The following is a 72089-nucleotide window of genomic DNA, read 5'->3' on the forward strand; positions in this document are numbered from 1 at the left end:
GATGAGGAGAAATGGCCGGGACGGGATCTGCATCTGAAAATGTAATTACTTCCTCCTTCTTCAGCCTTTTATGTGTTGGCTCCTCTCGATTGAAGCCTCTGCGCTCTGATTTTAGAGACGATTTAGTCTTCCCGGCTGGGAGAGCGTCAATAGTCTGGATTACTCCATCATATTGCGGCTCGTCATCGTCTTCGGGATCCTGTTGCCTTTTAGGATCCTGAGGAGCGCAGTTCGCACTTCTCTGTTTCTTATTCTTTTTCGGCGGCTTGCTTTGGTATTTTTTTAACGTCCCTGCTTTCACAAGAACATCAATATCTGCTGCCAAATTTCGGCACTCCTCGGTATCATGACCGTGGTCTTGATGGAAGGAGCAATATTTATCCTGACTTCGGCGCGTGGCCGATTTCGTCATCGGCTTTGGTTTTTCGAACATATCAGAATGCAGTTCGAAAATTTCCGCTCTCGACTTGTTCAATGGTACGAACTGGGCGGGTGGTTTCTCAGGATTGAGACGTGGTCCCAATCTGTCTTGTACCGGTGCCCTTTGAATTCTTTCAAAAGGAGTTCGGCGAGGATGTCCCTGATCGCTATGATCGGGCATCCTCTTGTCTCCTCTGGAAGAGCTGTCTAAAGACCGTTTTCGACGGTCTGTCTCATCAGCACGAGAAAACTGGTCCGCAATGTCCCACATCTCTTGAGCTGTTTGCGGACTGCATTCAACGAGCTTTCTGTAGAGAGCTCCTGGCAGAATTCCATTTTGGAATGCCGAAATGACAAGTAGATCATTGAGATCATCTACTTGTAGGCATTCCTTGTGGAATCTTGTCATGAAGTCGCTAATCTTTTCATCGCGACCTTGACGTATAGAAAGCAGCTGAGCCGAAGTGATTCGGGTTTCAGCTTTCTGGAAGAACCTCCTATGAAAAGCATCCATTAGATCTCTGTAAGATCTAATGCTGCCTTGAGGGAGGCTATCAAACCACCTTCTTGCGTTCCCGATGAGCAGCTCGGGAAACAGCTTACACATATGAACCTCATTGAGACCTTGGTTCGCCATATTATACTGATAGCGTCCCAGGAAATCATGAGGATCCACTAACCCGTCATAAGTCACTGACGGAGTTCGGTAATTCTGTGGCAACGGAGTTCTGGTGATATCATCCGAAAATGGAGTCTTCAGCGCTCCATACATAGCGAATCCGACATCTCTACGGTATGGTGGAGATGGAGTTCTCCTGTGATTTCGGTAACAAGGAGGAGAAGGAACATATCGGTGGTGAGGATTCTTTCTCCTGGAAGATACGACACTACTGCGGTAGTGACTTTCATGTCTGGAGGGGGAGGGAGTATCCGCCGTTTTCTTCTCCGGCTTCTGGCTCTTTTGCAGGAATGTTAAGAACTCATCCTGCTTCTCAGCCAAGAACAACTTGACAGCCTCATTCAAATCGAGCTGCTGGGGAGGCTCGGTGCGATGACTTTTTGAGGGGTTTGTTCTTTCACCGTGAGAACTGGAGGCAGATTTCTCCAGAGGCTGTTTTCCAGACCTACGGGCTGGACTAGCTTCCTCACGTTCATCACGGACGGAAGTATGGGTATTATGTGATCTGGTACGCATTTTTTGGTGGAAGAGGATCAAAAACTCGCTTTTATCACAGTTTTGGTTTTCTGTTTTCCCACAGACGGCGCCAGTGATGATTTAGCGAATTTTTGATGGGAATAAATGCAAGTAATAAATGAAGATCACAACACCGAAAATTACGTGGTTCGATTTACTGAGGTAAATCTACGTCCATGGGAAGAATAGAGGGCAAATTTGTATTGCTTGATCTAGCTTACAGATTACAATACTGACTTGCTATATGAGATTCAGGATCTAGAGAACTTAACCCTGGTCTATCTGATCTAAGTTCTATTTATACATTCGAACTAAGATCGTGGTTTGCGGCCCTGGTAGGGGGGTTGATAACTGCTTAATACCACTAAATAGATCGTGGGTGTAATGGAGGTCGTGGAGATCCTGCATGGGTCCACTATCTCCTTGTTCGGTCGAATACTGAGACCGAACTGCTGAACTTTGCCGATCAGCTTTTGCCGATCTGAGAGTTGAGCTCGATTGGTCGGCTTTTACCGAGCTATAGGCTGTGACCGAACTCTTTGGTTGTGCCGAACTGATACTCTTTCTTGGGTTTTGGGCTGATGGGCCGTCACTGCTATTGGGCTCGCAGTTATTGTTTAGTTGTTTAGTTCGTATCCCATCAGCTTTCTTAGCTTAGTTTAGTTTAGTTGCTGATTTCTTAGCTTAGTTCAATGGTTTCGACGGTGGAATTGACGACTCCGACGTTGGATCCTTGCTTTCTTTACCACTTTTGAGATGATGTAGTTAGATCTCGAGTTTCATCGAAGGAATTGACGACTCCGCCTTTGGATCTCGACCTATTTCTGGTTTTATGAAGCTTTGGTGTTTATTTTCATGTTGATGATGCTATTTACTCATGTTTTTTGGATGCTTTTCGCAATTGGTGGCTTAAATGTTTAGATCCATGATGTTTACATGATTTCCAGTAGTTTAGAGGTTGAGATCTAGTTATTCACGTGCTCGATTTCTGAGATCTGTTAGTTTAGGTGATGCATGCAAGGTTAATCTGTGTTTATTCCGCTTTCTGCTAGACTCGGTAGCGTAGATCTGTTAGTTTAGGCTTTAATTTCATGTTTAAATTTAGATCTGAGATTGCTCTGTTTTCATGGTGTTTAATGCTCTGTTTTGTTTTGTATTTCCCGTTGGATTCATGAAGAAGATGAAGTTTGCTGGTGGTTAGAATCAGATCTGCTTTAGTTTGTTAGTGGCAGCTTTCTTGTCAATAGCTATTTAGGGAAATCTGTTCTGTTGCTTTTCTTACGCTCTGCTGTCTGGCTGGTTTAGGAAACTTATTTGCTTGACCCAGGGAATTTGGTGAATGATCTAAAGTTAATTTTCAGTTTAAATCATGATTGCAATTACATTTCAAGCAATTTCCATTCACTGGACCTAGTAGATAGAATATATTAGGTTTAATTTCCTAGGTCTAGTAGTTAAAACTCAACCCTCTCGTTGCGTGGCAGTAGCCGATCACTTTTCTGTTTGTGTCGTAGAAATAATCTCGAGTAGGTCCCTAGTCTCTGTGGTTCGACCCCGCTCATGCCGCTTATACTTTGTAATATTCGTTGCATTAGTGGGAAAATTATAAATCTTGTTGAAAAGAGAACACGTGCACACGACACACGTGCAAAAATCCTCACTTTCAATCTGAATCTGTAGTTCACCAACCAGATTCGGCCAGGGCAGGAGCAGTGGTAGATGAAGACGTGTACATACCAGTCATGGACGGTGGTTGTCAACCACAGCCGGGCATACGGGTAGACAATGATTTCTTTCCAATCATTGAGGACATTACCCATGAATTGTTCATGTCCGAAGCTGACACCTATGTGCAAGAGTCAGCTCCAACTGAAGCAGCGTCTGAAGAACCCGTACCAGTGGTAGGAGAAGTACCCCATCAGGTGGAGGAAGATGATGTTTATTGTCATTCGTTCGATTATGTTCCCGACGGATGTCATCTTCATAATGAGGGAAGTAATGAAGATGATGATACTGATGAGGTCGGCCATTTTATCTCGTTGGCCAACATGTGTCGCGATGAATAGATGTTTACCTCATACTACGAGTCTTTATGTCAGCAACAATAACCGGAACAGGAAGCGGGACAACATAGGAGTGCGGAGCCGGAGACCGAACCACAAGGGTCTGGACAGCAGTCTGGTGAAGGCATTGGAGGGTCCAAGAAAAAGTGAAAGTTTTCCCCTGTTGTGGAGAAAAGGAACACGTCGGATACAAACCCTCTATACGAGCAAGAAACAATTGATGAGCTACAAGATCTAGAGGATTTGGAAGGGTTGCACAGAAAGGGTATCAAGTACACCCCATTCAAACTGACAAATGAGGTTCCAGCTTGGAAGCCTAGTGATTTTTTTAAGGATCGAGATTTCTTCTATCAGGTCATTCGCCAGTACGCGATAATGACCAGACGACGTGTACATGTATCCAAAAATGATGGCAAGAAACTGCGTGCCATTTGTAAGGGCAAGGCATGTGAATGGTATGTGTATGCAAGGAAGATTGAAACCCACAACAATACCGATTTTGTGGTACTGAATATGCAAAGAGATCATTCTCACACGTGCTCGCAAGTGTTGGATCAGAGATGGCTCACGTCCAAGTGGCTAGCTGAGCGTTACATGGAGAAAATCAAAGCGAATCCCCACATTCCATTGGCAACTATACGGCAGTGTGTGGATGAGGAGTTCGGGCTGAAAGTTGGTAGGATGAAGGCGTATCGCGTAAGAGACAGTGCATTAGAAGGTATTTTTGGCAAGGCGGGACTCCAATACCGGAGACTGTTCCACTACAAAGCTGAATTGGAACGGATACACGTTGATTCTAGTGTGCATATACACTACGAGAACTTCAGGGATCCTGAAGCTGTGGGCCTGAGATTCTTGAGGTTTTATTGTTGCCTCAGGCCTTTGAAAAAGGGCTGGATGCGTTTTTGCCGTCCAATTATCTTCTTGGATGCCTGTTTCTTGAGATGTATGTACATAGGCCAACTTATGACGACCATGGAAATTGATCCAAACAACGGTTGGTGGCCTATTGCGTGGGCGGTGACTGAGGCTGAGAGCTATGATAAGTGGAAATGTAGCAGACTATGTCTCCCGCTATTATTTACGGTCCACAATGATGCTTCTGTACTAGAATGTCATGTACCCAATCAATGGGATTGATAATTGGCCCAAGACTTCTGAAGTTGGATTTGAATTGGCACCCCCGCGGACAAAGCGACAACGTGGACGGCCAAATAAACTGAGGCGTGAAGAGCCCTTGGTTCGTCATCACGCGAATGGATCTGAGTCACTACGACGAACCTTTGTACTCAGATGTCGTCAGTGCGGACAAGATGGTCATAATATGAGAACATGCACCAATGATCCCCGTGTAGATGCTCGAACCGTAGTTGGACAGAGTTCACAGCCCAGTGGGCCCTCCACAACGGGCGGCGGTGACAGGACTGAGTCGTCTATATTTTAAAATGAAGAGGTATTATTCAGTACGAGTATATGAATTCCCTACCCGTTGGCCTATATTTTAATGGTTTGTTTGTTACAAGACCAATCTACCTCGGCGGGAACAACCTAGCACACGTCGGTCTACGCGGTCAAACCCGGAGGTAGTATTCAAGTTTAATCTTTCACCTTTCATTTCCTAAACATTGCCAGTCAATTTGACCGGTTTGTTGTCTGTTGTAGACCAATCCAACTGGTCCATAGCACACGTCGGTCTACGCGGTCAAACCCGGAGGTAGTATTCAAGTTCAATCTTTCACTTTTCATTTCCTAAACATTGCCAGTCAATTTGACCGGTTTGTTGTTTGTTGTAGACCTGTAACACCCCTTATCCGATTAGACTTAACCAAATAAGTGGTGTCACATTTCTGGTCAGCTCGATTAACAACTATACAAATACTGCTTATATTTTTTTTAAACAAACGGAAACTATTCTACACACATACTATAATATAAACACTAAACCTGGTATGATACAACAACTCTTCATTTCTATACATAACAAAACAACTTCACGTGTTTCGATAGATATTTACAACCCCACTATCAAAAGAGAGTTATAACCTTACAACTTCATAACCAATATTTACAACCCAAAAATCCACCTAAGCATGCCACGTATACGTCAACATTACCAGCAAAAAGGGGTGGTGACTTGACACGCGCAGCTGGCAACTAGCGCTAACACTCGCTTCTATACTCTGCAAGAGGGGGGGAAAAGGGGGTATGAGCTTCGACAAGCTCGTAGTGAAAACGTATTCCAGAAAAGAATATCTAAAACTCCAATCTATATTACCATCACAAACTACACTTTATTACCTGGAATGTTTCAACCATATCTATTCACAATATATCTGTTATCAATATACAAATTCATATAACATCCCCAAATAATTCAATCACTTCACACGACCAACATAACTACATAAATCAAATACCAACTGTCAACCAAAGTCGTATGCATCGCCGTATAACACTCTATAACATATAATCATGTCAACTTATCACTTTCTTTCATATAAACAATAGTCATCTACATAGTAATATTTACTGGAGTTAAAGACATTAAACTCTAGAGTACGCGTACACTACTTGTACACGTCACAAAAACCTTTTTACTTGTTTACTCAACCTTGGACATGTTCCTTTCCTTTAGCACTTGTGCTTGTTTAAAATAGCCACATATACACTTCATAAATAAATACTTAAAGCACAAATAGGGAAGCCAAAATATCACATCTATCTATCTCCCTTTTAGCATAAAAACCTATATTCTCAACTTTTAAAGCTTTAAAAATATTGACTGCACTACATCATCTTCATATAATAAACTGACTTAGCTCGGAGATAACTAGGGGTCGAGCCCTATACCAAAATAAACCTCTAGGTATCTATTTTAATTACAAAAAAGGTTATCCTCAAAATTCCAAGGGATTAGGGAGTTATGAACGTTTTACTACAGCCTGCCAGTTTGAGACAGATTTTGGCGACTGTTTAACATGAGTTTTTAAAAATAGCAAACGCTGATGAAATACTCTGAAATTTTGCAGACATCTTCCCAAGTTCTGATAGTATGCATAAATACTTTTAGAACATAAATTCTAGCATGTTAAGGTGGCTGAAAATGATCGGTACAGCAGCACCAAAACAGCCCACATACAAGCTATTTTCTATTTGTGTGTCATTGGGTAATTTCCCCAAACACTTCATGTTCAACAACAAGATTACATGGTTTTAGTCCAATTATGATTCATCTCCAACAATTGAAATCCCCAATTCAAGAACCCTAGACTTTGGTCCCAACATAATCACCAATCAAACTATTTTCACACTTCAATTATGCTAGAAAACTCTAATACATGTCTATTCCATCACAACATTCAATCAAAAAATCCAAACTTTAAAGGTTGAACAACAAGGCAAAATTGGTTCTTTTCTTCCTATTCAACTTAGGCATGAATTCATTTAATTTAACATCAATACTCTTCTTAGAAATAAGATTGAAGAACTTAGGGAAAAAATCTAACCTTTGATTCTAACTATTTTTGAGACTGTAAGAGTGGCAGTGAAGGTTTTCAAGAGAGATGAGAATACGTGGGAGAGGGAAAGAGGAAGTCTTTTTCTATATTCTAATTTCCAACTCTTTTATCATATATAATTATAAATACTATAATTCTCTCCTAAAAATCCCCAACGTTTCTTTCCACCCATCCATCTATTAATCAATTTTCTTATTTTCTAATATTAATCATATATATACCCATATATATATAATCCTTAAAGTTAAAGATATTACAAGACCAATCTCACTGGTCCAAGGGCTAGCACACGTCGGACCAGGACTCAGCCGCAACGCTGTGACTATCGCGGGGATCAGGATTGAATACTCGCGGTGATCAAGTTTGGGAACCTTAAACAATGGTGTTGGTTTTTGTTAGTGTCTTGAAGCCTTTTTTTTGTCAAACATTATTCAGATATTAAATACTATGCTTGGTGGGATCATCATGGGAAGGCCCTTGTATTCAGATATTAAATACTATGCATGTTAGGGATCAAACATTATGACTATGTTTTTGTCTATGATGTATGAGAAGACTCTTGTATGTAGTTGTAGTGTATGCTTTATGTGTTGATATCTACCTATATGTATAGTAATTGAGTACTGCATATTTTAACTTTGTACGTAGAGTGTTATTTCACAAAAAGTTTTGTACGTCGGGTGTTATTCAACAAAAAGATTTGTACGTAAGGTGGTATTTCACCAGAAGATGCATACTTCATTCGTGATTATAAAACTTCAATGTGTTAGTTTAATGTACCTATTCGGGAACTTCATTCGCCATTAAAAGACTTCATTCGTGTACAATAATTACAGTGTCACTTATTTACCCATTATACTTACAGTGGAACTTCAAAGGTTTAGTACCAACAAATCCCCTCTTACTAATTGAAGAAGAAAGTGTTACCATTACATTAGGAAAATAATTACAACGCATAACAACAATATTACAATCTTCATATTTCGGGTCATTTTTTTGGTTTTAACAATTTCTAAACTTAGCCGTCCACACTCCTCAGTCTTCATGCTCAATTTTAACTTCATATCTTCACATTCGTCACTTTTCATGTGCAATTTATCTTCTAGAAGACCTTCCACAATATTCTTGCATCGAAGTTGTTCTTCAAACCTGTCTCGTTCAAGCTTGATTCTTTGAAAGTAATTGTCTTGGCTTAGCGATAGACCCGCATCAAACCAACGGAAGAATCTGCAATCATCTTCCTTCCATATTGGACAACGATAGTAACGTAGACCAGGATTAGCAGCCGTCCTAGATGTCACGAGCTCAGCCTCAAGATCGTGATTACAGTTCACAATCTGTGGACGAGGCCAATCCCAATTGAAACTTGACCCGAACGATTGAGAACTTGAAGAAGACATTGCAAGAACGACGTGAATTGGAAATTAAAACCCAAAACATATTAAAAACTTATACGTCATTATTTATGAAATGAAATCCCCAAAAAATTGCACTACAAAGCCTAACACACATAAACCCTAAATTGAATACAACCAGATTCAGCTGAAAATCCACCCAAATTCAGCTACAAAATCAACCCAAATCGGTCATATTGCAAGTTACCTAAATTGTTCTCTCAACAAGCTCAGCTATAGGGAAAGAATTGAAAAATGAGTATACGACGGCAGGGATCACACGAATTGAAAATGGATGGATGAATTGAAGTGAGAGAAGAGAAATTAATTTCATACCCTTCAAATGTAGAGGGAAGTACACAGATTAATTCGAAGATCAACTTTGATTTGAAATGAAATCCCAAAAAAATAGCACGACCCATCCTAACACACATAAACCCTACATTGAATACAACCAAATTCAACTGCAAATTCCACCCAAAAAATCGGCCCAAACCGGTAGGGATCACACGACGACAGACAATGGAAGGATGAATTACAGTGCGAGAAGAGAAATTACCTAAATTGCGATCTGACAACAGTGTATACGACGGTAGAGATCAAACGCCGAAATACAATGGACGGTTAAATTACAGTGAGAGAAGGAAGAAGAGAAAGTAATTTCACACATTTAAAATATAGATGGACAGTACACAGCCTTGGGAAGCATCAACTTTGAGTTGACAAAAGTGCAGAGCTAATGTCTGCAAAAGTGCAGCCGTGTGCAGAGTAGGCAGGGTAATATGACTGAAATGCCCTGCAAGGCATAAGGGTCTTTTCGTCCGAAAAATGGCTATAAAAACATGATATGTGATTATCCCAAAAGCTAGAGTCTTGTGGCGATATATTTTTTTGTCATGGGTCTGCAATGTAACAAATGGAAACGTTAGGGACATTTTACGTTGTTCACTCTTTATAATAAATACATATGGTCGGATTAATTTAATTAGTCCGGGACAGTTGAATCGGCATTCTCACTGTGCTTAATTTAAATTCATATAGATTTACTTTGACTGCTGAATTCAAAATTTACAGAATTCAAACAGTTTTACTTTGATGACTTCAAATTACAGATAATTAGTCAAGTAAACAACACAATTACAAAAGAGAGAGTTTATTATTATTGTCAAATTTCTCAATAACGTCTCTCCTAACATCTTGGACGACCGTAATTGCATAGAATTCTAGTCACTAATTAATAATATGGGTCTTAGCAAAAGTATATACTATTAAAATTGTAAGTGGCGATATTTTAAAGCAAGAAACCAATAAATATACCATTTAGCTCTGGATGATACCTTGTAGTGGTACGCCGCATATAAATCCAAGTAAATAAACAAGGAAAATACACAACTTTTGACTTTCAAGTCATTGTGACTAAAATCCAATTTAAAAAGTACCGTCACAATGCTATTGTTCATAGATTTCCAACTATACCTTTGAATTAGGATTGAGTTATTAGTGATGAAAATTAGATTATGGTTTATTCTTCAAGGGCGGCTCAACACGAATGAGAGATTATTTAGATTTGAGAATTTCCTGAGATTGAAGATGACCTATGTATTAGATTATGGTTTATTCTTCAAGGGCGGCTCAACACGAATGAGAGATTATTTAGATTTGAGAATTTCCTGAGATTGAAGATGACCTATGTATCTTTTGTAAAGAGGAACCAAAGATTGTTAATAGTGTCATTTTTTAATGCAGATGTTCTAATAGGTTATGGTATTTCTGTTGTGGCTGCTGGAATTTATCTCTTTATTTATCCAAAGAGCCAGTCTTATGCTTTCTCAGGTGGATGGACACTAAAAAATAAACTTTGGAGCTCCCTCTTCTATATGACAATAGGGTTCATATGGTGGCTTAAGAACAAATTTATTTTTGAGAAGATTATCCCAAATTGTGAGGTTGAGAAGAAGCTTTTATTATGGAGATTAAGTTCGAGGGTTAAAAGGTGGTGTCGAGAGACAAATGTATGAGGAGTTGATAAAGATTAGAAGATGGACTAATAACAAACATAGGACCAAGGGCACACTCAAAGACTACTACAAATGTTACCTTTTATTGCCTTCAATTTGTTGTTTAGTGGTCTTATCCTTAGTCTTGTTTGCTTTGTGAATTGGGCTTTGGATAAGGGTTTGTGTGCCTTCTTTGTCTTTTGGTCTTGGGTGAGCACTAGATTTTCTTCGGTGAACTTGGCTAGATTGTGTTCTTAGTGTGGTGGTATTTTTGGACTTCTGCTCATCAATTTTAGGTTTTAGCCTCTAATTTATCAAAAAAAATAATTTATAAATAAATTTATTTTCATCACACCAAATATTATTAATTCAATAAAAATATTTTTTTTAAAAGTAGCATTAAATATAAAAAAATATTAAATACTTAAAATAATATACTCCCTCCGTTCCACAGTAGTTGAGTCATTTCATTTTGTGCACTTGTTTTGGAAAAATGATAATAAGTAGGTAAAGTGGAGAAATAGTAAAGTAAAGGGAGAATAATGTAGAGAAGAGTTTTATCTACATTATTCTCTCTCTTATTTCTACTTTAACTATTTATTATCATTTTTTTTAAAACGAGTGTAGAAAATTAAATGACTCAACTTCCACGGGAGCATATTTGAGGGCTATGGGCCCCAAGCTTTAGAACGACGAAAACTATTAAAAGGCATGAAAATTAAAACAAGTATAGGCGAATACATCGTTTTCTTTGGGCCAAGCTAAGGCCCAACAATAATTCATTTATGGCTGTTTTTTCTTTCCTTTGTTTTTTATATCAAAATATCGTTACTTTTAATATTAAAACCTTCAACGTTTCTATTGGTATGTCGAATGATCTTATACTACAATTTTTAACTTAATTGCATTGAATATTTATTTTCTCGTTAACTCGTTTTAGCATTGTAATTAAGAATTTTTTGCTGTACATAGTTCTAATTTCGTGCATATTACACAGTACAATTGATATAACATTTACTCCTATATTATTTTCCAGATAAATTTATCATTAAGATATGTCAAATAGTTGAAAATACATTTATTCTACCTAAATTGTGAAATAAATGTGACTAATTGGCAATTTCTTGGTGTTGTGGTTCATCTCTCTACTGTCTTAGGAAGAGCTTCTTGAACATCTGATGCAGTTCTAACAAGAAAAGGGCCGAAAACGTCCGGTGTCAGAATGACTTGAAATTCGCACGGTGCTTGCGAATCGGGCTTAGAAATCGAACTCATCGCGACGATGTCGCGATGATGGACGATGTTTTTTGGCCATCTGACGTCGTTTAGGGGGTCAAATTGGCAATTTACTGTTTTTTAGGGTTTGATTTTAATTTCCTAGTTTACGTTTTATTTCCTTTCGAGTTTCTAGGTTTTTTTAAACGCTTATAAATAGCGTAGACTTTGTTTTGAGCGCAGAGTTTTTGAGTTTTAACATTATTTTCGATTTTTCAAAGAAACTAGGGTTTCTTGGAATATTTATCCGTTCAGTCTTTCTCTTCTCCATACGTTTTCTGCATCATTTGGTATCACGATCCAGGTTGATTATCAATGGCTGAACGTAGACGTGGCGGTGGACGTGGCGGTGGTCGTGGTGGCGGTCGTGGTGGAGGACGTGGGGATCCTCCACACGAAGAAGCTGCACGGCAGCGTGATCTGCGTGACGTCGAGAACGACGATCTGAGACAGCAGGTTCGAGACCTCCAGCGACGACTAGCGCAACTGGAGACCTCAACCGGGGCAAATTCGGATTCAGATCTTTCCAATCATGACGATGATGACGGCGATAATCCTTTTGCTCGTGCCGGGGAGCGCGAGAACGGGTACTATGGGGCTGACCCAGCGCGTGATATCGGTATGCGGATTGAGATTCCAGAATTTGAGGGTAAGGCTCTTCCTGATGACTTCATTGATTGGTTAAATACTGTGGAGCGTGTTTTCGATATCAAGAACATCAGTGATAGCAATAAGGTGAAATTGGTTGCCCCACAGCAAAACATACATTCCCACTACTACCACAATCGATCCCAAAACGCTGTTCAAATCATTGCACAATTTGATCAATTAAATTATACAATACTAGAAAATCAAATTAGTTAAGTAAGTCAACATGCAATAAGAAATGTTGAGTGAAATTTCTAGCTCTATCACTCTACATGCATGAAAAACACCATTCAACAATGAACGACGAATCCACAATTCCTTAATTTTCTCTCGCTACGTGTCTAGCCAATCACAATTTCTTATTTTTCTCTCTCTCGATGCAATTGTAATTGCTTGAACACATATCATATAACAATATGTCCAGAACTACTAATATTTCACGTAAAATCTGACAAATCTGCTCAATGAAGTAAATAATGATAAATCTCTTCACGGAGCACCAAAAACCTGAATCAAAGGGCTAAACGCAGCGGTAAAAAACCGGGCCACGTCGCTTCACACACCAAGACATCACCACATAACATAGCCCTGATCCCACAATTCCCTAACGCAACAACACAATATACCAAAGTGAATAAAAATTAATTGAATCCACATAAATACCAAACTCAATATGATCAACACTCACACTAAACAAAACACTTAGAATGTCGAGCCCCCCTCGAACAATCCACTTGGAAAAATCCCTCTCCGTGACCAAGCACAGCAACGCGGACTGGAACGAGCTGAACAACGACATGATCAACGTGCTTGAGTAACGATGTGGGAAGTACTGCCCGATCCTCGACTGCATAAGGAACCACAACGACCAAGCCACACTTCCCACACCAAGAAACGCTGCTCCCAGGCCGAACTTCTTTGCCCTAACAACCAGGGGATCAACCTGGCCCACCACACCATGTTGGGGGGCTGATGATGAGTAGAGCGAGAGCAACAAGTCTCCCATGATGCAGACCACCGTTCCCACCACCTTAGCCTTGCCACTTCTCTTTATGCACGACATTGAAAAAAGAACACGATGTCAGAGGCGGTGTAGGGGGAGCTCCAGCCCCCCTCAACAATTTGTGCAATTTCTTTCCTTCCTATTGGAACATTATAATACAGTCCAATAATTGTCTAAACATGACTGTATAATTAAGTGATCTACTCCTCTAAGCAAATATAAATGCAAGGTCAAACAAGAAACAAAACAATTCTCCCTAATGTTATCACTTGGAAGACGATGTACGTATTCATCGATGACATGAATACAAGTACGCTTCCTTAAATTAGTATCGCCGATCATTTGAATGAAGCCGAGAGGGTTTTACAATGCGAGGAGGAATGTGAGAACTGGAACTAAGTTAATGAAAGCACAAGTGAATGTTGCTGATGTGTAATCAAGCCCCACCAAGAAGAGATATTGAGTGAGTGTCAACCTACATTTCCATAAATTATTTGATTCAATTTAAAAGAACTTAAATAGTCCATATACTATATAATAAATAAATTGCAAAAAAATTCCCTAAATCATCTTAATTACCCTAACAAAGCGCAGATAAATATTTGACTCGCAGTCAGCTTGGTCCAGCTACTCCTGCAACATTAATCACCGAAATTGAAGCACATAATTCTTCACACGTGAAACAGAGGCCAGTCTCTCATTCACGTATCAAGTACACTTCAATGCACCTCTACCCTTTCGAGGAAGAAGGCGAAGGGGATCAAGAAGACGGTGGCAGGACGATGATGACGTAGCCCAGGCCTCCGTTCATGGCCTTCTTGAGCAGTATGTTGACGACAGACAAGCTCAGCTCCACGCTCACCATCGCACGCACATCCTTCCACATTTTCAGCCACTCAAAAACGACGTCACATCGACCACCATTTATAGTGCTTTACCACATTTTTTATTCAATGTTTTATTTTGGAATTTTAATTCACTCAACTTTGTAACGACTCATTGCCGCCATGTAACCGAATATTGCATTTTAACATGATTTGAAATATACGCAATTTTGTTGTCGATCCTACTAGTGGCTACGACTAAGAACAGTGGCGCAACCACTAACAAGGGATGAGAGGACACCAGGTGACGGAACTAGACATTTCACGTTGGGGCTCAGTTCTGCATTTTCGATAAAGTTTTCCTTAAGTATATTGAACTCAAATTTACTTATAGGGCAAATTGCCAAAAAATACTCCAAGTTTGGCTTTCTTAATTGTCACATGAGAAAAATTCTGGCATTACATGTCATAATTTATTTACATGCTGCGTACATATGTAAGAATTAAAAATGTGACTGAATAAGTGTATTAGACGATGATGTTTAAGTAGCCGAATGTTTTGTCTACATAGTACTATTATTTAATTTTTTGTTTGCCGCTTCATATATAATTCCTCTCAAATAAGAGATTATATGGCAATTGAGAAAAATGTCAAAATTATGATATAGTCGGTTATTTTCTAAAGTTGTGGAACTGACTAGAACTTGACCAAACTTGGTAGGTTTTTTTTAGCAATTTGCCCTTAATTAAATTTAATAAACCTCGAGAAGTTTATTTATTTTTAATACAACTCAGATATTAATTTAGAGTAAAAGAATAACAAAAAAAGAAAAAAGAAAACTAACCATGGGTTTAAATTCTTTTTAAAAATCCGAATTCTAAAATTTAGCCAATTTAACAATAATATTTGTTTAAAAATTCTATACGTAACTCGTACTATATAACATAAAATTATCAAAACACCTCTATAAATATTTTAAATTGCTGTGGCCATCACTGAAGAGAGGTGTGGTATTACGCCCTTGCTAAAAAAACACTACTACTGTACATTTTTAATTAAATCACTCCACTAACTCATTTCCCCATTATACTAGTACCTAGTTTGTTGTGCGAATTCTCTATAAAATCGAAATTGTAGGAAAATTAAGTTGTCAATATCTCAAATTTAAAATTAGAAAAACATAATTCATAAAAAAATAATTCTTCGAACACCATTCGTATTTCGTACCATAAGTTATGGAGGTGAAGAAAAAAACTAAGCATCAATATAAAGCGGTTGATTTTGATGCATGATGCATGCATCCTTTTGATATGCTTGTTGAGACAGCATCATATACTTTTCTTAATGTAGATGAATTTTTTTAATCATTTTTTGTAAGTTGGAGGTAGAACAAATGTGTCCAATCTCCATAATCGTTGTATCAAATCATAAAATTCATCAGCAATTGGAATATGTTAAACGTATGGTTTAATTAATACATGATCAGGCAATTCTATAATATTGAAATAATGCTAAGACCGAATAATTCAATCTAGGGTATCCATAATCAAGCACGCTTTGAATTGCACTTTTTAATTATAGAGATTGTTTCCTTAATGAATTGTACTTCATCTATTATCACATTTGTCGTGAGCAAGAGTTTTAACTTTTAAAAAATATAAAAAAAATTAGTGGATTGGAAAAGTTATGGAATATAAGACCATTTATTTATATTGATTTTTTAATAGAATATGAGTTAAATGAGTTAGTGAAATGCGGGACCTACATACCATTTATGGTAAAGTAAGATGTGACTCTTATTATGGGAAGCACTGAAATGACAAAATGTGACTTTTATTATAGGATGGAGGTAGTAGTAATTGTATTTTAAGGCGAAGTAGACAAACATAAATTTACCTTAATGCAGATACTCCATTCGTCCTGGCTAAGAGGACACATTTCTTAGCCCGCAGACGTCTCCAAACCGAACCGGCCCGGATGAACCGGCCCGGAACCGTCGCCGGCGGTTCCGAACCGGAACCGGAACCGTCACCGGCGGTTCGAACCGGCACCGGAACCGCCGGAACCGCCGGGCCGGTTCCGATTCCTCATTTTATGCAAACCGTAACCGGCGGGTCGGAACCGCCGGTTCCGGCGAAACCGGCGGTTCCGAACCTGCGGTTCGGCGGTTTCCGACACAATTTCAGGCCTACTCCCTAGCCTTTTCACAATTTCAGGGTTAAACCGGCGGTTCCGGGCCTAAACCGGCGGTTTCCCACCGCAATTTTCAAATTTTGAAAATTCAAACGGTCCGTAAACCGCCGGTTCCACCGAAAACCGGCGGTTTCGGCGGCGAACCGGCGGTTTCGGCGTTATTTTTCAAAATTTGATTTTTTTTTAAATTTTTAATCACAATTTTCCCCTATAAATACCCCCTCCTCTTCCATTTCTACTCACCCCATTCTTGTGTTAATAAGAATTTCTCTCTCAATCTCAATTTCTCTATTCTCCATCCTCATTCTCTCAAGTTGTGTACGTTGTTTGCGCTCATAATTTACTCACGTTGTTCTTGTTCACGTTATCATATGGTCATATTCACATAAACACTACTATCTATTCTCTACTTCCAATTTCCATAATATCATGTCTTCATCTCTTCGTGGTGGTGATCGGGGCAAGGGCATTGCTCAAGATCAAAGTGACTCTCGGCGTCGTCGTGCCCCTTCTAGAGCACAAGTTGCGGAGGAGGTAGGAAGGCGAGCCGCTCTTCGATTACAAGTAAGTTCTAAACTTCTAAATTAAATGTTTTACTATGTTAATATGTTATAATAAGTTTTAATATGTTAGTAGTTTTTTAATATGTTTTATTATGTTATATGATATAAGTTTTAATATGTTAGTAAGTTTTAATATGTTTTAATATGTTATATGATAAGTCTTTAATTTGAGAGCACCATTTGGTATACTTGCTCGGAAAAAGATTATGTGCGGACTACCGCCTTTTCTTATATCCTTGTGCAAGATGGCCTATTGTGGAATGCCTCAGCGTGGTCCTTCCTTTGATTTATATGTTAGTATGTTTTAATATGTTATATGATAAGTCTTTAATTTGAGAGCACCATTTGGTATACTTGCTCGGAAAAAGATTATGTGCGGACTACCGCCTTTTCTTATATGCTTGTGCAAGATGGCCTATTGTGGAATGCCTCAGCGTGGTCCTTCCTTTGATTTATATGTTAGTATGTTTTAATATGTTTTAGTACGTTTTAATATGTTAATATGTTTTAATATGTTTTAATATGTTTTAGTAAGTTTTATATGTTTTAATATGTTTTAGTAAGTTTTAATATGTTAGTATGTTTTAATATGTTTTAATATGTTATAATATGTTAGTATGTTTTAATATGTTAGTATGTTTTAATATGTTTTAATATGTTATAATATGTTAGTATGTTTTAATATGTTTTAGTAAGTTTTAGTAAGTTTTATATGTTTTAATATGTTTTAGTAAGTTTTAATATGTTAGTATGTTTTAATATGTTTTAGTAAGTTTTAATATGTTTTAATATGTTTTAGTAAGTTTTATATGTTTTAATATGTTTTAGTAAGTTGTTAGTATGTTTTAGTATGTTTTAATATGTTAGTATGTTTTAATATGTTTTAATATGTTAGTATATTTTAGTATGTTAGTATTATATGTTTTAATGTGTATAATTCTCGTAGGAGGAAGAAGATCGAAATGCGGCCTTGTTACTTGCCACCCTCGGCGACGAAGAGCCACATTCGGCTTCGCGTTTCGAATACGATGTGAATCTATCATCGGACGAAGGCGACGATGGATCGCATCAATTCCCACCTTCTAGCGCCGGCCAAGTTGGCGAAAATGACGAGGAGGCCGAAGCTCCTCCTCCTTCCGGGAGACAAAAGAAGAAGATGCCTCCAAAGTTGAAATTCGACATCTTCACCAAACATTACAAGAAGGTCCCGGTTGTAATTTCTAATCCTGATGATTCGACCACTACCGTGGAGACAGACGAGTTCAAAGCTTATTGCAACTATTGCGATAAAGTCTATCCATTTGTAATCGGTGGGGGATATGGTACTCTCACACGCCATTTGAAGGCAAAACACCCCGTGGAATTTGGGCATTCTAGATCCCAAACCCAAATCAACTTCCCCGCCGGCTCATCGTCTCAAACAGGTACGCCACTATTTAAATACGATCCCAAAAATACTATCGATACCATGGTAAGATGGGCGGCAATGAAACATTTGCCGTTCAATTTTTTTAATGACAGAAAATATGAAATGACTATGCAACAAGCTTTTAATGTTGCTGCAAAAAGAATTCCCCCCTCTACTGCTCAAAGATCTAACAACCGGCAGTATTTTAAAAAAAAATGGAAATTGCAAAGAGTCTATCCACCTTGGGGCACAAAGTTAATATTTGCTCCGATGTGTGGACGGATTCTTTCCAACGAAATTCTTACATGGGTATTTCTTGTCATTTTATAGACAATAGTTGGTCTTTAAATAAACGTTTGATTGGTTTTAGACAATTTCCTTCCCCACACACCGCACAAGCAATTGCTTCTTTAATTATTCAAGTTTTGAATGAGTATGAGTTATGCAACAAGATATTTTCGGTTGGTTTTGATAACGCAACCGCCAACACCGCAAGTATATCCGATTTAATTGCGGCTTGCTCCCCGGTGATAAGTGGTAAGTATTTTCATCAAAGATGTATTTGTCATATTTTAAACTTATGTGTACAAGATGCTTTGTCTTTATGGCAAAGACATATTCAACCTATTACTACAGCTGTATCCTTGATCCACTGGAAGCCTCAAATTGGCAAGGCGTGGAAGAAGTATTGCCACTCGAAGAAAATAAGGTACACAAAGTTTACTTTAGACGTTTCTACTAGATGGAACTCTACATATGACATGTTGCAATCTACAATGGAGCATATAGACTATTTAGTTGATTTTTATAGAACTTACCCTGTTGATGATTTATATCTAACTTCTTCTTGTTGGGAACAAAGCCTGAGTTTATTTAAATTATTCAAAAATTTTCGAAGTGCCACTATGGAGTTATCGGGTGTGTATTATTGCACATCCGTTCGTGTTTTAGAACATTGCATGATCATATCACTTGGTTTTAAAACTGCAATGAAAAATTCCGCAAACAATCTTGAGCTTATGTGTGTTTTATATTACATGGTTGAAAAATGGCTCAAGTATTTCAATGAGATCCCAACAGTTTTTTTGCTTGCCAAAGTTTTGGATCCAAAGTGGAAACTAGTTGGTACTTTCAAAATTTTAGAATTTTATTACAACAGTTTAGCTTCTATTGATCTTGAACACTTCCGAGCTTTGCAAACTGACGACGACGACAACTACATAAACCTTGCCCAAACATTCCAAATAAACCTCCCCCACCTCCCAAGCCTCCAAAGAAATTTTGAGTTCGACTTGCGGGCTCTCTTTCACGATTACGAAGTCAAGTACAACACTACCCACCAAGTTCGACCTAGACCCCCCCGTCAAACACAGAACTTTGGCTTCTTCCAAGTTGATGACCCCGACACCCAATCCCAATTGGCGGACCTATACGCCTTCAGCAGCGGAGGAAGGACGGCACATTCGGTAAGTGAGTTAGATTTATATTTAGACTCACACTTTTCATTCAATGAGGAAGAAGGAGGTCCCGTTCCCCAACAAATCGACGTCCTAGATTGGTGGTCTTCACACGAGAAAGATTTTCCCATCCTTGCATCAATGGCCAAGGAGATCTTTTCGGTTCCGGCTTCCACTGTCGCCGTCGAGTCCGCCTTTAGTGTTGGAGGCAACGTCTTGGACGACCGAAGAAGTAGGCTCACCGGACAAAACATGGAAGCCACCATGTTACTTGATGATTGGTGCTCCGCCGAAATTAGAGACCAAGAACCGGATTCAGACAAACTAGTAGTACAACCCGACCAAGACTACTTCCCCGACGAAGAAGAGTAGGCGCCAATACTTCCGATCAAGCCAAATAGGTAAGCAAGGTAAGAGAACTACGTGGACTTTGATTCCAAAATGCAATTGAGCATTGAGGATACGTAGGCATCTCAACTTATATTTCAACTTAAATTTTAAATTTAAGTTTAAATTTAAGTTGAGCTCAAGTCCTTTTCCTTTATTTCTTTTTTCTCCCCTTTATTTCGAATATGTAATTTTGTAAATTGTAATGAAGACTTTAAGTCTTTTGTAATTTATAATTTTGAAGTTGTAATTTCTAATTTTTATGTTGTAATTTGTAAATTTTAACTTGTAATTTGTAATTTTAAAGTTGTAATTTGTATCAATAAAATTACATTTGTACATCGCTTCATTCTAATGTTATTTACGCAAGTTTTTTTACATTTTAAACTTGAATTACAATTTACAAAATGCAAAAAAAAAAAAAAAAATCGGATAAGCCGCCGAACCGCCGAACCGGCCCGGAACCGGCCCGGAACCAGGTAACAACCGACGGTTAGGCCGGTTCAAGTGAACCGGCGGTTCACGGTTCATAAACCGGAACCGTGCGGTCTTCGACGGGCCGGTTCCGGTTCCAACAAATCTTGAACCGGAATCGCCGGTTCCGAACCGTGAACCGGCGGTTCACGAACCGTGGTGACGTCTAGCCCGCACGATATTTTAAGAGTTGTTGGTTAATGTGATTAATTAGAGAAAATGTGAGTGTAAATATTACTCCTCCGTCCACCAAAAAACGTCTCATTTTTTTCATTTTCATCCATCCACCAATAAAAGTCTCATTTACTTTTTTACCATTTGTAGTAATAGATCTCACATTCTACTAATTTTATCTCACACACATTTTATTATAAAACTAATATAAAAAAATATGACTCACCTTCCACTAACCTTTTTCCCACCCACTTTCTACTATATTTCTGAAAACTCGTGCCGGATCAAACTTGACCTTATATTGGTAGACGGAAGGAGTAAATAAGTGAGAAAAAAGTTGAATATTTAATTGAAAGGAGAAAAAAATGGTTGGGTGTAATAATTGGAGAGAGAAAACTACCAAAAATAAAAATGTACTACTCCCTTCGTCCCGCTTTAGGAGTCCCGGTTGAGTCGGGCACATGTTTTAAGAAAGTGTTTGAGTGTGTAATAAATAAATGTTGTAGTGGATGTTGGGACCGACTTTTAATTGAGTGTGTAATAAATAAATGTTATAGTGGATGTTGTGACCCACTTTTAACATTTTTTTTACTTACTTTGAAGACATTTTTTATTAGTTTATCACAACCGGGACTCTTAAAACGGGACGCCCGAAATTGATCAACCGGGACTCCTAAAGCGGGATGAAGGGAGTACATCTTAATTGAGACAAACTAAAAAAACAAACTGAATATCTTAATTAGGACTGCAAGAATAATATTTTTCTAACATTTTCTTGCTCGAATTGGAGGTGGGAGGTATAATTTATACTCCATAAGATTGTATTTTTTTATCTCATTCGTTTTGCATGTGGAGATTTGTTTTGTGAAGAATACCAAGGTATATATATTCATCTTTACTTGGACAAAGTTACTCGGAAAATTACAATCTTTTTAATTAAATACAAAGTATTAAATTCTCTTTCTCTCTCGATTTAATACTTACATTCACTATTTCTCTTCAATTAACTACATTAATCAACAACTCCTAAAATTTATTGTCATTTAAGAAATGTGTCATCTTAGTCGGGACGGGGTTAGTATATTGTATAATAACTAGTTACTGTGTTAAGAATTATTCTTACATTTAAAAGTGATCATTGTTATAAGTAAAAATACTCGTCCTTAAGAATAAAATGATACTCCAGTTTTTTGGGTCAGAATGACAATTACAGAAATGACTGTTGTTTTCTATAAAAAGTTTAGTATTTTCATTAATAAAATTTATTATTAGTACAAAAAATTGTGTCGAACTGATTTAACTCGAGCGCACTATGGGCGCTGCGCGTAGAGGAGTGCCACTCACTCAAAGATTAAACATAAACAACTTACTCCAATAATAAATAATTACAACTATATACGTGTACTAATAATAACACAATTTATACAACACAAAATATTAAAATATAAAGGTACGAAACAAAGATTTAATGATGCAAATCCGACAATTCTAGTAAACTAAAAAATCGTGACCAATAAATTTTTTTGTTGCACAAATAATCCAAAAGGAGAAAGACGAGGGAGAGAATTGACTTGGAAGAGTCTCAACCACCCTCACTTTATTACACGATATAAACACGCCCTCAGATATTATCGCTTTCTTTTTAAAAAAAAGCTAAATAAAATTTACGTTTCCCCCACACGCACAGCACGCTCTCTGCTTGCTCTGTTCAGCAAGAAATTCCTATCTTGTAGATGTTACCCATTTCGCAATTCACACTTTTTTCGATAACGACTGACTGAAATAATTGAGGATTTATTACTGTTTTTCTAGTAATTTGCATATATTCAGATTAGTAACAGTAAAACAGTAGATATTAGTTGCAATCGTTGAAGTAGTCGGTCGACTACCTGTAACGTAAAATTCCACATCCTTTTCGTTTTTTTGGGGGGGGGGGGGGTGGGGGAGGAATTAGGCAATTTATCGGCGAAAGAAGTGCGACGAAGATGGGGCTGGTATCGGGACTGGTGATGGGGATGGTGTTTGGGATCGCGCTGATGGCGGGCTGGAAATACATGATGGAGCATCGGAGCAGGAAGCGTGTTGCTAAGGTTTATTTTATTCACTGTTTTCTTATATTTCAATTAAATTGTGTGTGAGTTCGTTGAAAACCTCGAGCGGAATTGATGTTGAAATTACGCGGACTTGGATTGTATCAGTTTAGGTTGTTAGTTGGATTTGATTTTGTATGATCTTGCTGGAAATTCGGCTTTCGTGCCTTGGGGTTTCTTTCCATTGCTGTCGGTTAGCTTGATGATGTGTGAATTTCCTTGAGATTTATGAGGAATTTAAAATTTTGTTCTTCTATGGTCAACAGGCAGTAGATATCAAGCTGCTAAGCTCACTGAACAGGGATGATATGAAGAAAATATGTGGGGAGAACTGCCCAGAGTGGATATCGTTTCCTGTGTACGAGCAGGTTAGGTTATTTTCGTTTAGATGGATTCAAGTGCTGGAAGAATGCGTTAGGTTTAGATATCGATTGGTGATATTAATCGATCGACGTCTGTGTAGATGCCCTTTCATTATTGTGTTGTTAGGGTTGCAGGCTTGTAGATAGTCTTTCATTTTCGGTTAGTTTCTATGTTCCTTTGTTATAACTACTGGCTTCAACTCCTGCACCTGAATTGCTGGAGATTGTTCTAGGGGTTCATTGTAGTGTTAACCTAGTTACTTCCTCATGAATATATAGTTTCCTTGTGATTCAGTGATTCTAGAAAAGCATTTTGTTAGTTGTTCTAGAGATTGCCTCCATATTAGCTTGGATTGTGACTTACTTTATTGAGTGCTTTGTGTTGGTGGATGTATTCCTTGGACTGGTAAAACAAGTGAAAGCTATCAGTTAGAAAACACTCTCACCCCTCCCCACCACCATCCCCCAACACACGTGCACACACCACTCAGTAATAGCTAATAGAGAACCGACAGACCTCTGCAATCCATGTCCTATTTCCAAAAGCTAGGTCATCTGTTAAAATAATCTATTGTTTCAGGATGGTAAGAACTTCTCTGTATAGATGTATTCAGCAAAAGTGTTTAGAAAAGAAAATAAGAGTTTTAGAGTGGTTTGACCCCTTATCTTGCTTCACCACTCAATTTTCTTCTGAGGCTAAGAAGCCTCGCCTCAGTTAAACTATTGACCTCAGCTGTAGCAACCCTTTTGGAGGTGTCTGGTCCAATTTAGCATTAGATTATGCACTAAGGGACAAAAATGTTGTGAACAATAGAGGTGCATTGTTCGATTGACCTATATCCTTTTGTACTATGAGAGCTTTAGGACTATGTAATTCTTTTGCAATAATCAAATTTTAGGATTGTCTTGAGGAATTTCGTTTTCTCCTCAATGTAGGTTTACAATTTTCTGTTTGTAATACAAGCTTATGTGAACACGTGATTTGTTTCTTCTCCTTCATGCCTATAAGTCATCGCGTTAACCTTTTGTTGCTACGTTTTTCTTTCAGGTGAAATGGCTAAACAAACAGCTAAACAAGTTGTGGCCATTTGTAGCAGATGTAAGCTTCTTCCTCTCTTTCTGTTTTTGGCTTTTGACTCGTGCAATTCATTTGATTTTACTTATTTTTAACCTGCCTCATCCTGCTTCTAAGTACGACAAGAAGAAGCTTTAAATATATCACTATTTACCTGAAATAGGAAGTACTGACCTTGAATCCTGAGGCTTCTCTTTATGACATGTCCGAGGCACCACATATATGTATATTTGTTCGTATTTTGAACTGGTTTTGATTAAGTAGTATAAAAACCTCATCTCCATGCTATATAGTAGTTCAAGAGATGCTAATAGTTTACATTGTCAAGAAGATTAGTAATTCTTCCTTGCATAAATACATGCTAAGATTCATGCTTTCCACATGATAGTTATATGCACCTTCCTCTGTAGTTTCTTCAAATGAAAATGATGGTCATATAACCCTCATTCAGAAATTCCTTATAAATTACATATCCAGAGAAGGAAAGACTGCAGCACAAAGAGTTCAGTACACTGGTGGTCATGTGTAAATATTGAATTGACAAGGACATTCATGGAATTTTTATTGAATGTTGGAACTGTCTATTTATTGGTTTAAGACTTTAAGTTGTACTTTTTGTGATTCTTTAATCAACAATTTGTTAGGGTTCACATGTTTTTATGTTTTACTATCCATACGGTGATATTTAAGATGATTAATGAAGGTTGACTATGTACGCTTTCTGATTCTATGCTTCCAGTTAGAGTCAAGTTGCTGCTAAATTGCTAAATTATTCAATGTTTGCTATCTCAGGCAGCAGAGGCTGTCATAAAAGAATCTGTGGAACCATTATTGGAAGAATATCGTCCTCCTGGGATCTCTTCTTTGAAATTTAGCAAACTCTCCCTTGGAACTGTGGCTCCCAAGATTGAAGGTTGCAAAACTAGCATCTTATTTATCTGTGCATGTTGTTCACTTAGTTTTTGCATTCTTGTTATGGCTTCATTCAAAGTGTTTGCAGTTATGGTCCTTTTCTGAAACTTATGTTGGCCAAAGTTTCACTAATGCTTTGATAAAATATCCTATCTTCTCATTTGGCTTCATTACATACATTGCTGCTGAGCATTGCTATCAGTATCACTTTATGCAATAGGTTCTGTTAGTGTACTTAGTGTGATGATAAAGGTGTACCAATATGAACTTTATAAGCACTTCTTAGTTGGGGAGTCTTAGAGATTCCTTTTTTTCTTTTTTTTCTGTGAATGCTTCTTATGTTATACTCAAGTTATAACCTATACTAAGCTGAAATTTTTACAACTGCTTATATATATAGACATATCTAACACATCTGCTGAATTTTTGGTCCTCACTTTTAAGATGAAAAGTTATATTCAGACGAACCTAAAAATATGCCATAAGCACTCTACCATATACTGAAATACTAAGATTTTCACTGAATACCTTTTTCCAGATATTGATTATTGGTTGTGCTTGATAATGAATGGTTTGGATTGTTTGCTGTTTATATCAATTCAGGCTTCTTACTATGAATTTGCATGTGTAAGATCCAACCTCATTGTGTGCATAGTTCAAACCTTGCAGGGATTCGAGTTCAGAGTCTTAAAGAAGGTCAAATCACAATGGATATTGACTTACGCTGGGGTGGCGATCCTAGCATTATTTTAGCTGTTGAGGCTGCACTTGTTGCTTCTATTCCTATTCAGGTTGGTGCACTAAATATTTTACCCTGTTTCACTGCTGCCATATCTATATTATAGTATTGTGTACAGAAAAGGAATACCTGCCATTATGTTTCTTTTTGCAGTTGAAGGATCTCAAAGTTTTTACGGTGGTTCGTGCTATCTTCCAACTAACTGATGAAATTCCTTGCATATCTGCAGTAGTTGTAGCGCTTCTTGCGGAGGTATACAAAGCACACATTAAACTTTCAAGAGTAATTATCAATGTGTAAGTGATTTGTGTTTTTCCATGTCATCCAGCCAAAACCACGAATTGACTATACTCTTAAGGCTGTGGGTGGAAGTTTAACAGCTATTCCCGGGCTTTCTGATATGATTGATGTAAGTTTTAATATGATACTTTAACGATCTTAGTCAAGTAATCTAGCTTATATTATTCGGACTGACTAGCTATTTTTTATTTGTACAAGGACACTGTTAATACTATTGTTATGGATATGCTACAATGGCCTCACAGGATAGTTGTCCCTATTGGTGGAATTCCTGTGGATACAAGGTAATTCCAATACCTATCTATTCTCTTTGCCTTTTGGACTTATCCTTTTATTAAGTACTATAGTTCAGCAACTTTCTGAATATGATTCCCTGTACCTGATTTTAAATAGTTTTAATTTGTTAGATATTTTTGCCTGTCAATAAAAGTTGATGTTTAAATAGCCAAGTAGTTCTTCTTTCTACAATAATTAATGTTCTGCCAACGCTAATGTGTGTCAATGTGGTGATTAGTAATTTGGTAATTTAGAGAATAACGTGAGGCAGTTATGTATGCTCGACTTAATTTCTGCAATTACAACCATGTGAATATATAGATGTGGTCTTGAGTGGCTTACATTCTTTTAATACTTTGCAGTGAATTGGAGCTTAAGCCAGTGGGACTGCTCAAAGTTACTATTGTAAAGGCAAATGATCTGAAAAACATGGAACTGATTGGAAAATCTGATCCCTATGTTACAGTACACATTCGTCCTCTCTTTAAAGTTAAGACGAAGGTTGTTAATAACAACTTGAATCCTACTTGGAATCAAACATTCGATTTGATTGCAGAAGATAAGGAGACACAGTCACTCATTCTCGAGGTTTTCAACCTCTCTACTTTATACTTTCCCAGTTTCCCTCCATATCACTTTATGAAGCGTGCTTATGAGTTTCCAAACACCAAGCATCTTTCTCATCCCTTTAACATACATATATATGATTGTTTTAGTTTTTAATTATATTCGCGTAATGTCTAAACTTAAAACAATTTCTTCTAAAAATAGGTGTTTGATCAAGACATTGGGCAAGACAAGCGATTGGGCATTGCAAAGATGCCTCTGATCGAACTGGAAGCTGAAACCTCGAAAGAACTGGAACTGAGGCTGTACCCATCTCTTGATATGCTCAAAATTAAGGACAAGAAGGACAGAGGAACCATAACGGTTCAGGTATTTACCGAGTATATGCTATTATTGTCATATAAGATCCACTTTGTGATCTCAACACTGTCTTTTCGTTCTGTTTTTTTTTCACGGTGGGGGTTTGGGTGTCATTATGGTTTTAAACTTGTATTTCCGACTCATTCGTTTGGGTTTCTTGATTTCAGGTGTTCTATCATGAATTTACCAAGGAAGAGCAGATCGCCGCCCTGGAAGAAGAGAAGAGGATCTTAGAAGAGAGGAAGAAACTGAAAGAAGCTGGAGTGATAGGGAGCACTATGGATGCCCTCGACGGTGCAGCCTCACTAGTTGGTTCTGGTATTACTGGTGGAGCAGGGCTTGTGGGAAGCGGCATAGGGGCTGGTGCGAGCTTTGTCGGGAGTGGTTTTGGAGCTGTTGGCAGCGGTCTGTCGAAAGCTGGAAAGTTCATGGGCAGGACCATCACCGGATCTTCGACAACTAGGAGGAATGGAGCTTCAACGCCAACGAACCCTCAAGAAAATGGAGGTGCAAAGCCAGTTTGACAATCCCTCAAACAAACTGTGTTATTTTGTGTTTAAATACCTTTGGGTTTGATGAGTTTGAATGTATGTTCACGTAGATTTTGATTGTGTTTGTGATGTAAAGTTTCACTGAATTGGTTAGACATTAGCACTGCCATCTTTCTAAGTTTTAAAATTCTTTCACTGTTTCTTCTCTTGGCTTTGAAACGTGCCCTCTCTCTCTCTCTCTCTCTCTCTCTCTCTCTCTCTCTCTCTCTCACACACACACACACACACACACACACACACACACACACACAGGTTTTCGTTATGAACACTGTAGTTTCACTTTGGAGTTTGGACATTCTCTTGAAAACATAAAAGGGGAGTGCATGTTCAAACATAACTTTATTTATATAATCGATATATATATGGTTTTATTTTGGTAAATGAATCACTAGAAGAGTCTCGTGATCTGAATGATGACATTTTTGAAAGGCGGATTTTGAGCCCGTGAAGGAACAACGTGGCAATGTGTTTTCCATATGAATACACACACAAGTAAATACTCCATAGTCCATTTTATAGACTTGTAGTAATACTAGTATAATTTTTATTTCTTCATAATATTCCTCCAAAATATTAAAATTCTTCGGAGTTCACGAACTGTGATTAAGATTTAAGATGCAAATGATCAAGATTTAGATTCATAAACATAAATCAAATTTAACTATGCCAAAGACATATTTAAGTTTATGTGTGAAGGTGTTTAAATCCGAATCTTGACTTGTCTCACGGTTTTGAACGATGAGATGCTCTGGTGCAAGATTCTCCAAAATGTAAAACTGTAATCAACCTATTTTGATTTTTTGCTGTACCAAGCTAGGCACATGGACTTGAATAATTTGTCTTCACTTGTCTATATGATATTGAGATTATTATGTATACAACCAAATTTTACTCATAAATTTTTATTATCTTATGATCATTACATACTTATAATCTTTGAAAATTTTCCTCTATTACGAAAAGTTTTGGTACACCCATTTGACAGAGTCGATCAAATATGTGAAAGTTTTTTATTTATTATCTTAAAACTTTTAAATAGAATATAGAAATTTCCACGAATTATGAATCTCAAGTCATCTTCCACTGCATATCTTTTATAAAATATATTCCATTTAGTATGAGTACATACAATAACAGTAAGAAATATCCTTTTTATCCAAAATATTGAAAAAGAAAAAGAAAAAGAAAAATACACGACCGGTTTTATCTGATTTAACTTCACAACATTCCCAAAAGCCGATTTATATGGTAGGAAAAGAAAGAGCCAATAGATTCTCTCTTTTTTTTGTTCATGAACCTTACAAAATTTTACTGTGTGATTCTTGTATGGACTATACATGAATTATATACACACCTAGATATTCTTACAATAAATATGAATTAGACAATAAATCACCATATGTTTGTTGTGAATCTTGTGATTCATAATTAGGGTTGGAACGGTACGGTATACCGCGCCGAAATGGTCATACCGCATACCGTACCGTACCGTGTGGTATGACAAAAAACCATACCTTTACCGTACCGCTTTTATCGGTATACCGCAATTGCGGTATACCGAAAAGTCGGTATACCAAAATTTAGATATCGTTACCGTACCGCTCGTACCGTGATTTCGGTATACCGCAATATGCGGTATACCGTGATTTCCGATATATACCGTATTTGCGGTATTCTGTGTTATTTGCGGTATATACCGCAAATTTACGGTATATACCGCAATTGCGGTATGATGCGGTATAAAGCGGTATACTACGGTATATACAAAATGCATACATTTACCGTACTTAAAACTGTCGGTACGCTATGATACCGTACCGAAAAGTACGGTATACCGAAAATTCGGTATTTTCGGTATTTTTTTGGTACGGTAAGTGCGGTATTTCGGTATATTTTCCCAGCCCTATTCATAATCACATCATGTTTTATTAGGGATGTCAATGTAGCCCGTAACCCGTGGGTTGGCCCGAATAGTCTACCAAATTTATAGGGTTAGGGTTGGAAATTTATAGCCCGATAAAATCAAAACCCGATTAACCCGCAACCCGTTAGAGCCAGACCCGAAAACCCGATGGACTGGCCCGAAAACCCGATAAAGTTTCTATTATTCTATTTATTTACTCCTAATTCGACACTTCATTGATTAATTTTAACTAAAAATAACTTTTAATTTTATATTAAATATACAAATTATATATTGAATTTTTATTAATATAATAATTGATAAATAAATTTAAAACTTTAAATTCACTAAAAAAAATATTTAAATTTCTAAAACATGCATTAAATTCCACGAAATATCTCAAATATTAGTATTTGATCATGTTTATGATTGAGTTTAAGCATATATCTCAAGTATATCATAATTAAATGTTTTACATTGTATGAATATTAGTAGTTTTAATCATTATTTATTGGATTTATCGCATGTTAATATTATCGGTAGCAACCCGATCAACTCGCTGGGCTAGCCCGAAACTCGAGCTTTTAGGGCTAGGGTTAAACTTTTATATCCCGAAAGGAATCACAACCCGATTAGCCCCCACCCGATTGACCCGCAACCCGAGTAGGGTTGGCCCGAACCCAACGGGTCGGCCCGATTGACATCCCTATATTTTATCATTTTCAAAACCATAAATCTTAGTTCTTGCCCTTTTGTGTTGGAATCAGCGGCCGAAAATCCAGATCTAAAATAAGAATAATTGATCGATTAACTAATCATGATTTCCCTAAAAAAAACTAATCATGATTATAATTTCCACTAAGACATTGATTAGGATAGAGACAACGAACAAGACACACAGGGAACTCAACAAACAATAAAGTTTGAACTTTGAAAACTTGCCTCGTAATTAGAGTCTCAAAAGATGCTATTTAGGGTTTGATTAATAGTACTACTGTATAGTAATTCAAATCATCAAACCAGATTTGGTTCATTAATTATGGGAGTAACTAAATAAGCGTTGTTTAGTACTATAAGCTTGACAATGCTTTAGACTATAGATAATAATAGCATCATTTAAACTATAGATATGATAGCATCATTTAAACCATATTATTATTATTATTATACGAAGATTTAATATTGAAATTTGTTCAAATCTCATGCTCCACTACCCTAACTCAGTGAAAAGGTTGAGCACTAGTTTTTAGTAGTAATTTTTGTTTTATATAAATTCTAAAATATTGTAAAATTTCGTAGTTCATGGTAACAAACCAACCCACACGCATAATTCGTTGTAAAAAATATGGATTAAATAATACGCATTTGCATAATTAGGATGCAATTTTGCTACTTCTCCCGATACTAGAAAGGAAAAATAAAATATTTTATACTCATTTATAAAGATAGGTTGGTTGGGCTCACGTGACATTCATCTTTATTTCGATTTTATTTTGCATTTTACAAGGCCAAATTTTCTCTCTTTAACCTGAATCTATTTAAAACTACACATAGAAAGTCAAGAGGTATAAGTCAAGGGTATCATTTCAATTTAACCACAGAAGAATAGTGTCTAAATTTTATTTTTGAGATATAATAATGTCGAGCACCTCCCACAAAATAATTAATTTTGCCCTCCAATCATCAATATGCTGGTCATTGTATAATTTAATTAGCGAATAATTAATCTATCAATTTTTAAATTTCGAAATTTGATATTTGATGAATTGATATTTTTATTAAATATTGAAAATTATGTTATGGTGAGAAGGAAGATTATTAAATCACATCATTCCAAAATGAGTAGCATATCACATCTGATAGTGAAACATATTTTGGACAATAAAATGCGCTACTTTGGCGTTTGTGAAAAAATTGTTTTGTATACATCAATTGTTGCTAACGAGGTTTATTTTCAATTTACATTTTGCCCAAGACATATCTTGAACTTTGCATATGAAAAAGTTGAAATTTACTTTTACTTCTCTAGATGGGCTACATAATTGTATGTTTTGAGGTCTATATGGCCTGAGACTATTCTTTTATAAGTATATGAGATTACCGGATAATGCTACGACGTCTGTTGTCTATTTGTGATATTTGCTCATTACACTTTCGACTTCGATGTTTTTTTTTGTTATTATTTTTATTTTTATTTTCTTATGGATAGCTAACTTTTACTTCATCCGTCTCATAATAAGAGTCACACTTCATTTTTACCATAAATGGTAATTAGGTCTCACGTTCCACTAACTCACTTCACTAACTTGACAGTCTATTTATCATAATACCAATTAACTTCAAATTAAGTTCAAATTCACTTTTATTTTACTTGACAATCTATTTATCATATGTTATTTATCATATGTTTTGAGGTTTATATCGTTTGAGACATGACTCTTTTATGATGGATGAGGTCTACATATAATGCTGAGATATGTGTTGTCCATTTGCAATATTTTTCTCGTGTTCGTCTACTACACTTTCGATTTCGTTGTTTTTATGTTATTATTTCTTTTTCTATTTTTGTATGTACAGCATCATATTATTTTGTTGCTTACCAATTAAGTTCAAATTTACTTTTATTTTACTTGACGGTCTGTTTATCATATGTTTTGTGGTTTATATTGTTTGAGACGATTTTTTTTATGATGGATGAGGTCGACAAATAATGCTGAGATGTGTGTAGTCGATTTGCAATGTTTTTCTCGTGTTCGTCCACTACACTTTTGATATCGTTGTTTTTATGTTATTATTTCTTTTTCTATTTTTCCTATGTACAACAATGGAGTATTATTTTGATGCTTACCTATTAAGTTCAAATTTACTGTTACTTTATTTGACAATCTATTTATTGTATTTTTGGTGGTTTATATCGTTTAACACGATTCTTTTATGATGGATGAGATTGACAGATAATGTTAAGATGTGTGTTGTTCATTTGCAATATTTCTCGTGTTCACCCACTATGCTTTCGATTTCGTTGTTTTGTTGTTATTATTTCTATTATTATGTTTGTTGTACAACCAACATGGAGTATTATTTAGTTGCTTACCAATTTTGACTTCGAGGAATTGTTATATAAAAACATATTTTCATATTGAATAGAATCAATGGCTACTAAAAATGAAAAAAAAGCTACCTTCGTTAAAATAAAAAAAAATAGAAAACTTTATAAATGAATGAGTTTTGATGTATAATTGGTAATATAAAATAGAGGAAGGGAAAAAGTGATAGAAGTATTGTTAATGGATTGTGGGGCCACGTTTAGAATGATGTATAGTATTTGTTTAAAATTTTTCTTATATAGAATTGGTCTAATTTTAGTGAACACTTTAAATATGATAGTACTAAAATTAGTTTATTTTATGCAGACGGTGATAGCATTAGTACTAATACTTTATTTATGAGAGTTGATGCCAGTTTCACGAGTTATGAAAATACTTTTATACTTTAGTGGAATTAAAAGTTTTAAACTGTACCCTTCTTTATCAAGGTGAGCTTATCTGACAAGTTACAAGATTGTTTAATCCTTGTTGAAAGGTTAATTTATTATAAAATTGAATGAGAAACTTACAGCAGATACAGTCAACACCTTTATTCAGATGGATTATCATTTTCTAATATTTTTCTAAATTTTATCTTCTTTCATAAAGTTACCTAATTTTAAGTTTTATGCCACTAGTCAATTGTGCCCTTTTCATTTGCAATATCGTCCATTCCTATTTGTGTGTTTAAGCAATATTAACAGAGAAATATTAGCAATTAGCAACACATTAATGAGCGTGAGAAACGTCACGCGAAAATTATTATTTTCATTTTATCCATTTAATTTAATTTCAGTACCTTAAAATTTATAATTGATGTTTTTAAATTTTATAAGTCACTTAAAATTTTTATGATCAATCCATTTTTTCGAGTATAATTTTGAATAAATAAATAAATAAAATAACAAATTGAGCTTGATTTGGGTATAATTTGTCAAATTAATAACAGTAATAGTACTTTTCAAGTATTAGAATCAAATCAGATTTATTATCTCCAAATTGGAGTAATAAATTGTATTCCCTTCGTCTCACTTAAGATGACACACTTCATTTTTAGTTTATCCCAACCAAAATGACACAAATCTATTTTGGATAACTTTCTCTCTCCAATTAATATACTCAACCATTTTTTTTCTCTCTTCAATTAAATACTCTGTCTCTATTTAATAGTTACACTCACATTTTCTCTATCCAATTAAACATGTTAACCAACAACTCATAAAATTTCGTGACGGCTAAGAAACGTGTCATCTTAATCGGGACGGAGATAGTAGGAGTAACATTCTAGCCTGATTGACCATTCAGATTAGCCGAAAATTCGAAAACTTTATAATTAAAATTTTGAATTATTTGTAACTAAATAGTGTCATGTAGTAAACAGTAAAAACTGAATGCCACATTGATAAGGATTCTAGAGTCTTTTAACTACTAGTAATCCCTCCGTTCGTTCATAGTTAAATCATTTTTTTCATTTTCGAAAGTTCCCTCATAGTTGAGTCATTTTTATATATAGAGTAACACTTTTCTCACTTTTACTTTACTTTCTCTTACTTTATTCTCTCTACTTTTCCTCTTTAGCATTTTTTTATCTATTTATTTAACACACTCAACATTAATTTCTTAAACTTGCGTACCGAAAAGTTCCACCTCAACTATGAGGGAACGGAGGAAGTATTAGAGCATCTGCAATAGAGGCGAGCGCACCGGCTCGCCGATTTTTGGCTCTCGCCGAACTATTGCAGCCGGCGAGCGCCAAATCGGCGAGAATTTCGGCGAGCGCACGCCGATTCGCTCGTCGATCGGCTCGCCCTTATTGCAGCCTCCCGATCGGCGAGCGACCGGCGAGCGCAATTTTGTTTTTTTTTGTTTTTTTAATTAATGTACTTTTTAAAATTTTAATATTATTATTGAATTTTTCCGTATATGTGTCGTAAATTTAATTCCGTAACGTATTTTGTGTGATTGTTTAATTATTTATTTTTAGTGCTGATTATGTGGATGAGCTATGATTGGGCTATTGCTTGTCCAGTTGTTTATCCTGCTGATGTGGCAAAAGGAATTTAGTGCTGTTGATGTGACAGATGAATTTATAGCTGGGCTATGGCTGAGCTATTACTTGTCCACAAACTATTGTGGATGCTCTTACTATTAGTAAACAGTAAAATACTTATGAGAGAGGCAACAATTTCAAGAATCGTTAAATTATTTGTTAAATTAAATAAATGCAAACTGTATGAGAATAAGAATTGATTGGTGTTTACAGTTTGAGGATAGTCAATGTGACATAGACCTATCTTGCAGTTTACATATTCATGTACAAAAACTAGGGATGTCAATCGGGCCGGCCCATCGGGTTTCGGGCCAACCCGCTCGGGTTGCGGGTCAATCGGGTGCGGGCTAATCGGGTTGTGATTTCTTTCGGGTTATAAAAGTTCAACCCTAACCCTAAAAGCTCGGGTTTCGGGCTAGCCCAACGGGTTAATCGGGTTGCTACCGATAAAATTAACATGCGATCAATCCAATAAATAATGATGAAAAATAGTTATATTTATTAAATGTAAAATATTTAATTATGAGATATTTGAGATAAACATGATGAAATACTAATATTTGAGATATTTTGTGAAATTTTAATGCATGTTTTAGTAATTTAAATATTCTTTTAGTGAATTTGAAGTTTTAAATTTATTTATCAATTTTTATATTAATGAAAAATTCAATATATAATATTTATATTTAATATAAAATTGAAAGTTATTTTTTTAGTTATATATATATTATAAATTAATCAATGAAGTGTCGAATTATAAGTAAAAATATTGAATGATAGAAATTTTATCGGGTTTTCGGGCCAGCCCATCGGGTTTTCGGGTCTAGCCCTAACGGGTTGCGGGTTAATCGGGTACGGGCTAATCGGGTTTTGATTTTATCGGGCTAGAAATTTCCGGCCCTAACCCTATAAATTTGGCGGGCTAATCGGGCCAGCCCACGGGTTGCGGGCTACACTGACATCCCTAACAAAAACCATAGACCCCACATAACTCCTCTACAACTTGGTACAATAATTTCTATTCCACCTATTTAATGTTTCTTGTTCTTTTTTTCTTCGATATTTTGCAATCAAGAATAATAATTGCCTCATTTATTCTTTTCACACACTATATATACATAAATCAAAATGCCAGAATATTTCAATAGCTAGCGTTTGGCTTTAAAAATGTGCATTATCCATGATGACTTATTATCTCATACATTTATAAACAATATAAATTAAAGAATGAGTTGTATTAGTTGATTCTATATTTCTAAAATCACAAATTTTAGTTAATTTTCTACAAATGTTAAACTTGGTTGCTAGTACTCTATGTTACCAGAATTTTAAATCGTAAGAAATGCTATGTACTACATAAATTCATGATTTTTGTCATTAAATTTAAATTCATAGAACATATTACTAGTATCAAACTAGCCAATTTACGTACTTATAATAATACTAATAAAAATATGAAATAAAAGAATATGAGATGCTATGAAAAGTGGGGCATAAGTTGACCTTGATATGGCATATATGCGATTATTTTAGTGGGTTGATTAGTAAATTTCTGCAGATAATGAAAATGTATAATTGTAAAATAGTTTCATATTTTGTGAGCATCTAAGTTGAATTAGTAGTTAAATATTCCAATAAAATAAAAACTCAGATTTGTCACAGTTGTTCCGTCACAAGACTGTAGCTTTAGCACTGTGACAAAACACAGCTCAGAAAGAAACGAAGAAGACGACGACGACCAAGCTCCATAACGATCGTCACCTTTTCTCTGTAAAAAACACACTGCCATCTTCCATCTCTCACTAGTCTCTGTCTACAACCTCTATATACTCTTTTGCTTCTATCCGATTGTATCCAGATTCACGACAATGCCGCCGCCGCCGCTCCTCACGCCGCTGCTCGCCGCCGCCTCCGTGGTGGCGCTTATCTTCGCATCCGTCGTCCTCTACCGGAAGATCACCCGCAAGAGGACCGTTCCGGCAGATCTGATGAAGCCTCCGTTTCCGCCGCATCGCTTCTCCTACTCGCTCCTCCGCACCTCCACCAACTCGTTCGCCGCCGCCAACCGCCTCGGACAGGGCGGCTTCGGCTCCGTCTTCAAAGGAGTCCTCCCCTCCGGCCAGGAAATCGCGGTCAAGCTCATGAGCGAGGCCTCCATCCAGGGCGACCGCGAGTTCCAGAACGAGCTCTCCCTCGCCTCACGCATCGACGCCGCCTGCTGCCCTAACGTCGTCTGCGCGCTCGGATTCTCCACCTCCGACGCCGCCGTCGCCGCACCCTGCGGTTTTCTTCAATTCGTCCGCCGGAGAAAGAGGAGAGAGAAGAAGCTAGTCCTCGTGTACGAGTACATGCGGAACGGAAGCTTGCAGGATGCGCTGCTGGACCGGAAATGCGCGGAGCTCGTGAATTGGGGGAAACGGTTTTCGATTATACTTTCAATCGCAAAAGGTCTCGATTATCTGCATTTCTCCTGCGATCTGCCTATCATTCACGGCGATATCAAGCCTTCCAACATACTGCTCGACTCCAATTTCGACGCGAAGATCGCCGATTTCGGATTGGCGCAGGTGCTGAGCAAATCGGAGGAGATGGTGGAGATGTTCGTCGAGGAGGATGAGGACGAGGAGAAGAAGATTCATAAGAAAGGCGATGATTACTGCTCGATAATCGAGGAAAACGAGAGTTTCGTGACGGAGGATGCTGTGGTTGTGAATGTGGAGCAATCGCCGGATTCCTATTGTGTGAGGATAATTGATGCGGAGGAAGCGGCGGCGGCGGCGTCCCCATCTGAGCTTGTGGAGAAGGAGGGCAGTGTTTCGGAAGGGATTTTAGATCGGATTAGTGTTGAGAGTGGGAACAGAAAAGGAGCAATTGGAGCAGGCAAGAGCGACGCCGCCGGAGATTGGTGGTGGAAGCAGGAAAATGTGGGCGGTTTATCGGATTCCGGCAGGGTAAAGGACTACGTAATGGAGTGGATTGGGAGCGAGATCAGTAAGGAGAGGCCTAAGAAGGAGTGGATCAGGTCGAAAAGCTCCATCAACGAAGAATCGAAAGCAGAGACAAAGAAGCAGGGGAAGAAGCTCGAATGGTGGGCTTCATTAGATAGGGATGCAATGAGGAAGGAGAGAAAGAATAGGAAGCCACGGGAATGGTGGAAGGAGGAGTTTTGCGACGAGCTGTCCAAGAAGAAAAAGAAGAAGAAAAGGGGGCTAAAATCGGATAACAACGAGGGCGAAATGTGGTGGCAGAGGGATGACGATGGAGTGTCGGAGAAGAAGAGGAGGAGGAACAGTCGTGGCAGCCGTACCAGCATTGACCGGTGGCTCGACGGTTTCAGCGGCGAGTTTCGTGCAGGGAGGAGGAACAGTCAAGATTGGACTAATGGTGACATCCCAAAGAGTGGTGGGATTAGTAGCACACCTAGTATGAGGGGTACTGTGTGCTACATTGCTCCCGAGTACGGGGGCGGAGCGCAGGTCTCGGATAAGTGCGACGTCTATAGCTTCGGGGTGCTGGTGTTGGTGTTGGTGTCGGGGAGGAGGCCCTTGCAGGTCACGGCCTCGCCCATGTCAGAGTTTGAGAGGGCTAATCTGATATCATGGGCGAGGCAATTAGCCTTGAACGGGAAGCTCTTGGATCTCGTGGATTCAAGTATACAGTCGTTGGACAGAGAAGAGGCGACGTTGTGCATCACCATCGCCCTTCTCTGCTTGCAACGGGCGCCTAATAAGCGTCCGTCTATGAAGGAGATCGTGGAGATGCTCTGTGGCAAGTCTGAGCCACCCCACTTGCCGTTCGAGTTCTCTCCATCGCCACCTTCAAGTTTCCCTTTCAGGTCGAGGAAAAAGGCCCGGTGAAATTGAGGTCGTTTAAGGTTTATGCATTAGATCTCATTTCTCAGCAGAGTAAAGTTACAAGCTTTTTGATATTTACACTTTTACTTGTTCCTGTGCAGTTTCTTCTTACTTGATTAATAGGAAAAATGTGATAAAAGATGGGATATTTGCACCAAGAATAAACTATCTTGTGCCTGTACTTTTACCTGAAAATTGAACTATCTTTTCACCACTTTAGATGACTTATTTCATCGATAAAAGATGGGATATTTGCACCAAGAATTTAGTGCCACTTCTTTTGATGGGAATGAAAAGAGGCATTGTTTTCTAGCAAAGAGTCATTGATTTCAGCGTAGAGGGAGAAGCAAAACTAGGTCCCAATGTGCAATATCATCTGAATAAAGTGATTGGCATTTATATTCAACTTTCTTTTTGAGTGCTTTTCTTCATGGCCCCTTTGACATATATCATGTGATGCCACAAAGTAAAGATCCAAATTGATGTCTCTTCATAAAGAAAAGAAAAAAAAGTGAAGATATGATTGGTAGCTCACTCACTCACACATGACATGCTTTGCTTTTGAGATTGATTGTCATTTTGACCTTCCATAATCTAGCATTATGTTTTTCCTGCTCATTGATTGATGTTAGATCATCTACTAACTGCATGGGACCTCTAATTTGTGTGTTCTGTGTTCGTTAATTAAACAATGTCATGTAGGGATTATGTTTACTTTTTGTGGAATGAGGGTGATGTTTATTCCATCAACGATCATTTTCTCAATTTATGTGTGACATCCTTGTAGTAGGCTAATCTTCTATATATCGTTTCGATTTTGCCGGATGTCTGGAACTACTTTTGACTGCGTCTAGTGGTGTGACCTTTAAAAATGGCAATTTCAGTCTTATAATACCCATGTCGACTTCATGTCGTTACCTTCCTTTATAAAATGGCATTTTCAATTAGTATGATAACACAGACCCACATTGACTTAATGTCGTTCACCATTTTAACCCAAAATAAATATTTGTATTTTCAATTAGTTAGTATCATATATTCATATGGCATTTCACTAACCTATATTTGAATTTATAAAGGTTGGCTTAGCCTTGGATAAACTTTGGAAAATTATTTTTGGCCCAAAAACTAAGATTAGGCCCAACTGTGCTAAATGTATTTCTGTAACGAAAAATATAAATAATAGGTTGAGCCCAGGGCCGCAATTAAACGCCACCAACAACATACAACAGTAAAATAATGTTGGAAATATTGAGTTTTGGTATTAATTGGTAGCATTTCTTTTAAATTGTGTCCGTTTTTTATTTTCTTGAATTGTAAAGAAAAAGTCTACACCTTGTAGTGAGTCTAGTAACCTCAAGAAATAAAAGTCTCCATCTATCAATGGAGAATGGGATCTTTTTTTACAGTGTTCAATTTTATTTCTTGGAACCGACATTGCTACATATTACCCTTAACATTCATATTAGCGTTTCTACAAAGAATTAAATAAAATTTGTTATACTGTGACTTCTTATCGTCCAATTATTTTTCTAACTTTTTCCTAGAAATAGACTAACTACCCATATTATACACACCCAATAAATATAGTTGTTGGGAATTTATATGATTGTACGAAATCATAAAAAAATAAGATGAGAAATGAACCAATGATCGGTGCACTACATTCAATGCCCCCTTTCATTTCACATGAAAACTCTATAAACTCATGTCACACATTGCATAATTTCATCAACAAAACCAAAAATGACAAATACACAACATTCCACAAATTCCACCGGTTGAAGAAGCTTACAAATTCTTCAACATCGAGCTCAATCCGGACGGCTCCCTCACACGGCGCACCGAACTCCCGACCCTACCTGCATCGCCCGAACAACCCGAACTCACCCCTCTCCAAAGACATTCCCCTCAACGCCGCCGCCAACTCTTTCATCCGCCTCTTCCGCCCCCAAAACCACCCTCCCAACGCCAAGCTCCCGTGATACGAGACATTAATACCATATCTTCCATATCTTTTATTTAGTTATCTTTTGATTCATAGTATCTTTTCATATATTGTTTCTTGTTCCATAAGCTAGTATTCTAGTATTATAAATATGGATATGTTGTTATCATTTTATTCATTCAATCAATATATTATTTTGGCCCAATTAATTGTGCAACAAGAAACTCTCTCTATTGCTGCCGACGAGAACCTCTCTCGCGCCCAGCACCCCCTCTGCCGGAAGTCTTCGCTGACCCAAACCTCTTGGGCGCTCGACGACTACGGTCTCTGTTTCTTGTGTGTGTGGAATTCTGACGTTAAGGAAGGCTATCCTTAACAACTGGTGCTTTCATTGATAGCTCACCCTCCACAACACCGATCGAACCATAGCTACGTCGCTGACCGACGAGAAACCACCGCGCACAGCAACTAGCCACATCGATCGAGCCACATCTATGTTGCTGCCCGACGGGAATCCACCCGCGCACAGCAACTAACCGCTGCCTAGCTTCACCGCCGCCGGTAAGGGAACCACCCTCACCCCTTATCATCCACCTCTGTCCGACACCACAAATCTCATCAACCCTCAATTTTCTTTCATCCATAAACTCACCAATAAAAAAAAAACCACCGAACAGCAAGAAATTCCCAAACCCCTCCACTCCAACTTCATTCTTTCCGTAATTAATTATGTCTATTCACCACCAATATCAGCCCCCGCACCAGTTGCACCCTATTATTGTAAAATTTGATCGCCTATTGGACGTGATGGAATCCCGTATGGACGCGGTAGATCGGCGCGTGGAAAACCTTCGTCGGAAACAATACCCCAGCCCACACCAATCTGGGCGGTCGCACAACCTCTGTCCACCCATTCAGCCCGAGCCAAAACCACCCTACATCTCACGCCGTTGGGATCCACCTGATCGTCGCCCACGGACGGGATACCCGTCCATCGGGTATCTCGATCGCGTGCAGGATGCACGGCCTCGACACCGCGGCGGCTACCCCGAGAGGGACCACCTATTTGATCGCGGAGATCAACGAATCCAATTAGGGTTCGATCGCCACACGATTCATGCAATGCAGACGCATCGCCCAACTTGTTGGGACCCACCGACGCAGTGGCAGGACCACAATTACCCAGCCTTTGATCACCGGCCCCGACGCGCGGAGACGTGCTGGGACCGACCTCACCATCATGAGGAGATACGAGGCCAGTCTGCCTGCCAACAGCCCCACCACACCGCCGACCAGCTACCGCGCTTGAGCCTCCCACCGCGGGACCTGTACAGTCAATCCGGACGTGTGACCAATCAGACCCCGTACCAGCCTTCGCGCTCGCCTACCTGTTGGGACCCGTCTGGATTGTGCACGCAACAGGGATACCCGGCAGACGACATATCTTTTGAGAGATTTGGAAGTGATGATCTATATTGGGGGAGAAGGTCGTCTCTCTCTCTCATAATAGGTATATTGAGTGCTCAATCTAAGTCCAACGACGAAGAAGAAAGCTACTCCTGGTCTTTGTTCACTTGGGAGTCGGTGTGAACCAGATTACCAAGTTAGTGTTGGATTGAGGGAACAAGAAGGATATGAAACTTCTGATTCCTCGAGTTTAGATGAGAAGATTGCATATTCATGTATGGAACCCAGAGTTTTCGACTACGTTTATGATCGTGGTACGGGCGAGGAGGAGCATTGTGATTCAGAGAACTCCATATTAGAGACAGTAGCAAAGAAACTCATGGATCGTGGCTTGCCTAGTGAGAATCGGGGATCTGGGGAAGGTAGAGATGGCAGACTCGAAGACCAACAAGTTTCAGCTTTTGCAGAAATCTACCCATCGCACAGCACCGATATGAGTAAAGAGAAGGAGGAAGAGGCATTGTTAGACGATGTAGAGAAGGACGATTCCACTGATGAAGTGAAGAAGGTCATCACCTCACTCAATGTTGTTCAAGTGTCATTCAAAAATATTGTTGAAAATTGTTGGGGCAAGAAAGGATATGGTGCTTACACCGATTTGCCCGTAATTGCTTGTGTCTATGTGGATTTGAATGTCGGTGATGTTCCAAGTATGAATCATCTATCAACATCGCTCGACACAGATGCAAGGTTGATCCCTCCGCGTAATGACATGTCATGTTTGAGCATTTTGGGAGGCGTTGACAAACTTGTCGAATTGGCAAGGAATTTTGCCGACAAAATTGGGTCTCCTTTGTTGATTTTTGATGAAGATGATGGGAAACGTTCGCCTATTTGGTTTGCGTTTGATCCAGGAGGAAAAGCCTCGCCAAAGTTGTTGCTTTCAACTGTCATCGTTGCTTCGTGGTTCCCACCTTGAGGACAAGATGGATTTTAACCGTGGGGGAGTTGATACAAGACAATAATGTCATATCTTCCATATCTTTTATTTAGTTATCTTTTGATTCATAGTATCTTTTCATATATTGTTTTCTTGTTCCATAAGCTAGTATTCTAGTATTTTAAATAGGGATAGGTTGTTATCATTTTATTCATTCAATCAATATATTATTTTGGCCCAATTAATTGTGCAACAAGAAACTCTCTCTATCGCTGCCGACGAGAATCTCTCTCGCGCCCAGCACCCCCTCTGCCGGAAGTCTTTGCCAACCCAAACCTCTTAGGCGCTCGACGACTACGGTCTCTGTTTCTTGTGTGTGTGGAATTCTGACGTTAAGGAAGGCTATCCTTAACATCCCGCTCCTCATCTACTTCCACGGCGGCTGCTTCGTCTTCTGCAGTGCCGCCAGCGCGCCGTTCCACACCTCCTGCAGCCGGATGTCGGCTCACCTCCCCGCGCTGATCGCCTTCGTTGAGTACAGCCTCGCGCCGGAGCACCGCCTCCCCGCCGCCTACCAAGACGCCATGGACGCGATCGCGTGGGCCAGAGATCAGGCGGCTGCCGATTCCGCCGTCGCCGTCGATCCATGGCTGGAAGAGTTGGCCGATTTCTCTAAGGTTTTTCTGATGGGGATCAGCGCGGGATTACGCCTCCTCGATCAGGACGTCCGTTCGATGAAGATCGTGGGGCTGATAATGAACCAGCCGTTTTTAGGTGGGGTGCGAAGGACGGGATCGGAGCTCAAGTACTACAACGACCGCGTCATACCGCTGCACGGTGCGGACCTGTTTTGGGTGCTTCCGCATGGTGCGGACCGGGCGCACGAGTACTCTAACCCGTTATCCGACGGCTGCCGGTGAGCATGGTGCGGGGCTACTCTCGGGATCCCTCGCGGACAAGCAGAAGGAGTTCGCCGAGACGCGTGGTGGCGCAGTTCGTCGACGGAGGCCACCCTACCGTCGAGCTTTTCGATCCCAAGTTCGCCGATTCTTTGTATAATGCCATCAGAGATTTTGTCGGCGCATGCATATGATTTATCTATTGCAACCTCTGCATCAAATGAAGTAAGCATGGATGGAGGTTAGTGATTTTATCTCCAATATATAGTATAAATGTTGTGGTTGAATTAATTAAAATCTAAAATTAGATTTCATTATCGAAATCATTAAAGCATTGAAATATGGCTTACAAAATATAGTAAAACTACATATGATAAAATACTTGTAAGTGATAAAATATTTAGAAGTTTTATATGAATAGAGATATAATAACTACATAAATTACTACTCCACTTTTTAATATGGAAATAATTCTATCTCTATTTATTCATCTCTCTTACTTTATTCTTTGTTCATTAACTCACAAAACAACACTACATAAAATTTCATGTGAACTGTCAAATATTTTATTTATAATGGGACAGATGGAGTATTTGTTAAAGAATAAATTGAGAAGTAAAAAAAATAGGAATAAACCGCGCATCTATTAAGGGTCAAACCTAGACCTCAACACATATTTAGCATGTACACAGCCGCTGTGCCACTAACAATTCAATGATATGTTTGTCTCAATATAAGAGCATCCCCATCGGTACTCTCCGGGGCGGACGGCGTCCGTCGCAACACAGCCCCTCCGTCACTGTGCTCGCGCCAATGGCACCGCGCTGCTCGATAATAAGAGCACGTCCGTGCCACTGAGTAGGTCGACGTGGCAGCGTGCGATTGCCAACGGCAATGCCGTTGTAATTTCCTTTTAAAAAATAGAAAATAATACCAAAATTTTAAAAAATATATTTTTGGATTCCCAAAAAATATATCCGTTTATTACCGTTTGTTTGAATTTTTTTTGAATTTTTTAAAAAATATTTTAATCCCAAAATCATCTATAAATACACACATTCATCATCCATTTTCTCATACAACACATTCTTTATCCATCTTCCTCTCTTACTCAAACCCTCTCTAAAAATTCAAAAATGGATTTCACCGATATCATGGCTGAAGCGGAGCGCGAAGAACAAGAATACTATGAACAATATCGTGTCGCCTATGAAGCCTATGTCGCCGCTGCCACCCCCGCCCCTCCTCCTCAACCAACAATCAAAACGCCGCTACATTCCTCGTGACCGGGAGGGAGCCCATGAAAGGCTCGTTGCCGACTATTTTTCCGACACCCCTCCGGAAGATTACTTCCGGCGCCGTTTTCGCATGTCAAAACGGTTGTTTATGCATATTGTCAACACATTGTCCGCCCGTGTTGAATACTTTCAATCACGTAGAGTCGCAACCGGTCGGCAAAGTCACTCGGCGTTGCAGAAGTGTACTTGGTGCCCTCCGACAACTTGCTACTGGGAAAACGGTTGACCTCTTCGACGAATATTTGCATGTGGGTGAGTCAACTGGAATCCTATGCCTCAAAAAGTTTTGGGGCGGCATTCGTTCTGCTTTCGGTGAGGAATTCCTTCGGGTACCCACCACCGAAGATTGTCAACGGTTGCTTCATCTTCACGAAACAGTCCATGGTTTTCCCGGTATGCTTGGCAGCATTGACTGCATGCATTGGAAGTGGAAGAATTGCCCGAATGCTTGGATGGGGCAACACTTAAGCGGCCACAAAGGTGGCGGCTCAACACTTATCTTTGAAGCGGTCGCCGACTACCGCCTATGGATTTGGCATGCATATTTCGGTGTTGCCGGATCCAACAACGACTTGAACGTGCTCTATTCTTCACCACTCTTCAATGATGTTTTGAATGGTGTGGCACCGGTGGTCGACTTCACCGTCAACGGAAATCCATACCACTTGGGTTACTATCTCGCCGATAGTATCTACCCAAGGTGGTTGACTTTGGTGAAGACGCTCAACAATCCACAAGACTCGAGACATGTTCTTTTTGCGAAGCGTCAAGAGTCTGCTTGGAAAGACGTCGAAAGAGCTTTTGGGGTCCTTCAAGGCCGATTCAACATTGTGAAGGCCCCGTCTCGGCTGTGGCACTCTAAGAATATTGCCGAGATCATGTACATGTGTATTATCTTGCACAACATGATTATGGCTGATGAAGGACCGATGGCGGCTAACTTTTACGACGAGGATGAAGCCGGAAGCTTAACCGCAAGGTCTCCCCCACGCCGAGGTGTGCATACGACTGTGTGAGAGATGATCGAAACAAGACACACAATGCGCGATACCAAAGCCCACATTGAGCTACAAGAAGACCTAATCAAACACATTTGAGCGAAATTCGGCGATGAGTAGTGGTTTTTTTAATTTTATGAATTTAATTATTTAATTATTTAATTTTTAGGACTTTAATTATGTAATTTTTATTTTTTTAGTAATTTGTAATAGTATTTCGGGTATTTTTAATGCATTCTAATATTGTGAAAATATTTTTATTTAAATTGAATAATAGAATGGTGGGACCCTTGAGCATGTCATTGCGGAAGAGCATGGATGTGGGTGTTGTGCTCTTGGGGAAGAGCAGGGAGTAAAAAATGAATAAAAGTGGGTCCGAGCCCACTTCCATGCTCTTGCCTAAGAGCATGGATAGGGATGCTCTAACTACATACCACGATTTCAAGATATACTAGTAAAATTCATAATATTAAGTGCTTATATAGAAACAAGTAGTAGTAGTAGTAGATATAAGATTAAGGAGTCAAGTTTGAGGTACAGTTGTACCCCTTTATTTTACATTGGGTCCGCCACTGGATTCAACACGAATTTTAAAAAATGTAAAGTTGGTTGAAAATGTTAGTGAAAGGTGAGTCGTACTTTTATATATTTCCATAAAGCCGACCACGTTGTCCTCAGCAAAGACGTAACCCTCGACGCCGCCAAGAACACGTGGCTGGGGATCTACCTCCCCGCCCGCCTCCCATCCAACGACAACACCATCGCCCGCCGGATGGATCCGCGCCGCCGTTGCCGACGCCGCCACCCACGACAGCTGCAACCGCATCTCCGCCGAGGTCGCCGCCGTCCTCGTCGCCGCCGAGCTTCGCCTCGCCCCTGAGAACCGCCTCCCCGCGCAGTACGAGGACGCAGCCGACGCTGTTGCGTGGGTCCGGGACTAGGCCGCGGATGGCGGTGGCGATCAGTGGATCAGAGACTATGCCGATTTATCGCGGTGCTACCTCTACGGCGCCGGTTGTGGCGCTAACGTAGCGTACGTACCACACCGCCCTGCGACTGCAGGTTGGTAGTTTCTTTAAGAGGATCAATAATAGTTTTTCATTCCTGACTAGCTACTTAACCACCAACACAAGTTTTTATATTTATAGACTAAACATGATAACTCAAAATACTAAGCGTATTAAGAGAACGAGCTCATTTAGTCATAGATCACATATCGATTGTGAATTATTCTTCACCATCAAAGTGGGACATTAGGTTTCGTAACAAATATAATGTTAAAATTTACTATACTTATGTTATGGAGTCGAGTATCAAATAATTTGGATACGCACATCGATTGTGAATTATTCTTCACCATCGAAGTGGGACATTAGGTTTCGTAACAAATATAATGTTAAAATTTACTATACTTATGTTATGGAGTCGAGTATCAAATAATTTGGATACGCACACAACTTGATGTGATGTGAATATGTGATGTTTGGTTTATTTAGTAGTGAAGGAGTATCAAATGATTTTGGGTACATACACAACTTGATGCGATGTTATGTTCAAATTTATTTATTATGTTATCGAGTCGAGTATCAAATAACTTGCGGCCGCTGAAAATGGCGGGAACCATTTTGAACCAGCCGTTTTTCGGGGGGAAGCAGCTGACAAAGAGTGAGCTAGAGCAGGCCGTGGATGATAATTTGCCGCTGCCGGAGCAAGACTTACTGTGGCAGCTGGCGCTGCCAGTTGGGACGGATATGGATCACCGGTTCAGTAATCCGCTCGTGGCAAAGGAGAATGTGAAGAATATAGGGAGGTGTTTGGTTATAGGTTTTGGCGGGGACCCGTTGATTGACCGGCAACAAGATTTGGTTAAAATGCTTGTGGATGAGGGGGTGGCGGTGGAGGCGCATTTCGATCAGGGGCGGACACAGGTAGGAGAAGGGTGGGGCTTAAGCCCTTACCCCATAAATTTTTATTTTGGTTTTTACTTGTAAATTTTTGTAAATTTCGAAAATCATGTTCTTTAGCCCTTACAACCTAATGCCTCTCAACACTAAATTCTTGGGTATTGAATAATAGAAAGGGGCTGAATCTTAAATTCTTCAAGTGCAATAGAGAGCATCAATGGGTGCCAACTGTTTTGAGGTTGAAGAAGAACAAGAAAAAGTGAATAACTTTTGGGGTATTGGGCTTTTAAAGTGAACTTATTACTTTTGGGCTCTTTAGTTTTATTTTAAATAAAACATGTTAGGTACACGAGTGGAGAGTGGAGTATGTATTCAACTCTAAAGTAAAGTTTATAAAAAAAATAAATGTAAGAAATGTATCTCTTTTAAACCCTGTAGTATCATTTAAAAAGGGACCATTGCTATACTAGAAGTTAAGTAATTTTATTTAAGTGAATTCGTCTTATATATGTAAAAAAGTACTACTAGCTAAATTTCAAACATAGGTTCTTGAGACAACTTTCTTCCCATTTAAAAGCATTAACTTTTCTTTGGGTAATTTTAAGTTTTCTTTTGCCTTTTTAAAAATATAATTACATAAAAGCTTGTCTTTTCTATAGTTTTTTCATAGAAAAAGTTTCTTTGATGTTTTATAGTATGAGAGGTGCATAAAATAAGTAAGAGATCATCTTTGTTAAACGAACAAAAAAGTAAAATGATTATCTTCGATGGAACGAGGAAATACAACATATATATTCAGCCCCTACGAAGAAAAATTTCTGCGTCCGTCCCTGATTTCGACGATGGCGGGTTCCACGGCGTCGATATGGTGGAATCCTCCAAGAGGGCGACGGCGGTTCTCAATTACATCAAAACTTTTGTTTGATGTATATTAAGTTATTCATGAGAGAATTTGTGGACGTGACTCTATAATCTATACAGCAGGTTTTTATTGATTGGTCTCTAGTGGTCTTTATTTTAGACATTTTGTTTGAACATCTTTCACACCTTAATCAAAGTCTATATACAAAAAAGTATGTTGGTTTTATGAGAGAATTTGTGGATGTGACTCTATAATCTATACAGGTTTTTATTCATGAGAGAAATAAAACCCTTACTTTTGAGTTACCCAATATTTTTTGAATTAAATATTTGGATATAAACGATAAATTGAAAGATTTAGAGAATATTGATATATTGACTTGATATAAAAAATTATCTGAAAACTATAAAGAGGCAGTGTGTATAATTAAGAGATTCTGTTTCCAAATTTACATGCATACTATTACTATAGAGTTTATCACAAGAGTATGTTTTTTATTTATGATTGATTGATTATTTCTGAAATTTAATATAGCTAATCCAAATAAAACGGAATCAAGTAAATCATAAAATCCGATAAATACGATCGATTTAAATCATAAGTAAATTAAAGACAGACATAAACTTTGGATAAAAATATTATTAAAGTAATAGTATTAATAGGAGTAATTATTTTGGGGTACTATATAATGCTACAAGGAATGAATTAGTACTAATAAGTACTCTTCTTTTGAGGAAAAGGATTTAACAATAGATGCGTTCTATAAATAAAGGAGTAAAAGATTAAGGTAAAACAAAACCCAGTTTGTGTGTGTCGGCGTCCAACAACTTCCACCATGAGCGGTCGAGGAGGCGACGCGCCGCTTCCGAATGGCGGGGAGTTCCTCCTCCAACTACTGCGTAATAAGCAATCGGATTCCGTACATCCTATTTTCCCGCCACCGCCTCAGCAGCAGCAGACTTTCTCACAGGACCCTGCCGTCGCGGCGGTCGGCCCCACAATCCCCACCTTTCCGCCGCCGCACGCCTCCTTCCCTCCGTCGAACGGCGCCGATTTCGCCTTCCCTCCGTGGAGCCACCTCCCATCCCTGCCTTTCACTCAGCAGAATTACTTCCAGCAAAACCCTAATCCGAACCCTAATTTCTCCACGCCGTCTCCCCCATCTCAATTCGATCTTCAGCTGAGGCGCGTCTCGCCGGGTGATGGAGCGAGGAATTTAGGGCTCTACGGGGATAATTCGAAGCCAAGCGCGCCGAATCTGATATTTGGGTCTCTGAATCAGGATGTTTTGAAAAATGGTGCCGTCAATGATTTAGAGCCGTCCTTTTATAGAACGACTGAGAATAGGTTTCCGCAGAGTTCAATTGAGGCAAATAGTAATGTATTGAGAGCTCAGACGCTAGAAAGGAACAGGAATAGTAATGACAGGCTGCAGCAGGGAGATTCTGGAAGGGTGGCAGCTCCTCCTCCCGGTTTTTCGAGTAATTTCAAGAATGTGAGGCCGATGGAGCATGGTTATGGGAGGAGGACTCCTGATCTGAATGGGGATAAGGGTAAGGGTAATGCTGCTCATTCCTATAACAGTGACAGGTTAATCAATCAGCTCGATTCGCCTGGTTTGCCAGCGGGCAGCAGCCTCCACTCTGCCTCGAATTTTGGTATCGAGGAGTCTATGAAGCAACTCAGTGTTGGGGATGGTGAAGAGTCTAGACGCAGTGGGGAGGATAAGGCTAACAACCATGGTTCTGAGATAGAAGTTTTGGAGGATCTGGTGGATTCTTTAGGAATTGAAGATCAATCCGGTGAGAAGAATGCTAAAAAGAAGCATATCCGTGACAAGGTAACATCTTTTTTCTGTACATTTGTGTCGTTTGATATTGGCTATTGAATGTAAAAGTAAATTTTCATATGCTTTGCACTTTTCTAAATCTCGTTATATCTGATTCTGATTTAAAACAGAACAAATCACCACCAATGGCATCTTATATGCGGCCTATTAGTTTTGTTGGAGAAATTTAACTCTGTTCTTGGTATCTATTCTTTAAGCCCGTCCGTCTGGAATAAGTAATCCATTTCCCACTTTACAACATTCTGCTCCTAAAACTCTGATAGAGATCGTTTATGTATAAACATCATATCCCAAATTCTTCAGAGGATTCGTGTAGCATTTTAGAACTGATAAAACTTGTTATTTTGGGTTTGGGCATGTGGATAAATGACTACAAAGAGTAACATTCTGTTGCATAACATATGTGATTACCGAACAATTTCATTATCCTTTTCTGTTGCACTGTACTTTATACTCTAATATTTGATGCAGCATCTATTGGAGTGTTATACTCTTTGCATTTAGGATTGCTATTAGGTGAAATTAGAAATGAGGACTGAATCCCCTGTCATCTGAAAATATGTCACCAAAATCATTACGTTTAGGATTACCTACCTTCAACAGTTAGGTGCCTTTGGTTGTATATCTACCTTTTGCTGGCTGTGTGGCTGCTTAGTCTCTTTATTAATCCCTTGATGGCATTCTAGTACTCATTCACGTGAACCTTGGTTGATACTCTTATTTGTTTGATATAAGAAGTCGTATTGCTTCCTTCCTAGGAATTAGTATTTTTTTCATAAGTTAAATATCAATTGATATCCAATCAAGTAAGTATTGGCTTCTGAGTATTGATATCAGAAGTTGCATTGCTTCCTTCCTAAGAATTAGTAGTATTTTTTTGTAATATTAGTAAGACAAATATCATTGAATTAGTAGTATTTTTTCGTAATATTAGTATAGACAAATATCATTTGATATTCAAACTTGTAAGTATTGGATTCTGATTCTTGTTTGTGGATTTTAAGATTCATATTATGTCGAAAATGTTTCTACAAATATGAGGATTTTGAGATTCACAACTTTCTCTTATGATCAGAATTATCGATCTGATGACAGAGGAAAGTGGATAATGGCACAGAGGATGAGGAATCATAAAAGGCATACAACCTGTCGAAATGACATAAACATGCTTAATGCTCCACTTTTGGCATTGTTCGAATCTTTGATCCCATCTGATGAAGAAAAGCTGAAGCAAAAGCAATTGTTAACTCTATTGGAGAACCTTGTTCGCAAAGAGTGGCCTAATGCCCGCTTGTTCCTTTATGGATCATGTGCCAACTCATTTGGTTTTCCAAAAAGTGATGTTGATGTTTGCCTTCAAATGGATCTTGGGGATATTGAAAAGTCTGAGGTCTTGCTAAAGCTGGCAAAAATATTCGAGTCAGACAATCTGCAGAATGTACAGGTTAGTGATGTCTCTGGTTATGCTGTTTATTTTACTGATTTCAGTTTTGTTCATCTGTTGTAACTTGTAAGTTAAGTATTCATGTTGGCATAAGAATTACATTTGGGAGACTTAATGAATTACTCCAACATAATTTACCTCTTTGTTCTTGCTTTTTGGGTGTCCCTGTGCTGGAATATAAATTAAGTTGTTTCCATTTTTAATGATTTTTTCAGGCACTTACACGTGCCAGAGTTCCTATAGTGAAGCTCATGGATCCAGTCACGGGCATATCCTGTGACATTTGTATAAACAACGTGCTGGCTGTTGTAAATACTAAGCTGCTTCATGATTATGCGCGGATAGATATAAGACTTCGTCAGTTGGCATTCATTGTGAAACACTGGGCTAAATCACGAGGAGTCAATGTGACTTACCAAGGAACACTCTCGAGTTATGCGTGAGTCATCTTAAACAACCCTCATATTTCCAGGTTTATATAATTCAGTAATACTTGTTAAATATGCGAACTTTGTTTTACAGGTATGTGTTGATGTGCATTCATTTCTTACAACAGCGCAGACCTTCCATTCTTCCATGCTTGCAGGTAACTTAGTAATAAGCTTCTATTCACTGTCGCTTGTGCTCCCTGCATCTTTTGAATTATTATGTTGCAAATTTAGGAAAAAAAAACATTTGTCCCATGCATGTGACAGTGTCAGACATTAGCATGTTGTGTAGTCTGTAGATAATTATTTCGAGACTATAAGCACACTAAACACTAACACGGTCCACATCAATTTTTTCTTAATCTCAATGCAACTGTGTATTGTTTTGTTGAAGGGCCCCCTCATTGATAACATGCCTCAGCTTACACGTATGACTTGTCTATTCTGGATATTGCATTTGCTCTTAATTTACTTTTGCGTTTGAGGATAAATGAAATTGAAAATTCATTTTCTTCTGCTTTTTCATCTTATACAGGGAATGCAGTTTACATATTATGTAACTGTGGAGAAAGTGGAATGTTCATATTTTGACCAAGTGGAGAAGCTTCAAAATTTCGGGGCACAGAATCGGGAAAGTGTTGCTCAGCTAGTATGGGGCTTTTTCCATTACTGGGCTTATTGTCATGATTATGCAAATGATGTTATATCAGTTCGCACCGGAAGCATGATCAGGTGAGAAACATTCACTCTCGACATATGTCGCATGATGGCTGCATCATTTATTCTTCTTGTCACGGTCGAGTAAAGTAACTTTTTACATCCATTGATCACTAGATTTATACTAGAGCTGTGTTACTTTCTTATGCTTTTTAGAAGGGAAACGGTTTGAGGGGTTGGGCTGGGCAACGTAAACTGACTGTCGTTAGTAAAATAACTAAGAAAATAACTTTGTGCATTACAGCAAGAGAAGCAAGGACTGGACTAGGAGGGTTGGGAACGACCGTCACTTGATATGCATCGAGGATCCATTTGAGGTGTCTCATGATCTCGGCAGGGTGGTGGACAAACACAGTATTAGGGTCCTGCGCGAGGAGTTCGAACGTGCTGCAGAAATCATGCAATACGATCCTAATCCTTGTGTAACTTTGTTTGAGCCTTATAATCCTAACTAGTGTGCTATTATTTTGTAGAATTTGCTTTAGTTTATGGTTCGGTCGAGTTGTAAATTCCTTATCTTCAGATATCCTCATATTTATGAATTATGAGGTGCAGTATGTAAGCTTATTTATTCCTTTTGTCAGTGGATCTTATAAATGTATGCTTTCCTTCTGTATGTGTATCATGGATTTTTTGTCAGCCCTTTGTATTTTTTTGGTCCAAGGATTTTAATTTATATGATTATTTTGTTTCAATTGGCATTATATGATGAATATATAATGTGTAGTTTATCACCCCACCATATTATTTACTTACTTTTTCCCTCTCAAAGAATTTAATATTTGGTTATTGAATGCTATGTGCAACCATGTTCACTTGCTTGTAAATTTCATTCCTTTCTGAAAATCTTTTAAAAGCTGTACAATATTCCTATTTATGCAATAGACCAAAATCTCCATGTCTGTCAAAGCATGTGTCTTCAATTTTACATGTGCCCTTGCCTGCTTTAGGCTGCTCAACCTATTATTACAACATATTAAATCTCTGTCTCATGACTTCAATTCATACGAGTTATTCTTACAATAACAATATTCTCAAACAGTATGCTTACTTCCTTGGCATACTAACAGCTAATGAAACTTTGAATTTATTGACTATTGTATAACTGTATACTTTTTGAACTTATTATACATCTAACTATATATCCTTAAACTAATAAAAAAATACTAATAATTTTGGTATAGTCAGTCTATTTATAGTAAAGTTTTATCTTGCCATTTAAGCTTTTGACATATTAAGTAAAGCCAAAAATCTATTATCAATAGAATCACTTGATAATATATAAGGATATGCTAATTGGGAGTAACAGAAAAAGAAGAGAGAGAGTTAAAACATTAGCTGTTGACTCCTTTTTTCCAGCGACTTGGAATTTTGAAATTTCAAGTCGCTAAAATCATGTATCACATCTCTAAATTGAAAGTTTTGAATCAATTACAACTTAGTAGGAGTAGCATATAACTTGATTTTTTTGAACTAGTTTTAAGAGAGTTCTAAAAAAAGAATTCTTAAACGTGATAATATATATATAAATATGTGGAAGTTCCTGGAAACTTGTTTGGCTTGTGGAATTGGTGTTGGCACCACGGTGCAACAACTCCGTCATCCTTTGCCAATGATGGCCGATGCAATCTCTGACTTTCGAAGTAGGTGAAGATTTATTCTTGTGTCCGACCCAACCAATTTTGTTTCATGGCAAATAAAATGATAGAGTGTGTATGTAATGTAGTCATGACAAAGGCAAAAATGACGCAGTGTTTTTTTTCAATTCAACTCAATGAAGATGATGATGATTTTGGTCCCCTACCTTTATTGTAATAGGGCAGTACAAAATATTTAGGGCATCTTGTTTGCTGAAAACGTAAAAGCAATTTAATAAAGAAGGGTTACTTAAAATTGCAAAAAGGCCAATCTAACCTTCAAACTTGGACCACCCCATTATTTTCCATTTATGGTATGCTTTAACCACCACATTGCCTTTAGACTATCTCACTGAATATCTTCTAATCCTATGCTACATATATATATATATATTTTTAAATAAATATATAAATAAAGAGAAGAAAAGCACGTATATATGTGGCCTCAAAATTCATTCGGGTAGTGATAAAAATTAACAAAAATTGTATATACAAAATTGGACATTTTAGGTATTTTACATGTAAAATAAAGTTATAATTATTAATTAATTTCATGTATTACCGAGTTATCCTTCTATGATCATTTAGGAAAGATTAATTAAGTCTTCCGTAATCAATTGCATACTTCAATTAGGTAAATAATAGTATATATCAGTGGCATAATTTCTTCTTCCGTTAACAAGAAAGAGGATATTTCTCAAAATTTAAACTCCACCCGTACAAACTAAATCATGTAGATATATTATTCTCGATATTTAAACTCTACCCGACAAACTAAATTATGTAAATTATGTAGATAATATACATTAGTTGCATAATTTCTTCTTACATAATTTAAACTAAATTTAAACTCTCCCCTACAAACTAAATTATCTTTTGCACTATTTATTTTAATATTAAACGATCTTTACATTTCTAAGTTATAAAAACGACTACATACGTATATAATTAACGACTACATACGTATATAATTAATTTCTTAGTATTAGCATTCTATGAAATACAAAACAATAATAGTCATTCACATCTAATTATTTTAAAATTCTAAATTATAAATATGACTCTATGTGTATATTATTAGTGGTCATCCAAAGAAATAATTATGGTAGTTCGCATCTAATTATTTTATTATTAAATAATCTTTAAAATTCTAAGTTATAAAAATGACTTATGTGTGTATAATAGTTTCTTAGTGTTGTCATCCAAAGAAATAATTATAGTCATTCACATCTAATTATTTCATTATTAAATCATCTTTATATTTCTAAATTATAGAAATGACTACATGTGTATATAATTAAAATCTTAGTGTTATCATCCAACTAAACAATCGTAGTCTACACGCATATATAATTAATTTCTTAGTATTATCATCCAACAGAATACAAAATAATAATAGCCATTCTCATCCATTTATTTCATTATTAAATCGTCTTTAAATTTCTAAGTTATAAAACGACTACACGTGTATATAATAATTTCTTAGTGTTGTCATCCAAAGAAATAATTATAGTTATTCACATCCAATTATTTTATTATTGTATTAAATAATTCTTAAAATTCAAAGTTATAAAAACGACTACACGCATATATAATAAATTCCTAGTGTTATATCAAACGTAGTACTAAATAATAATAGTCAGTCGCATACAATTATAAATTATAAAAATGATTTCATACGTATATTAATTTCTTATGTTATCATCCAACGATAATAGTCATTCGCATCCAATTACTTTATTATTAAATCATATTTAAATATTTAAGTTATAAAAACACTACGTGTGTATATAATTAAAATTTTAGTGTTATCATCCAACTAAATAATCGTATAGTAGTTCGCATCTAATTATTTTATTAATAAATAATTCTTAAAATTCCAAATTATAAAAATGAATTCATGCATATATACTTCATTCTTAGTACTAACATCATAAACATAATCGTTAGCAACCTTTTTAAGTCTTTACTATATTATTCATATAATTTAGAATTGACATATAGTAATGTAATAGCATAAGTCATGTTGTAGCCTGGGGTGTCCATTTTCTCATTTTAACTTTTTTTGTTAATTTATAGGAGTATATGAAATTATATTAATTTAAATTATAAAGTAACATTGTTTTTTTTCATGTGTACTTTTGTTATATTCTTATAATTTTGTAAATTTTTATGTTAATAAGTGGCCAAGTGGGAAATTATGTACTTTATGTCTTGTTATAAAAAATAATTTTGTTTGTTTTTGTTTATTTCATAAATTTCTGTAAAATTCAATTTAAAATTATTAAATTATAATATTTATATTCGATTTTTGAATTGTTGGAGTGTCATCTAAGAATGAGAAATAATTGCAGCCTGATATAATTCAACCTAAACAAGAACGAACACGAGGTAGATGGGATCAAAATGGCTAAGCAAACTATTTGATGCAGCACTATTTCCATATTTTTATTGTAGTGATCTTCCATGTGTTCACATTTTCATCAATGAAATTTAATAGTGATTAGACTTTACAAATAATAACAAAAGGGTAATTAGGTAAAGAAATAATAGCTAATAAAAAACCGGTTTAAAATGCAAGAGCATTTTGTATATACAATTTTTGTTAATTTATCTTTACTCAATTCATAATTAGAGACTTAAAAGGTGAAACAAATTCAAATTCGGATAGGGCAATTAATTGGACAAATTTTTTTAGTAAAAACGAGTAGTATGATTTAAATTTCTAAATATGTACCAAAAAATCCCAAAACTTGCAAATTTTTACACGAGAGATAAAGGTCCCAATTGTCGTGCCAACTACCTCACCACACTTAAATTAAATGCCATCACACCAAATATTTTTGTGGGTCAGTTTTTATACTTATTACAGTATTTAAATTGTTGTTTCTTTCCACTTCCAAGCTTCCTCTTATGGGCAGGTTTTTATTAATTGCTATTAGGCTATTTATTTTATTGGGGGCTTTTATTAGATCAAAGATAAAGACTTCTTACCAATCTCATTATTTATTCTCCCGAACAGGCCAAACTAGCTGTAGTTGATCGTACGGTAGAGTAATGGCGTGTACGGAAAACGAAACTCGTAGAGTCAGACACAAAAGAAATATGTCACCACTGTTAAAAAGAAGAGGCAATGTGGGGGCCTTTGCCAACAAATGAAAATGGAGTGATCCAAAATCCCTGAAGGATTGGCCGGACTTGTCACACTGTGAGGTCGACGACAACTCCAAATACTGAACTTAGTAGCATTTTCTAGCTCCTATGGGCCGAAGGTGGAGTTGGTTGAACCATCCGACCTCACCTAGATCCGCGGGCCCGACATGGGAATTATTTGTTGTAATGATTTATTACTCCCTCCGTCCCGCTTTAGCAGTCCCGGTTGGTCAATTTTGGGTGTCCCGCTTTAGGAGTCCCGGTTGAACTCGGTGCATAAAAATTGATGTCAACTACATCAATTTATTTATTACATCATTTAAAAGTGGGACCCAACCTCCACTACATCATTTATTTATTACACACATAAAAACAAAAAAGCAAAAAAAGTTGTTTAAAAGTGGGACCTAACCTCCATTACATCATTTATTTATTACACACTTAAATACCCCTTAAAACATGTGCCCGACTCAACCGGGACTGTTAAAGCGGGACGGAGGGAGTACTATTTTGACATCTTTAACTAGCTAGGTAGTGTGCATCTTTAACTAGCTAGGTAGTGTGCAATATTTTAAATCCATTAATCTTGTTTATTATATCCAAGGGAAGAAGTAAATGGAAAAGTAAAGATAAATAAGATATAATATATTTGTTTTTAATGAAAATTAATTCTCTAATTGGAAGAGTATTTGAGAAGGCATTATATCTTTTTCAATTTCAAAAAGGTATCTTTACATTTTCTTCCCACAAAAGATAAAAAGTTAGCTATTTCTTTTTTGCATTTTTAAATTTACCCTCTTCTCTTAAAATTTTTTTACTTTTAGAGAAGATATAGTTACTTTTTTGAGAAGGTAAATGAGAAATGCACCTTCCTAATTTATCTTTGGGTAGTGATTTAGATACATAATGTCTCCCTGCCATAATTCCCCTATGTTTTTTTGCCATAAGAATATTTTATATATAGACTAATATGCCCTTATTTTAAATAAAGGAAATTAACTAAATATTTATGTAGTATATATATCCGGAAAGTCAAATGATCAAATCAAATTAACTATCTTAATTACTTTCAATACCTTTGGAGAATTGTAATTAAGTCATAATAATTTTCTACAAATTTGCATAATATAAAAGGATTTGAATTGACTTATCTTCAAATGGAGAATTTTATTTAATTTTATTCAAACACTAATATATAAGTTTAATATTAGAGTTAGTTAGTTAGTTAGATGTAAGCCTATATAAGACATAGCTTGGTGTAGTTTGAAAACAACAATTCACAATGTAGTCAATAAAGATTTTCGATTCTCTCCATCTCTTCTTCTTCCCATGCATCAGAAACCGATAGTTTTCCTATGTAAATATGTAAATATGTTCTTCATCTCCTTCCATGGAGTTCTATCATTTCTTCATCCATCTCTTCACATTTCACCTCTGATTTTCACCATGATCGGTTTGATAACACTTTACATGGTATCAGAGCAAAAATCTTCCGCTGCGTGCTTCATCTCCTCCGCATCCGACTTCGACTGAGTTCTTCAAAAAAAAAATTTGGCTCCGCAATTTCTTCTCACCGTTTTTTTGTTTTGTTTTTCTCACCGATTGAATTCGGTTCTTATCTTCTCAAATCACCGATTGAATTCGGTTGTTTTTTCTCTATCGCCAATTGAATTCGACTTTCTCATAGTTTTTCTCAAGTGAATCTATGTATTCACGATCTATTTCAGTTTTTCTCAAGTGAATCTCTGTGTTCACGATTTGTTTCGGAAGTGAATCTCCGTATTCACGATCTGTTTCGTTTTTTTCTCTTCTCAAGTGAATCTCTGTGTTCACGATATATTTCTTCTCATTTTGAATCGGTTCAATCTTTCTCTCTTCGCCGTTTGATTTCAGCCGATCTATCTTTTTTTTTTCTTCTCCGATTGTATCGGATATTTTCGAGGTTTGATTCGGTTCTGTGGAGATTAGGATGTGGTGTTGTTCAAGTCAAGTAGAGTGAAGTTCACGTCCAGTAAAGTGAAGTTGCAATAGAGTGAAGTTGCCAATGCTGTAGAGTGAAGTTCAAGTCTAGTAGAGCGAAGTTACAGAAGAGTGAAGTTGCCAATGCAGTAGAGTGAAGTTGCTAATGCTGTAGAGTGAAGTTCAAGTCCATGCATGAAGATCAAGTTCAAGTTCAGTTTGTCATTAAATCTGTTTCAGAATATCATTTTACCATTTACGAAATATCATTTTATCATGTTTTGTTTGTTGTTTTGTTGTCAAGATGGTAGCAATTGTCTTGCTTCCATCTTGAGGGGGGCTATTAGAGTTAGTTAGTTAGTTAGTTAGTTAGAGGAGTTAGTTAGTTAGTTAGATGTAAGCCTATATAAGACATAGCTTGGTGTAGTTTGAAAACAACAATTCACAATGTAGTCAATAAAAATTTTCGATTCTCTCCATCTCTTCTTCTTCCCATGCAACAGAAACCGGTAGTTTTCCTCTGTAAATATGTAAATATGTTCTTCATCGCCTTCCATGGAATTCTATCATTTCTTCATCCATCTCTTCACATTTCACCTCTGATTTTCACCATGATCGGGTTGATAAAACTTGACACCTTTCGACTGAATTTACTCATCTAATAGTTATTGCAACCAATTAAACTATACAGCCATAGAGTGTTTTTTTTTTCATTCCAATTTCTTATAAAAAAAATAAATATATAAATATATGAAAGAAGTATTTACATTATTGAATTGAAAAAAAAATGAATATAAGCATTAAAGCTGCTACGAAGATTGATTTGTAAATTTAAGTAGATTTCGTGGAAAAAAATAGAAAGTGTTAAATAACAGAAAATTATAAAAAAAATTCTCCGAGCCCAATTATTTGCCACTTTAATTTTATTGTGGACCTTAATGTGACTTTGGTCAAAATTTACATCTTTTAGTTTTTATTTTCTACTTACCGATTTATTTATTAAATATTAGCTAAAATCGTTTATATTCTTTGATAATTAGAGAATAGATTCAATTTTAAAATTAACTTTGTAAATAAAAGTTAACAAACGCGGTACTTCTTTCCAAAAATTAACCGTCACTCTTCGAAAAGTAAATTTTTATAATAGTAATATTATTATTAATTATTTTGGGAGTCTTCTTCTCCAGAAAGTTATGCGGTCATTTCTGTTCCTTCATATCGCTATGCAGATGTTCGATTCACAACTTCAATTCAGCCCCTTCCTATTACTCATTTTCTGACTATCTTGTCTTCAATAGCAATAACATGGTAGGGGCTAAACATTGTTTTTAAAAATTTCAAATGATTTATAAGTAGAAAAAAAGTGAAAAATTAATATCTTGTTGGGAAGGGCTTAAGCCCCTCTCCCTCTCTATGACTGTGTCCGCCACTGAAGACATGAGTTCATGGAGAAATATACAGAAGAAGAAGAAGAATTTTAGTCCGACAGAAAAATGGAAGAGAGATTTACGACCGATTTGACTATATATTTACTAAAATCAATCCATCCAAATCTAACTTACCATAATAAAGTTAGAATAAAAAAAAATAGTAAAAAAAAATAAAAAATCTAACTTTCCATAATAAAGTCATTATAATACTAGTAATAAATAATTATATGTATAAGAGTAGTATGATATATGTACAAAATAGAAATTTACTTTAAAATATAATACTCCCTCCGTCCCATGTACAAAATAGAAATGTACAAAATAGAAATTTACTTTAAAATAGAAATTATAAATAGTGTAAGGACTTTGTGACGAGCCGAAAAGCAAACGTGCGAGTAGCACGGGACGGAGGGAGTATAAGACTACTGTTTTAACCTCATCATGGCATTGCCATTATGTCTCTAAAACATTTTCCTTTATCTTTCCATGTAGCTCTAATTGATTTTTTTAAGTTCAAATAAGTATTTAATGGTAATAACAAAGAAGTTGATGTAAGATAAATAGTTGACATAAGTCAAATGAGAATGGACTCAATGAGCCAATTCTAGCCCATTTGGTAATATATTAGGGTGTAGGGTGTATAATTAGACTAAAATTTCCCTTTTATTCTTAGTCTAATGTGCTTATATATAGTCCCAATTTTTATTGTCAATGAAGCATGGTTACTAAGTAATTACTCTACATGGTAACCACGATTTTTAGAGCATTCAAATCGGCGAGCAGGGACGTGTCCGTCCGTCCGTGCCAGCGGCACGGAGACGCTGTCCGCCGCTGCGCTCGCGCCGCTACTCGATGCATCGAGCACGTCCATGCCAGCGAGCAGGCGACATGACGCGCATATCCGTTGGAAAATCATTTTTTAAAAAAAATTGAAAATAATACCAAAAAAAAAATTCACAATCCCAAAAAAATGGCCGTTTTTGCCCGTTTTTCTGTATTTTTTTATTTTTTTATTTCCCCCCCAAAATCATCTATAAATACACACATTCATCATCCATTTTTCACATCAAATCATCTCTCATTCATATTTTTCATACAACTTATATACACCTTCATCTCTCACTCAAAACCTCAAATCGATTTCACCCATCTCATTGCGGAAGCGGAGCGCGAAGAACAAGAATACTACGAACAACATCGTGCCGCTTATGAAGCATATGTCGCAGCGAATACTCCCTCCCCTCCTCCTCAACCAACTAGATCAACTCGCCGCTACATTCATCTTGACCGGGAGGGAGCCCACGAAAGGCTCGTTGCCGACTATTTTTCCGACCAGGCGCAGTTTCCGGAAGATTACTTTAGGCACCGTAAGCATGTCAAAGCGCTTATTTATGCGTATTGTCAATACATTGGCCGCCCGTGTTGAATACTTCCAAACAGGTCCACATGCAACTGGTCGGCAAAGTCTCTCGGCGTTGCAGAAGTGTACGTGTGCCATCCGACAACTCGCTACTGGGCAAACGACCGACCTCTTCGATGAGTATTTGCATGTCGGTGAGTCTACTGGAATCCTTTGTCTGAACAACTTTTACGAGAGTGTTCGTTCAGCTTTCGGTGATGAATTCCTTCGGGCACCCACCACCGATGATTGCCAACGCTTGTTTCGTCTTCACGAAACAGTCCATGGCTTTCCCGGTATGCTTGGCAGCATTGACTGCATGCATTGGAGGTGGAAGAATTGCCCGACTGCTTGGAGGGGGCAACACATAAGCGGCCACAAAGGCGGTGACCCAACACTTATCCTTGAAGTGGTCGCCGACTACCGCCTATGTATTTGGCATGCATATTTCGGTGTTGCCGGATCCAGTAACGACTTGAACGTGCTCTATTCATCACCCCTCTTCAATGATGTGTTGAATGGTGTAGCACCGGCGATCGACTTCACCGTCAACGGAAATGTATACAACATGGGTTACTATCTCGCCGATGGTATCTACCCAAGGTGGTCGACTTTCGTGAAGACGCTAAGCAATCCGCAAGACCTGAGACAGGTTCTTTTTGCGAAGCGTCAAGAGTCCGCGTGGAAAGACGTCGAAAGAGCCTTTGGGGTCCATCAAGCCTGATTCAACATTGTGAAGGCCCCGTCTCGGCTGTGGTACGTGAAAAATTTCGCCGACATCATGTACACGTGTATTATCTTACACAACATGATTATAGCCGACGAAGGATCGAGGGCGGCTAGCTTTTACGACGAGGATGAAGCCGGAAGCTCAAGCGCGAGGTCTCCCCCACGCCGAGGTGTGCATACGACGGTGGGTGAGAGGATCGAAACAAGACACACAATGCGCGATACCCGAACCCATGTTGAGCTACAAGAAGACCTAATCAAACACATTTGGGCGAAATTCGTCCACGAGTAGTGGTTTTTTTTTATTTTAGGAGTTGAATTATGTATTTTTTATTGATTAGGAGTTTAATTATGTAATTTTTATTTTTTATGGTTTTAATTATGTAATTTTTATTTTTTAGGATTTTAATTATGTAATTTTTAATTTTTAATGTATTTTGTAATATTATTCCGGGTATTTTTAATGTATTTTAATTTTGTGGAAATGTTTTTATTTAAATTGAATAATGGAATGGTGGGATTCTTGTGCTCATCCGGTCGTCCTTGCGGAAGAGCACGAATGTGGGTGTTGTGCTCTTGCCTAAGAGCAGGCAGAAAAAGTGGGTCCAAGTGGGTCCGGGCCCATATCCGTGTTCGTTGGAAAGAGCACAAATGTGGATGCTCTTTTGATGGGTTTATAAATCCAACTACTTATTAGAAGCCATTAATTTATAAGTAATGTAAATTGCAATATTGATTGCACATGTTCATGTTTGAGCTTGCTAGATTTTATTTATAAATGAATTTTGGTCATTCCGACTTAATATGTCGGGAGTAATTAACAAGAAACAATTAGAGGTTGATTGATGTCGATGCCTATCTACAAATGTATATGTTTTTCTCTCATGTCCTTATCACAAAAATTAACAAGAAATGAATAAATAAACTAGTATTTTTTTTAACCTTATACAAAGTTGGATAATATAATTAGGCAATTAGCCATGCAAACATATTAATTGGTTGTCTATATTTAATTACTTGCACAATTTAAGATGTAATAGTAATTAATTAGTAATTACTACACAAGATAATATATATATATATGCATTATCAAATATAAATCTATAATACGTAAATTTATAAAAATGTACGTGAATATCCTTATGTGGAAACACCATTAATTCTAGTACTCCGTATTACTCAATTTCACATCAAGAATCGCGATTTAACACAATTACTCAAGTCTGTCCCTCAATTACATATAAATTGCAATTAAGTGTATTTATTTCTCTCATGATAAGGCGGTTGTTTTTATAGTTAGTTGTATTATTGTGAAGAGATAATTGCACATATATAGTTGTATTATTGTGAAGAAAATTGCCACAAAAATCATGATTTTTTTGTCATATTGTGGTCAATCATGCAATTTTCAAAAATAGCCAAATAGGAGTATATCATAAATTTTACAGTTTCTCAATTTTACCATTGATTTAGATTTGAGGGGAAATAATATACTATGATTTGAAAGCCAAAATACTCAAGCCTAATCTTATAAAAGTATTTTATAATTTTCTTACTAAAATTAATGGTTTTTGTGAGTATTGCAAAAAATTCATGGATTTCGGCTTCCACGGTACGCACAATTTCTTTCAAATACAAATAAATGGGACAATTGAAAAAAATATGAAAGTTACAATGTAAATTTTTTTAATTTGCAAAATTGATCAGAATTTGACCAAACTTTATATTTTTTTCAAGTAATATTTGCCTTCTATAAATGTGCTTTTACATACTACATCATCTAATGAAAATTGGGCTTCACTGCTATTTCCATTATTATTAATCCCAATTTCAAGGATAAAAAGATTATGGGCAATAATTTATAATTACAAGGACGAGGTGTCAGACTTATTTTGTTTTCTTTCGCACTAGGGTTTTCTATGCAATTACGTTCTTGAGATGTATTCAAATGTAGACGTTATAATAGTATTATAACTATTTTTCAGTAAATAAAGTATATGCAATCAGTTGAATAGTAAACGTTTACTGTCCTGTGTTAGTGTGTTACTATCAGTAGCTAACAGAAGTTCTTATATTTGGAAAAAAAATGTTTTGTCCGGTTAATGCATTTACTTGCAAGATATTGGAGTTGGGACATCGATTCATTAATTTGATGGATCTACAACTGTTTCTACATAACTATTGGAAACTACTAACCTTGTTTTATTTCAAAAAACTGAACAATAATACGCGTCAATTATTTAGCAACAAAATGGATGAGATAATTGAATTGTAATTATTCTTTTGGTTTTGGTTATTAGTTTCGGATGCGATCTAGTTAAACCGAAAAAAATTATTAACCAATTTGTTTAAAGGAGGAGAGAGAAAATTATAAATAAATGGACCGATGGTCCATATGTCAAATCTGATTCGCTTATAACCGAACCGACTGAATAAGGGGCCTTCGAATTTTTGAATTTTTATATCACTTCTTTGTGACCAAACCTAGTAAGGTTTCATTCCAAAACCAATATAATTAGTGATTTATTTAAGTTGATCTATTTATACTTTACATTTCTTTATAACCTAGATGAATCTTTTGGTTGCAGAAAAACGTCTAACCAAAATCGGAAGTGATATGAGGAGAAAAGTGAATTGAGTTGAGCAAAGAGGAGACATTAGGGCACATAGACGTTGCCGAATAAAGCAGGGGTCTCTGAGCAAGAAAATGGTAAGAAATTAAACACGACAGATAGCAATAATAAAGGCAAGGATCATTGCAGTATCACCGGCCCCCCAACAAAATTATTCATTTGCACCACGCCTCCCTTCTCTCTCTTTATCATAGATATATACACACACACCTTGAAAAGAAGAGAAAAGAGAAGAATGGGGAGAGGGAGAGTTGAATTGAAGAGAATTGAGAACAAGATAAACAGACAGGTGACATTTTCAAAGAGAAGAAATGGGCTTCTCAAGAAAGCTTATGAGCTTTCTGTGCTTTGTGAAGCTGAGGTTGCCCTCATTATCTTCTCCAGCAGAGGCAAGCTCTATGAGTTTGCAACTACTAGGTACTAATTATCCATGGAGCATAATTATTTTTTTCACAAATGAAACCCTATCTTTATATACTGTATGAATTTGTTGTTTCTTGTATTCTTATCCATTGAATTCTGAAAAATCTTACAAAATTCAGACAATTATTACAGGCATGCTTTAGGAAAGGATACACAGAAAGTGTTCTCTAAAATTTGAGTTGTAATTAGTTTATTTTTTGGTCTTTAGCTGAGTTATACTAAACTGGAAATCTGGAATTAATAAATTTTTCTATCAAATTTGTATTGGTTCAAGAATGATGCTTTTGTATTTGGATTAAGAATTGTTGACTCGGACAGAGGGGCCGACACGTTTCATAATTTGTAAGAGAGTCATGAAAGAAGAAAGAATTACTGACTAGGTTTGTTGACCCTTCTTGGACCTCTGTGCAAGATCTAGGGTTTTCTCTCCTTTTTTTTTTCTTCTTCTACATGCACACATATATTCTTGCTTGCTTGATAGTACTAATATTGAGTGGCATCAACTGCGCACAGCACAGACCGTGAGAATAAAAAGCTTCAACTTTTGTCTGTTTTAATCATCATCACATTCTTAGATCTTCTGGTCTCTGTTTTTCACTGGTTTTTACCCCCATTTTTTTACCCCCTCTCTCTTGATTATTTTTATGTGAAATAGCAGTCTACACAAGTAGCAGCCTCTCCAAATTTTTTAGGCCTATTTGGCAGTGGGATATTCCGGGGAAAACTTTTTTGTTCTTGAGTAATCAAACACTCACACTTTCAGTCAACAATTTCGTTTTCAAAATATTGTAGTAGTGAATAATAATTAGTATTTTTAGGTAGCTGAGAAATTTATTAAGGATAGCTGATTTTTATAGTAAAATTAATTTCCATTACTTTAGTTCTCACTGATCTGTTTACTGCATGTGAAATTGCACTAACTATGAATTAATTTAATCTTTATTTATTGAAATTTCCCCTTTTCCCTTAAGATCTTACCGTTTTGGATTTATTGGGAGACCATAGTATTTTTCTTCTTCTGCGTGACATCTTTTTATTTAATGATGACATGGTTTAGCCTCCCTTCACTTATTACTACTAGAATTGTAGTATATTCAATTAGTTTAAAATAGGAGTATTTATTTTTGCAGCACGACCGAGACCCTTGAACGTTACCATCGTTGCTCTTTAAATCATCAAGAAAATAGTGGGGAAGGAGAAACACAGGTTTAGTTAGTTCTTATGGAATAATATTTTCATTTTGTATGACAATAACCACATATAATTTTATTATATTTAGTGGAGTACAATATATGTTTTTTTTTGTGGTATCAAAATAGAGTTGGTACCAGGAGTTCTCAAAATTGAAGGCCAAGTATGAATCTCTTCAAAGAACTCAAAGGTCTTTCATATAATTCAGTCTCAATTATGTTTTATTAATTTTTGTTAAACATTATAATATAAATGGTTGGTAGAGATCTTAGTATATTTGGATATTAAAGGCATCTGCTCGGTGAAAATTTGGGAACATTGAGCCACAAGGAGTTGCAAAATCTTGAAAAACAACTTGAAGGAGCTCTTGTCCAAGCCAGGCAAAGGAAGGTATTGGTTTTCAAATTTACTCTCAAGAATTTAATTTTCCCAACATATTTTACTTGTTTCGTGGGAATATATTATGAAGTGTTTATTCCTTGAATTTTTTAGTTTAATCTTAATCTTCGCAAAATATATACTGGATATTTCACATTGCATACATTCCAAATGATAACCTTTTTTGCCCTCGTGTTATTTCAGAAACATATTTTGATGGAAGAAATGGAAGAGTTAGGCAGAAAGGTAAAAATTAATTTGGAGATTATTAGTGCCCTGGGGTGGACAAGACTAAAATATTATGAGCTCGATATGAATTTTTTTTTAAAAAAAGGTCAAATTGATTAATTTTGTTGATGAAATTTGATGGTTAAATATATGGTGGCAGGAAAGGCAGATAGGAGACATGAACAAGCAGCTCAAGATTAGAGTGTCACTTGAAATGTCCTCGGTACGTATATTTATTTTATTTGTCCCAAAAATTTCATGAACTTTTCAAATTAAACTGTGTATCTAATCATAGACTATTAAATGTAATATACTCTTTATTTGAAATAGTACAAGGTTTTGTTTAGTCTAACTGTGAAACTATGTTAATTAATAAGCTATTTTTATTTAAACAAAAATGCACAACCAAACAATTAAAAGTAAGATAGTACTATGTCTTAAAACTTTAATGCTTAAATTGCTTCATTTTAAATTTAATAGTGATGACATTTTTGCTATAATGCAGGTAGAGGCAGAAGACCAACAACGTACGGGAGCCCTTTCGTTGCCATGGAACGAAGGTGGCGATGCCGCTACATCAGCTGGAACCAGTGGCTTTCCCCTCCTTGCAACACCTCCGGAAGTTGAACCAGAACCTATTTTACAGATAGGGTATATGCATACTACACACACACACACACACACACACACTAGCTATGCATATATGGAGTAGATAATTAAATTGGTAAAATTGCAGGTATAATCACTACAATGTTGGAGAAGGATCATCTGCTGCTGTGGACACTAATTTCATGCAAGGATGGACTCTTTGACTTTCTTCCTCACTACTCCTATCTCCATTTCCATATAATGTTTATTAGTTGTTACATTATTTTTATGTGCTTGTGCTTTTGTCATGAAATTAATATTATCTATATATATATATAGAGAGAGAAGAAAGATAGATGTTTATGAATCTAAGTGAGACTGGGAGATATAATGTGATTATGTTTGGGTTTGTACTTGTTTCAATAACCTTTTCGTTATGTGAGTAATTATTGCTAATTGATTATCTTTTTTATGCTAATCAATGCTTCCTACCCATTTCATTAAAGTAGTCAGGAATGATATCTCGAATTTTGATTTGTTAAACAGAGTCTGCTTTATATCTATACTAAGTTATAAACTTATGATTGAATTGGGAATTTAAAATCCTATTAATAGACCTTTTACTGAATCGTGAAATTTATGGGCCTACATTAGATTCATGGGCCCATTGTAAATTATATCTATGTCCAATATGATAAGTTGAGGCAACCTCGGCCCACTTAGGCTAGTAGGAGTATATTTTTGCTAAGGATTAAATATTTGGCTCAACGGGATTTATTTGATAAATAACCAGAATAAAATTTGTGTAACGTTTTATTATTTGTTTTAAATAGAATTTAGATACTATCAGAGGCTAAAACTATAGTCTAGTACTATCATAGGCTAAAACATTACTCTTCTGTAGTCATTCATGTTGCTCTGTATCACGAACTCTTGCTCTGTATCACGAACTCTTGCTCGTCTTTTCAGTTCATGCATTTTATTTATAAAAAAATACTATCATCTAGGTAACCCAAAGAATTCTTTTGTGCCATAATCTCTTTTTCTCTTTCTTCATGGACAAATTCTATATAAAATAATATGGCATGCTCCTTGCACCTAGTATGGATCTTGCCATATTAAGAAGATATCTCAATATCTACATATATCTTTTTCTTTTTTTTTAAAGCAGACACCAATTGAGTTTTTTCTCAATAAAGGACCAATTTGGGCCCAACCCAGCCACACCTAAGACTGACCCATTAAGACTCATACTAGCAATTATTTCTACCCTAAAATATAATTTTAATTATTTATACTTTATTTAGTTCTATCCATTTATATTCTTTAAATTTCCTCTTCTTCCAACTAATTTCCTAACAAATAATTGCTATAAGGTGAACTTGAATAATCATATTTATTTAATAACTAATATAATTATACTATTTCATGTGCTTATAAAACCATCCCACAATTTTATGTAACCAACTAATGTTCCTAAAAAATCTTATATAAAATGAAATCCTCAGATAGTCACTATTTTTCAAAATATACATAAGAAAATTTTAAAATATATGAAACAAATTATTTTATGCACACTCCAGCATTTACCAAATGAATCTAGGTTGGGCTCAGATTAAAAAAAGCCCAACCTTACCCACTTTAATCATGAGTCTGGACCTAGCTATTGTGTGGGCCTCACACGGCTCGGGATGAAATGGGCCGATCCGGCTCACTTGACAATCTTACCTAATTAAAACTACTCGATTTTGTTTGTATTCGTGCATGTGATTACTAAAATTCAAATTACAACATTAATGAAATTTTATACGACTTATAAACTTGTTGCAGAAAAACTATTAATGTAATAAATCCAATAATGTAGAGAAAGAAATATAGAGAGAAACTTGGAAGATGAATAAAATTATAAGTGTAGTAGGAGTACTATAGATACAAATTTTTTAAAATTATTACCAAATAAGAAAATCAAAATTGACAACATCTAGATGGCATGCTACAATTGGTTGATTGTGTTGATTGTGTCATTGTGCTAATGCACGCACATGCGCGCACAAGCTATTTCATCTGCAACGACGTGCTCAAGATATTGAACACTGTCATGCCTACTATACGCACATCATTACCAATGCCTCAAAATACTTTTTTATGGTACCGTTCAGTTCGTTAGACAAGATAATAATGGGATACAACATGAGATAGGCTCAAATGAGGATTATCTATGAATAAATTAGTCATAGAAATGAGGATGAGATGAATAATCATGAGATACAATATAATCTTGGCCAGAGGTGAAGTCGGAAATTTAAAATTGGAGGGCCCAAACTATAGTTAATAATTTAAGATATTTTTCCTTGTAGCCGAAAATAATTGTAACATTGTCAGTAGGGTTTGCATTACATAGATAAGTAATGAGAGAAAATGTTAAGAGAATCAATGATAAATAAAAATAGAGATAGATAAAAATGAAAAGTAATACTATATACTATAAAAAATGGAGGTGATAAAACAATAAGTAAAATGAAATAAAA

The 72089-nt window shown here is 36.9% G+C and overlaps 4 protein-coding genes and 1 pseudogene across 5 annotated transcripts; 4 read left to right on the top strand and 1 right to left on the bottom strand.

The window, feature by feature from the left end:
• Positions 1–12145: 12145 nt before the first annotated feature.
• Positions 12146–14522, bottom strand: LOC121757783 (annotated as a pseudogene).
• Positions 14523–22650: 8128 nt separating this feature from the next.
• On the top strand, positions 22651–28371 carry LOC121809440 (calcium-dependent lipid-binding protein-like). The gene is made up of 11 exons (XM_042210074.1): positions 22651–23084; positions 23351–23452; positions 24495–24545; positions 25314–25434; positions 26103–26224; positions 26326–26424; positions 26501–26581; positions 26671–26756; positions 27111–27336; positions 27520–27684; positions 27843–28371. The coding sequence occupies exons 1-11, from the start codon at positions 22980–22982 to the stop codon at positions 28197–28199; spliced, it is 1515 nt and encodes a 504-aa protein (XP_042066008.1). The 5' UTR covers positions 22651–22979; the 3' UTR covers positions 28200–28371.
• An 8521-nt stretch (positions 28372–36892) lies between these two features.
• LOC121809449 (receptor-like serine/threonine-protein kinase At2g45590) lies at positions 36893–39333 on the top strand. The gene has a single exon (XM_042210086.1). It carries the CDS (start codon positions 37134–37136, stop codon positions 39120–39122), a length of 1989 nt encoding a protein of 662 aa, XP_042066020.1. The 5' UTR covers positions 36893–37133; the 3' UTR covers positions 39123–39333.
• Positions 39334–50132: 10799 nt separating this feature from the next.
• LOC121809459 (UTP:RNA uridylyltransferase 1-like) lies at positions 50133–54452 on the top strand. The gene is made up of 6 exons (XM_042210097.1): positions 50133–51215; positions 52300–52668; positions 52884–53107; positions 53191–53254; positions 53632–53828; positions 54058–54452. The coding sequence occupies exons 1-6, from the start codon at positions 50211–50213 to the stop codon at positions 54266–54268; spliced, it is 2070 nt and encodes a 689-aa protein (XP_042066031.1). The 5' UTR covers positions 50133–50210; the 3' UTR covers positions 54269–54452.
• A 12139-nt stretch (positions 54453–66591) lies between these two features.
• LOC121809468 (agamous-like MADS-box protein MADS3) lies at positions 66592–70039 on the top strand. 2 transcript variants are annotated; one of them, XM_042210118.1, is made up of 9 exons: positions 66592–66607; positions 66709–67170; positions 68307–68382; positions 68496–68557; positions 68658–68757; positions 68950–68991; positions 69134–69196; positions 69479–69624; positions 69710–70039. In XM_042210118.1, exons 2-9 carry the CDS (start codon positions 66989–66991, stop codon positions 69783–69785), a joined length of 747 nt encoding a protein of 248 aa, XP_042066052.1. In that variant the 5' UTR covers positions 66592–66607; positions 66709–66988; the 3' UTR covers positions 69786–70039. The 2 variants fall into 2 exon arrangements, with proteins under 2 accessions (XP_042066052.1, XP_042066043.1); XM_042210109.1 differs by lacking the exon at positions 66592–66607 and having other exon boundaries at positions 66642–67170.
• Positions 70040–72089: the final 2050 nt, after the last annotated feature.

This window comes from Salvia splendens, chromosome 1 (genome assembly GCF_004379255.2).
Source record: "Salvia splendens isolate huo1 chromosome 1, SspV2, whole genome shotgun sequence".
In the NCBI taxonomy this organism is placed as follows: domain Eukaryota; kingdom Viridiplantae; phylum Streptophyta; class Magnoliopsida; order Lamiales; family Lamiaceae; genus Salvia; species Salvia splendens.

What these genes read in the sequence shown, in the direction of transcription:
- LOC121809440 (XM_042210074.1), top strand. Translation starts at nt 22,980, where the DNA reads ATGGGGCTGGTATCGGGACTGGTGATGGGGATGGTGTTTGGGATCGCG. An exon ending in TGTGGCTCCCAAGATTGAAG is followed by an intron (nt 25,435 to 26,102) that starts GTTGCAAAACTA and finishes CAAACCTTGCAG; the next exon opens with GGATTCGAGTTCAGAGTCTT. An exon ending in GGCTTTCTGATATGATTGAT is followed by an intron (nt 26,582 to 26,670) that starts GTAAGTTTTAAT and finishes TATTTGTACAAG; the next exon opens with GACACTGTTAATACTATTGT.
- LOC121809449 (XM_042210086.1), top strand. Translation starts at nt 37,134, where the DNA reads ATGCCGCCGCCGCCGCTCCTCACGCCGCTGCTCGCCGCCGCCTCCGTG.
- LOC121809459 (XM_042210097.1), top strand. Translation starts at nt 50,211, where the DNA reads ATGAGCGGTCGAGGAGGCGACGCGCCGCTTCCGAATGGCGGGGAGTTC. An exon ending in GGAACACTCTCGAGTTATGC is followed by an intron (nt 53,108 to 53,190) that starts GTGAGTCATCTT and finishes TTTGTTTTACAG; the next exon opens with GTATGTGTTGATGTGCATTC. An exon ending in CGCACCGGAAGCATGATCAG is followed by an intron (nt 53,829 to 54,057) that starts GTGAGAAACATT and finishes TGTGCATTACAG; the next exon opens with CAAGAGAAGCAAGGACTGGA.
- LOC121809468 (XM_042210118.1), top strand. Translation starts at nt 66,989, where the DNA reads ATGGGGAGAGGGAGAGTTGAATTGAAGAGAATTGAGAACAAGATAAAC. An exon ending in TCTCTTCAAAGAACTCAAAG is followed by an intron (nt 68,558 to 68,657) that starts GTCTTTCATATA and finishes TGGATATTAAAG; the next exon opens with GCATCTGCTCGGTGAAAATT. An exon ending in TCCAAGCCAGGCAAAGGAAG is followed by an intron (nt 68,758 to 68,949) that starts GTATTGGTTTTC and finishes GTGTTATTTCAG; the next exon opens with AAACATATTTTGATGGAAGA.